The sequence below is a fragment of the Akebia trifoliata genome, chromosome 11, assembly GCF_017979445.1.
Source record: "Akebia trifoliata isolate Shusen 1 chromosome 11, ASM1797944v1, whole genome shotgun sequence".
Classification (NCBI taxonomy): domain Eukaryota; kingdom Viridiplantae; phylum Streptophyta; class Magnoliopsida; order Ranunculales; family Lardizabalaceae; genus Akebia; species Akebia trifoliata.
Genome location: NC_141385.1, coordinates 13,710,940 through 13,768,326, shown reverse-complemented (window position 1 = coordinate 13,768,326; position 57,387 = coordinate 13,710,940). Strand labels below are relative to the sequence as shown.

At 35.2% G+C, this 57,387-nt stretch overlaps 2 protein-coding genes and 1 long non-coding RNA gene across 12 annotated transcripts; 1 reads left to right on the top strand and 2 right to left on the bottom strand.

Moving 5' to 3' along the window:
* The first annotated feature begins 2,343 nt into the window (after nucleotides 1-2,343).
* Nucleotides 2,344-11,615, top strand: LOC147391000 (RNA polymerase sigma factor sigE, chloroplastic/mitochondrial-like). Its single transcript, XM_086458335.1, has 6 exons — nucleotides 2,344-2,498; nucleotides 4,531-5,271; nucleotides 5,405-5,551; nucleotides 6,412-6,648; nucleotides 8,452-8,715; nucleotides 11,172-11,615. The coding sequence occupies exons 2-6, from the start codon at nucleotides 4,570-4,572 to the stop codon at nucleotides 11,367-11,369; spliced, it is 1,548 nt and encodes a 515-aa protein (XP_086314461.1). The 5' UTR covers nucleotides 2,344-2,498; nucleotides 4,531-4,569; the 3' UTR covers nucleotides 11,370-11,615.
* LOC147390999 (uncharacterized) lies at nucleotides 11,344-12,617 on the bottom strand. The gene is made up of 2 exons (XR_015182768.1): nucleotides 12,410-12,617; nucleotides 11,344-12,043 (listed from the first exon to the last, which is right to left on the bottom strand). It is a non-coding gene; the product is annotated as an uncharacterized LOC147390999 (long non-coding RNA).
* Nucleotides 12,618-19,564: 6,947 nt separating this feature from the next.
* On the bottom strand, nucleotides 19,565-55,601 carry LOC147390998 (uncharacterized). 10 transcript variants are annotated; one of them, XR_015170243.1, is made up of 8 exons: nucleotides 55,313-55,601; nucleotides 28,244-28,336; nucleotides 25,527-25,846; nucleotides 23,498-25,409; nucleotides 23,193-23,388; nucleotides 22,119-23,115; nucleotides 21,275-21,436; nucleotides 19,565-20,007 (listed from the first exon to the last, which is right to left on the bottom strand). XR_015170243.1 is itself a non-coding variant. In XM_086417161.1 (7 exons), the coding sequence occupies exons 5-7, from the start codon at nucleotides 23,366-23,368 to the stop codon at nucleotides 21,427-21,429; spliced, it is 345 nt and encodes a 114-aa protein (XP_086273287.1). In that variant the 5' UTR covers nucleotides 23,369-23,388; nucleotides 23,498-25,409; nucleotides 25,527-25,846; nucleotides 28,244-28,336; nucleotides 55,313-55,601; the 3' UTR covers nucleotides 20,767-21,426. The 10 variants fall into 10 exon arrangements, 1 of the variants encoding a protein (XP_086273287.1); XR_015170244.1 differs by having other exon boundaries at nucleotides 22,916-23,115; XR_015170237.1 differs by having other exon boundaries at nucleotides 21,267-21,436; nucleotides 22,957-23,115.
* Nucleotides 55,602-57,387: the final 1,786 nt, after the last annotated feature.

Below are 57,387 nucleotides of genomic sequence, written 5' to 3'. Positions count from 1 at the left end.
CAATAAGTACAATAAAAAGAAAAAAAATCAATCCCACTACCTTCCTTCGTGCTCAAATCCATAATAAATTAATATATATATATTTATTTTATAAGGATTTAATTATTGAGTTCTATACAAGTTTTAAATTGAAAATCAAACCACAACTTGTTCCAAACATAACCAACCCAAAGTTATCGGTTTGATTCGATTCTTGGTTTGAACTGGACCAAATTGTACCCTTAGATCATACACCAATTCAGTCTAAATTTTAGAAGACTGATAAGCAATCATTTCCTTTTTCTCTATTACTTTTTTCTTTTCACCATTCTCTTCCTTTCCATTTCTTTTGCTATATTTCCTTCCATCTCTCTCATCTTTTTCTTTTAATTAGCTTATGTCTTAGATAATGGGGGTGGAATCAGGAAATTTCCACTAATTTTAATACTTATAAAAAAAAAATATGATAATAAAAATTGTCTTAAATTATCCTTTGCGAATTATAGTATAGTCACAGACGAAAATCTTCATTATCAAAATTGATCATTTCTAATAAAAATTCAATCAATTCCAATAACCAAACCCTAAAATGTGTGTTGTAAAGTAAATGTAAGAAACAATAAATAAAAATAGAGAAGAAAGAACACACAACCACAACATAAAATACACGAAATTCACCAATAATGAGTTTACATCTATGGGCGGAGTTACATACAGGCGAGTGGGAGTTATAACCCCACTAAGATTTTTTTTTCAAAAAATAATTATATTTGCTCCCATATATTTTGATAAATGTGAGAGATACCCCTGAAATTTTAAATTTCATGCATTTTGTGTAGTTTGAAGAGAGATTTATCGGGCATACTTGTATTCTATTACAAAAACTCGCTTACTTTATCAAGTTTGTTACTCGACAAAACTTTCTTTCTAAAAAAAATAAACTAGTGTGACATACATAGTAAGATTTGAAATCTTACTAAGAGTCGTTGGACCAAAATTAATTATCAAATTGGTAATCCAACCTTCTAGATTTCATGGAAAAACTCAAATTCAAAAGTAAACAATTAAAAAAAAATCATTTTTGAGCTTGATCCAAGGTGTTGAAAATGGACAGCTACCTCCAACGGTGAAATTTTTTTTTCAAAGTTCTTAGAATTTTGTCCTCTACAACTCTGTGGCATTGGATCATGCTCTTGGTGACACAAGGTGATGTGGTTAGAGAACTTTCCTCAACAAGGAAAGCATTTTTTTTTTGTATATGAAAGAATTGTGATTTTGACACGTTCCCCACATTTGGTGAATATTAGAGGAGTAGGATTTTAGGTATTGGAATTTTGAAGACCACAAGAGACTTCACATTCCTATTAGTCCACTTGTATTGAGGGCATCTTAATATATTTAATTTACAAAAATACCCACCATAGGACATCTTCAACACACATGGACCAGTATAAATGTGAGGTCTCTTGTAGTCTTCAAATCATACTTAGAGATATCCATTGTATTTTGAAACTGATGACATGGCTCCCTTGACATCAATCTTCTTAATAGATTAATGAAAAAAGATCCATGCATATCTTGAGGGTCTTTTATTCCCTTTTTTTTTTAATGGAGTTCAATGGGAAATAATTTTTATCTTCTTTTGTTGTTTTAAATGAAAAAATGAAATACAACAATAAAATCATGGAGATTATTAATCAATTATTGTTTATAGTGACAAGCCCAACATCGAGATTATCTATCGAACACATTAGAACTTAGGCCCCCCTCCCCATTGATAGAAAATCCTGATTCCATCCCTATTTACATTCACAAATAAATCAACAAGTAGAAATTCACTTATCAAAAATAAAATTACAAGAATGAAGATCTGTACTTACATCTAATAATTTGATGAAACCCACTAAGATCTTTATATCTAACCTCATTAAGATCCCAAATAAGTAATCCCCATTCCAAGCTCAATGTCATAAATCCAAAACAACAATGTGATAATCACATTTCACAACTTTGAATTATTAAATTATTCTGAATTTTTTAGAAAAATCTTATTTTATCAATACTAACATTCATTTAATAACCTCATTTTATTTTCAAAAAACGTGATAAAATGACATTACCAAAATACCCTTGAAAAAAAACCTATGGCGGTACTTTTTCAGAAAACCAACATATATTGTGAGGCAAAAATTCATCGTTGGAACGATGCAACGTAAGGGGCGTTATCCATCACAAGTTATTTGCCCCACACATAGTTTTGGTGATATCTGAGTCTTCAATAACAACTGCCCACGTGGTGTTACATAATTCACACACTCATCCGAAATATCACCAAACCACTCTAATCTCGCCACGTTGGCTTCACAAGAAAGGGCTCGTGGACACCGAACTTCTTCTCATTAAATTAAATGAGCTTCTTTTAGTAATAATCTCATCTTCATTCTCTCTCTCGTTTTGATTCTCTGATTCACCATCGAAGGAACGATTTCTCGACTTCCGAACTCGGATCCGAGTTTGAGGTACGAATCGTTGCCGATTTCTTTAATTTTTCGATTAAAGTTTTTCTTCAACTTGAATGAATTAAAGAATCATTCTGCTTTCATGGAAATTAGGATTATTATTATTATTATTATATTTTGGTGCTAAATTTATAGAAATAATGCTAGCATGCGCCAGTGGATGAGCATCTCCACGGGCGCATGTTAGCACGCATTGTGGAACATTTGATCCCTGTAGGAGAGGTAGAAGTTGAAACGTTAAAACGTGTTCAAGTATTCCTATACTTCTTAGACTAATAGAGACTTAAATTTATCAGAAAATTCAATTCAATTCAATTCTAACCGTCGGATTTTCGGACTTTTGTTGTGATCTGTTAGATCAGATGGTTATGATCAGCTAGTAGTGCGAAATTCGATCGAATAGGACGATACTAACCGTTTGATCACAAGTCACTGAATGGGTGTAGAGTGGTTATATTTAGGGAAATTATTGGAGGGACAATAGTTGAAAATTCCATTGATGGGATGATCTTAACTGTGTGATCATATGATCCATTTTCGTGATTGTTGATTTACATCGGTCATTGGTTTTTAAGCCATCTGATTTGGATATGCGGATCGATGAGTATGAGACAATTGTGGAACCACTGGTACATGCACCATCAGATTGAACCTCCAAAGCTCTGAAGAGCTCATATCAGACCAAGATTTTGTGTTGCAAAAGTCTTATTTGATCAAATTATATTTTTGATCTTTGTGCCACCTGTTGATGATTATAAATGAAAGATTTTCAATTTCGATAGAAATAATAAAGAGTTCTTAATGAATTAAATAACTTGAATTCATTGATCTCCGATTAGATTCTTATTAAATAGAGAAGGGAACTACAAGTAGTAACTTAACTGACTAACTACTCAAACTACTTGATTTATTCCTAAGTAAGAGGATTCGGTACATCTCAATGTACATTAATATATTACAACATAACTAATACTTTTAACACTAATTGATCACTTGTTCTTGGCATTGAATAGAGCTATGAGAATAGTTGGCGAGAAGTTATAGAGATCTGATGATGACAATCATTGTTTTTTTTTTTTTTTTTTGTGTGATCTAAAGAAATACCTATTTAATACGAGTAAAGTTTGTGTGTGGAAATGCCACAGACTTATGATCAAAAGCCTGTGTTTGTTAACTAACCATCTGTCTCAAAAGGTAGACTTGTTAGGAAAAGGGCGTACAATGAATATAGCTAAGCAAAGGTGCAATAATGTGTGACACTCGAGAGTAGGTGAATCTTACGCTCAACATCCTCTCCTACCCAAAGGGTGGAAACAATCGAACTTGTGACTTATACGAACTTCTTGGTCTGATACTATATTAACCAACCATCTGTCCTTGAAAAGTCAATTCGTTAGGAAGGGGATGGACAATGAATATTAAGGCAATCACAAGCTAAACAGGAGTATGATAGTACATAACTTCTGAGAGCTGATGAATTCTTCACTTGACAAACCTTCACCCTAATGGAATACTTTGCTTTGGACAAAGTGGAATGGAGGAATAATATTAGTTTGGGCGGCCCGAATCTTTGGGATAAGGCTTTGTTGGTGTTGTTGTTGTTGTCGTAATATACAATATAGATAAAGTATGCATTTTGATAGGTTGATATCTGTCAAATTCATACAAAAATATTTAAATAATTGTTGAGAAACAAACTATTTTTTTAATGACATGGCGAATTCATTGCAAATGAAGTGCAAATCACTGAATCTCCGAATTTTTCTGAAATTAGGAAAAATCCAATGAATAATACTAAGTTAGGCAACCCCGAATATTTGGGATAAGGCTTTTTTGATGATGATTCAACTGATCATTCTCTGGAAAATTTATGAAGAAACTCTTTAATGTACTAATTAGGATAAAAAGGGTAGTAGAGAAGATTGTGGGCTTGATAAGCCCATCTTCTTAAAACATAACCCTGTTCAGCTGTTCTTAACTGTTGTTGTGTATGAGTCTGATAATTTTTTATCTTTAACTCTTTACTTTGCAGGTTTTGTAACAGAAAGAAAGCTTTGATTCTCCACTTGGCATGGGAGTTGTGACTGTTCCTAGTTCAGCTTCTCAGACTCCACTAGGTTTGAGTGCAAGATTCTCAACTCATCGGTCTCCATTAAAAAGACCCGTGATCTTAGCTTTCAACACTGATAAAACCAAGAATACAGCTTTGATTACAAATCATGAACCCATCTCATTACCCTCAGACACTCCTAAAGAGCATAAGATACTGAGGAAATCTACTAAGTCTTCAAAAAGAGTAAAAGCTGTCTCTACTGATGGAACTACTTCATCTTTCTCAACTGACTTGGATTACAGTGAAGCTGCGGCCAAACTTGAAAATATTTACAAGCTTAGCTCACCAACGGATATTTCTGATGCGGAAGATACTGACCGTTTGATGAGGAGACGTCGTCGAACAAAGAAGAAGGTTGAAGAAAGCGATGAGCAAGTTGAGAAGGAAATATTTCATAATGTGGTGAGGAGTCATAAGAAGGCGAAGCGGTTGAATCTTGATAAGAGAATTGAACTAAGAAGGAAAGAGGAGGAAGAGATGGTTGTTTCGAGTGATGGGAAGGAAAATAATAACGTGGAGGGTGGAGATGTCGAGAGGCTTCTTAGGGAGTATTCAGGATCTACTGATCTTGTTAGCCTGGATTGGAAGAAAATGAAGATACCACATGTTCTTCCTTCTTCGGAACACGCTTGGCTGTTCAAGTTGATGCAACCCATGAAGGTGAGTTCCCCGTTTTGTAAGTTGTTCTCAATGTGATTTGGTGGCTAAAACAGTAGACCAGTTAGGAAATTTAAATGCATGCTTTCTCTAATATGTCCTCTCAATTGCTCATATATGTTATCTTGAATGTTAGGCACTCCTTCAAGTGAAGGAGAACTTGAAGAAAGAGATGGGGAGAGAACCCACTGATACTGAATTAGCAGAGACTACAAAAATGAGCTTACCGAAAGTTAGACGACAGATCGAGATCGGTCGAGCTGCAAGAAATAAGCTAATCAAGGTATTTTTGTACCTCTATGTCTCACACTCATATATATATATATATTCCCAAAGGTCGAGATTTATTAAATACTTAAGTCTGTTAATAAATCCAACAGAGCCAAGAAATTTGACATGCCTGGTTGAGTACAGTAAACATGTTGAAGTGTGCATCTCCAGGCGAGTCTAAATGTTTGGTTTAAAAGAATGGAATTTGAAGTAAAGGCTTAGTAAGCCCGATGTGATCTTTCTTCGATTGCTTTCTTGTCTTAAGACGAACAAAAAGTTGCTATAGATAATTTAGGATGTATTAGGTGGTATCTTCAAGTTGAACATGTAATTTAATGAATGGGTCTGTGCTTTCTCACATCTGTTGATTGTACATTTTTAGTTGGTGAACTTGGTTAGAAAACACAACTAATGAGGCGATCTGGTCTTCCAATGGGATGAAATTGGCTGAAATATCACCATCATCTTTTCTGATTTTTCACAATAGATCAAGTAGGAGAAAAAATTTCCTAATATCATGAGGCTGAGAATCAGAATTGAAAGAAGACAGCTTTAAACAGAATTGGAAGGAGGATCATGATTCGTTTAACAGACTCCAAAGTTTTTTATAAGACTGAAGATGATGATGATGGTGAGGCTGTGGAACAACAACAACAACATCAATAACTTATCCCAAAGATTTGGGGTTTGGCTAAATGAATCATGATCCTCTGTTCCACTCTGTCCAAAGCTAGGGCTTCTAGGTCCTAGAGTCGAAAAGAAAGCCTTAGAATGTGAACCATTTACCTCTTAGGATGGAAAGCTTCATATAGTTTTGGGCTTGTGGCATAAACCATACGAGAGATAATATAATCCTGCCAAAATTTGGTGCAGCACAATCTTCGGCTAGTTTTGTTTGTGATCAACAAATATTTTCAAGAGTTTGCCAGTGGCTCAAGATTCCAAGACCTCTGCCAAGCAGGAGTAAAGGGTCTCATCACAGCCATTGATCGCTTTGAACCAAAACGGAGGTCCAGGCTATCCACTTATGGTTTGTTTTGGATACGACATTCTATAATGCGCTCTATGACACTCTCAAGCTTCACTCGCGTCTCCTTCGGCCTTGAATCGGTATGCTCACTGTCTCTACATGCTTAGCTTTTCTTCACTATGGTTGTTTATGATACAAAGATTAATTACTTCTTTAATTATTAAGAAGTCCCAACATTCACATTGAACCACCTCTAGTTTCATATTTTTTAGAAGAACCAATCTTTTTTCCTAGTTCTCTTTAGAGATTTACATTATAAGGATGTGCCATTATTTGAAATGGACAGTGTCATATACTCATTGTGTGTGATCAATCCTAAGGTGCTGACACAGGAGTTGTGCTCAAAATCAAATTCCTGGGATTATCCGGACGTCATAAATAGGCCTAACCCTCAAAATCAAGAGAGTTTTTGAGCTCATGGTCCTACCCACTTTCAGCCTATTATAGAGGGCACTGCAATAGTCTATCAAGTCCCAAACTTCAATCCATCGTGAAGATCAATTCATAATTTTGTGTAAGTTAAGTTTTACTACTTGTGGTTAAGTTGTGTAGTAAATTATCATTTTACCATTTTCGTAGAGTTGGGGTTTAGTAGTTACATGCCCACATGCTTTAAGGTTTTCGGATCAGTGGATCTAAATTCCAATTGGAACCTTGGGTTTTACTCTTGGGCCCCCGTGTGCTCGCGTGAGCCCGCCCACTACCTCTATCAACTTTAAAACTAATAGAAGTACAACCATATAAAAGTTGCAATTCAACTCTACTCCTAATTGATGTGGGACTATAATAACACAAGGCAAAAGCTATGCTTAAATATAGCTTAAACTAACACAAAAAGCAAAAGGAATAAAGCAAAACACAAAAGCAAAAGCAAAAGCAAAAGCAAAAGTAAAATGTGTAAAGTTGGGATTGGGTTTTTACCCTAAGGTCAATACCAATGAATAGTAAAGGATTTTCAAATTCAACCCTCTAAAATTCCAACACTAGGGACTTAGGGTCTTGTAGAAAAATGTTTCTAATTATGAAATTGAGTAGTCAATTTGTTAAAATTTTAGTCGTTTGTGAGTTTTTCATCATGATCTTCATTTAAAAGTCGATGAGAGGAAAATATAGAATCCAAGACCATATGATAAAAATAATGTTCGGATACAAAGAGTAGAAATTACAGATTGAGCTAGCTTTTGGGCTGCAGGATAACCAAAAGGTGGGCCAAGGAACTGTACCACGTGGTAATATTTATGGAGTCCTGATCCACAATGGTTTTCTGTTTCTATAGCAACATACATGTCTACATGGCAAATTTTGGTTGGAGATTAAAACACATCGGGCCATGTGCAATGTAGAAAAATGTCTCGTTAGGAGCCCAATGTGTTTTAAACTCCAACCAAAATGTGCCATGTGGACACCATTCCAATTCTAAAGGAACGGGACACCTTACCTGATCTCGATTCTCTGTGAAATACACTTATTTGTGACTAACACGTCGGGCTTCACGAATTAGAGTAAAGCCGGACACAATTATTGTTTACACTAAATACATGGAAGATGTTGGGAGTTATCATCCCAATTCTTAGTGAATGTTTTCTACTTGGTACAGTTACAGATGCATTTGAATTAGTGAGAGTGGATATGAACATAATTCTATTAACAGAAGACATATCTTCAGATAGAATTGGGTGGAGAAACAAGATTCATTTAGCGAACCCAAATTTCTGGGATAAAGCTAAATTTGATGGTGATGGTTATGATGATAATACTCTGCTATCGATTTAACATTCAAATTGTTAGTTTTATGGGTTAATTTTTCATTTGGTATTTGTTTATCTTTATGAGATGGAGGGTTCTGTTCAACAGTGAAATTCAATTTTTTTACTACTGTGCAGGTTAGAGTAGAAATCCAAAGGGCCAAGTTGGAGTTGACATTTGAACTTGAGAGGGAACCAACAGAGGACGAGATTGTAGAAAAAGTAGGAATCTCCCCTGAGAGATACCATGAAGTGATGAGGGCCTCAAAACCTGTGTTATCGCTCCATGCAAGACATGCTATCACACAAGAGGAGTTCATCAATGGGATTACTGATACTGAAGGTGTCGGAGGCGATAAGAGGAGGCAACCCGCTCTCCTCAGGCTTGCCCTTGATGATGTGGTAACCATTCATCCTCATTAACTTCTTTTACTGGTTGAATATAAATTGAACTTTTTTCCATTTATTTTTTTCCAATCCAAAAAATAAAATGATTTTTGTTAATCTGTTTCTTTCTCGACAAGATAAAAAAAAAGAAAAAAAGAAGCTACCAAGAATATTATATGGTAAATATTTTACTGGCAATACATCACCAAAAAGGATAAACCCATTGCAAAATCGAAGCCAAGAACTGCTTACTCTAGGTAACAAGGACAGTCCACTTTCTAAGAATGTTCCATTGGGATACAGTGTCGCACTGGTATGTCAAATATATGACCACGAACTTTTTCAAACAAACCTCAATGTATCCAAATATTTTTTGTTTGCATATACTCTTGACAAGTTTCAATGACTGAAATTCCCGGATGATAATGATCTCCGGTTAAACTCTTATTAAATAGATTATTAGAGTATTAGATTATGGAGTATCATATGAGGGTGAACAAAGAAGTATCGGATCATTGTCTCGATGTAGCTTGTTATGTATCTTCTTGTAACCATTTATCTATTTAATACGAGTTTAACTAGAGATCATATTCAGTGTTTTAAAGTACTTGAGGCATACTTGGGGCATTTTGGGTTCTTGAGGCGAGGCATAAGTCTCAAGGCGCATAGAGGCGTTAGTCTCAATTAATTAAAAAAGAAAGTTCTAAAAAATATATAAAAATTATAATAAATTCAGAAAAATATAAAAACAAGTAAACAACCTTCAAGGATCAAATAAAAATTAAACATTAAAAATGTAGGGAAGTAAGAATATAATATAGTAGCAAAATAGCAATGTATCATCACTCAGAGAGTATCAACCATCATCAACTGCCATCATAAATATAGAACAAAAAACAAAAAACAAAAGAATAAAAAAAAATATTGAGTTTTTGAAAAAAAATAGCTAAACAGTTCAAGAATGTACATAGAAAAATCATATACCTCAAAACCTTAGAACATCCTTAATTTCTTGGTTCGATTTGATCACAATCTTAGAAAGAAAGTTGTAGGAACCAACGAATTCGAATAAGGATTAGTATTGGAGCCTCTATGAAGAAATCTTGGTGTAAGAAGATTTTAGGGTTTCAAAGAGTGATTTTGAGAGATCTCTTGATAATCTAAGTTTAGAAGGCAAAAAGCACTTCTATTTAGTAGTGTTATGTAAATAAGAGACATGAGGAGGAGGGGAGGGGAGGGGAGGGGAGGGGGGGTGATATTTGTAAAATAAAGCAAGAAAACAAAAAACAATTTGATTTTTTGGACCCACGGAATTGGGATCTGCCAAACAATTGTGGTGTAAGCCTTAGTGCTTATTGAGAGGCGTGAGGCATGAGGGGTACGCTTCACACCTTTGAGGCATAAGCCTCACTAAAGTTTGCTGAGGCTTAACCCTCACTAAAGTTTGCTGAGGCTTAACCCTCAAGTCATGAAGCATACCCCTTGCCTTGAGGATTACGCCTCATGCCTCAAGGTATACGATTTTTAATACACTGATCATACTCCTTACATGTTGTTAGAATGTTTTTAATGTATATCAACTTATCTAAAATTTTCATTTCTACATTGTCTAACAATAATAACTAACATGTTCTAGAAACTATTCCTCGCATATAGTAAACTATAAAGATATCAGATTTGTGGGGCTCAATGTGTCTGACACTTGAAATCAGTATGAGGTTTTATGTATGAGAACACAACTATTTTTCAAGTTTATACATTATTGGAGGCCCATGACTATTTCCTTTTTATTTTCTAGAAAATTATTGGCAAGCTTACGGGTTCTTATTGTTCCACATGTGCATTAAGAGTTCTCTTTTTGCCAGATAGGTTATTTTTCAATTTATCCATTTATACCCACATACAATTTTTTTTATTTTTTTATTTTCCAAGCTATTCAAGAAAAATATAATCTAGAACTATCAAGGAACATAAAATTTATGTCATTCCACTATGTCTATATGTTCATGGATGAGAGAATTCTCAACATGTTTGAAAATGAGTACAGCCCTTATTTATAATACCATAGGTTTCCAATAATCTGAAACCAGCCCTTAAGGACAATGCCATATGTAGTAAAAATAACTAAAAATATAACTCTTAATCGCTCAGAAGTTCTCTCTCCACTAATCAATCATGCTTGCTTCTTCCAATACATGTGCCATTGGTTCATCAGCTTAGCAGATAAATTTCCTAATTGCAAATTCCTACTCCTCTTTTGGTTATCCAAATTGTATCCAACTTCTTTTCATCCCTAAATAGCATATTTGCCCCCGGGGTAGATAATTAGAAACCAAAGGTGGACCCATGGAATCTGCTCCCAACCAATAGAATACAAGGCATAACCGTTACAGTTTCAACAATATAGTTTACGATAGATATTGGACTCCTCTTAACGCTTGAAAATTTCTGTTTTGTTGATTTTTTTCCAGCTCGATTCCTTGAAGCCTAAGGAAAGCATGGTGATCAGACAAAGATATGGGCTTGATGGAAAAGGTGATAGAACACTTGGAGAGATTGGAGGAAATCTAAATATCTCGAGAGAGATGGTTAGGAAGCACGAAGTGAAAGCTCTAATGAAGCTCAAGCACCAAGCTCGAGTAGATTATCTTCGCAGATACATTGTCTAAACTCAACATTTCGGTTTGCTGTATATGAATTAATTTCCAGCTCCTCCTTGCTGTAATATAAGAATGATTTGTATGTATCCTAGTTCCATTACTACAAGAACAAAAAATATACTTCTTATGCAATGTACTTCATATTTGAAGACTAAGATTGTACATAATTATAGATGACTTGTAATATTAGCTTTGTATGTAAGAAGATGACGATGCTTTTACGTGTACCTATATAAGAATACTTGAGTTATAATTGATGATGATCCCAATGATGTAAGTTCCCAAGTCTTAAAAAAATTGGAACTGCTCCTTTTCCAAAGTAAAACCTCTCATTAAGCATCTCATATGGAGAATGTTAGAAGAGGGTGTGATAAAGATAAATACAGATGGTTCTTGTTCCTTGATCGGGGTAGGTAAGGGATTTATTGGCAGGGATGCTTCGCAAAGACTTAAATTTGCAGGTTGGAGTAATGCTTTGGAAGACGACATTATTATGATAGAGCTGAACTACGTCGGAGGCAATGAAGTATGCTAGATTCCGTGACGTTCTCCAAATTATCATTGTAGATACGTGAGAGTTTAAGACTTTAAACCTCATCTACTTAAGTTTAGGAGTCATAATTGTCAAGGTACTTCTGAAAGCTCCTTGCTCCTCTAGTCGTTTGGTGACATTGGTGTGGTACCTGTCAAGAATCATTTGACGCCCAAGTTAGATCAAAATCAAGATTAATCTCCTAAAAAATCCCCTTCTCTGTCCCTTTTTTCCCCATCTTAGTAGGTTTCCCACCAATCCCCCCAAATTAGGGATTCTCCTCTTTATCCCTTCGATCCGGGGATTTGATCATAGAAAATCCCTCTACTGATAAGGAAACTAAATCGATCTTAAAGGGACGTAATTGACTCCATCAATTGCTCCTGGATTCTTAGGATTTATCCCCCAACTTAGTGAAAGACTTTGATCTACACGCACTCAACCCTGGTCTACTTTACAAGTAGGGGTCAATATTGACTTTGACCTGTATCTGAGCAAGGCTAATATTTGGACTTACCCAGGTGGTACTGAGCTGCAGATCCTGCTTAGGCACTCCTTTCTCTGAACAGATTCTCCTCTAACCTTCTTTGACTAGTGTTCAGATCCGGACGTACATCTCTCTTATTGCTTTTACCTTCTACAATTACCCTCTCTAGAGAAGACACAAAGTTCTACCATCATCTCGACAAACATTCCGTCTTCTGAACGAGTGTCATTATTAGCACACCCCCCTTAAAGTATAATCATTGCGTTTCTTCAACTTTTGTTCTCTTTCAATTTAACGGGCCACCATTTCAAATTATGGGTGGTTGAGATGCATCATGTTGCTACACACGTCCCAATTTATGCCTCATCAAGTTCTAGGGTCTCAACAGTTGGGATTTTTGAATGCGTGTCAAAATATTCCCACCACTCTTCCTTCTTCACTGTTGGATATAAATAAGGGGACTTAAAAAATTTCCTTATTCTTCCACCTTCTTCTCATTGCGTTGGAACTTTGAAATCTTTATTTTTAGCTTTTGAGTCTATCAAGCCTTGGTCCATCTTCCTTCTTTCCGAGGCAACTTCCCTCTAGCATTTTTCTTTTAAATCTGCACTCATGGCCTTTAATGTATAGCTAAAATTCGCAACACCTACTCAATCCCCAAATTTGTGTCCATTATAGTTTGCAATGACCCTAATGAGTGTCATCCAGGGGAGATTTTGGTTTATGCAGGCTAGATTCATGATAGTCTTCATTTTCCAATATCCCCCTCCCTAAGGGAGGTTCTCAACAAGATTAATAAGGCTCCAGGCCAAATCACAAAAAACTCTTATCGGTTGATTGAGAGAGTGGAAGAACTAGGGGTGAGCACTTGTGATTTCTCTTTAAGTATAACCTAAAAGTTAACTCATACTGCCCAAGGCCTACCTCTTATGTCCTCCAAATCTGTTGGACAAGCTCTAGTGCAAAGTCTCCACAACTCTTACAAGGACTGGTACAAGAATCCTCGAATTGTGTCTGGGGATTGGGAATTTGGTCCCAATGTCCCCCGAGAGGGATTTTGGGTCCCCCACACTTTTCAAGGTAAATTTTTTTTTAGAAACTCATTATTTGCCTTCACCTTACGGATTTTTCTGCCAATACCTGATGTTGTTCAATCTTTTAGATTCCTCTGCTTAATTTGCTATTGAGACAAGGAAAGAGTAGAGAGAATATTAGAGGACAAAAGAGAAAATACATAAGAAGAACACTGAAAGAGCAACCCAAGCAAAGGGAACTACTCAACCTGTTTTGCCTCCTTGAATCACTTCAACCTACTCATCTTGTTGAGCAGGTTGTTGAAACCCCAACCTTTCTCTCGAACTAGGCTCTAAGAGTCCATCTCATTTTTCTCACCTCCAAGCCTATTCTACTCATTCACATATCCCCGCCTCCAATTCATAGTCCTTCACAGAACCTGCCCTCCCTAACACTGCCGCAAAACCTGACATCCCAAACACAATGAACATTGACCTAACCGAATTTTCCATACTCGTTGAAGTTTTCACCTCTACTAATCCACCCCACCACAAATATGCCCTTTCGGGGTGTGGCAAGCCAGATTAGGAAGAGGCATTCTCATCCTTCTGGCAGCTCAATTCCCATGGACAAGGCGTTAAAAAAGAAAACTGAGGGATGAACTATTGTGGAGGTTGGCACTTCTGCTAACCTTCTTAGGCAAAAAAAAAAAAGCTCCACCTAAGGAAGGTCTTGTTTGGGTTGCTGAGTAGGATGGTGGACAAGCTGTCGAATTGTAAGACTACATGATCCCCTTGGAAGATCTTGGCTTTCCACTGGCTTGGTTGGGGAGGGCTCCTAGAAGGGGGTAATGAAATGGGGATCTTACGCTCCACTTTCGACCTTGGGAGTAGTTTGGTCTGCAATGGCCATAGTGCTCTCAAGGATCCCAAATGGTGACATCTCTACTTTCCCATACCTTACTTCCCGAGGGTATATATACAGTTGATCAATCACGCATTGAGCTACTTATTGGCAAGTTCTATCAGGGCCTATTCCAGGTAATATATGCCTTTTGTTTTTTCTTGGGAACTACTTTAATTGAGTACTATGCTTTTTTCTTCCTTAGTTTTCTTACCTACTCTTCTTTCTGTAGGCCTAGGCTCATGGTATGGAAGTTGTATAGGATAATAACGATATGTTATCCAAACTGTACACGTGTCCAAGTTGATTAAGTGGTACTTTGTGTAAGCCAACGCACTCGACCCTGTCCAGCAACAAGATAGACTAAGGTAGAGACATCTAACCTGACTGGTAGGGCAGGATAGGCCTGATTTGAGTATCTGCGTAATCTTGGTTTATGTGTATCAAATCCTGAGATCATGGAGGAGCTTCCCCAAAATCAGGAACTCAATCCTAGAGATCCCATTTCTATTTAGGATCCTTATAGTTTAGGGATTCATCATGATCACATCCCAATTAAAGGGGAAACCTTGATTCGAGGGAATATCTATAAATAGAGAGATCAATAGAGACAAAAAGATCTTTTTGGTCAATTGAAAAAGAAAGAGTTCTTAGTATTATTCTTCTGCAACTCTAACTTGAGTGTTGAAGAATTATTAGCAGGTGCCACACCGATGTTTATAGGAAGGACGAGGGAGCAACTTCAGATCAGTAGGGCAGAATCTATCAATGCATCACCAGATTTCTCCTCTACAAATTTGGTTTCTTCGTGGGAATGCCACAACAAATTGATTTCATACAAAACAATGGTGAGATTCACAAGATCAACTGAAGTTAATGCTCTTCCACTCATTGCACTAGCAACAGACGCTAATATTTTGAATATGCTAGAAGGTATGAGAAAACTACAGGAAGATATGCAAAAGAAAATGGATGATTTGGTGGAACATAATCGAATGTTGAATCAACTAATAGAAAACCAGTAGAAAGAAGACAGGATCTTCCGTCGCTACATCTTCCACCTCCGGCCGGAGACGATTGTGTTTCAAATGTAGAAGGTAGTTCTTAATCATGGGACCCAGCTGAGACGAAAGATACTAAAACTACTATTGCTATGACCACTCGAGGTGAGCCCATTACTGGTCTGATTTGATAAGAGAAAATATATGATCCAAAAAGAGAATGGGACCTTTAGGAGCACGAACTTAGGCCTAGTGGCCGCATAGGCCGTTAGGGGAATTCAAAAGGCCCTTTTTACGATTGAGATCTTATCTAAAAAGATCCCAAAGAAATTTGTGCTATCACGTTTAACCCCCTACTTAGAGACAAAGGATCCAATCGAAAGCTTGTTCCATTTTCGACAGATGCTCACATTGTGAGAGGGAAACGAAGGCTTGATGTGCAGACTTTTCCCTTTTAGTCTATAGGGAAACACATTGATTTGGTTCCACAAGCTGCCGAGTAGATCAATAACTTTTTTTGAGGAGTTTTATACTGCCTTTGTAGCGCTACATTGGAAACATGAAGGTTGGCGGAGATGTGGATGCTCTGCTCAACATGAGGATGCAATAAGGAGAGAGCCTTAGAGAGCTAACAAAAATATTTAGGAAATAGGCTATGGCCTTAGAGAACTACAATAAGAAAATTGCAATGGTGGCATTTAGAAACTCCTTACCATCTTGCTCTGGGTTATATAGATCTCTTGTGAAGAGAAGGCCAGAAACACTAAGTTGGGCCCCTTTGGGTTTTCATGGTTCTGCTCTGTCTTAAGTGACAGAGTATGGAGCTAGTTGTGACCCTATTCTGTCTTGAGTGGTAGAACACCTAGTTGGGTTCCTTTGGGGGTCAAGGTTTTCGTGATTTTTCTTTGTCATAAGTGATAGAGTATGAAATTGGTTGCGACCCTACTCTGTCTTGAGTGGCAAAACACCAAGTTGGGTTTCTTTGGGGGTTAGGGTCTTCATGGTTCTACTTTGTCTTTAGTGACATGATATGGAGCTGGTCGCAATCCTACTCTGTCTTGAGTAGCAGAGTATTGAGTTGGGCCCCTTTGGGGGTTAGGGTCTTCGTGGTTTTGTTCTGTCATTAGTGACAGAGTATGGAGCTGCTCACGATCTTGTGTAGACACCTCATTTTCACACTTGCTTGATTAATCAACTTCGTCAACCCGATTGCGACGATTCCCAATGATGAATGAATATTTTAATATTTTTTATTTATTACTAGATAAGTTTCAAAAATTCAGATGAGGTATTTCAAGCAAACAAAACTTTAGAAACTACGCTACGCTAGGAAAATATGACCAAAAACGTAAAAATCATCATTGTGAAATAAAAAGAAGCTTTATAAGAAAAATCACTAAAAAATGATCAAAATACCTATACCATCAAAATATCCCTAGAGCCTACATTACGATTAGGAAAACGCTTTCGAATACAAAAAAAAAAAAAAAAAAAAAAAAAAAAATTAAAACCAAATAAACTGTTTCGCCAATTTTTACAAAATTCATCAAAATCACGAAAATGCCTCTCATAGGGTCTACGACCATTTCACACAAAAAACCATAAGAAACACAAACCGATACTCCCATTGAATTTCTTATGAAAAAAATGATTTCAAAACATCCCAAAACATCAAAAAATGACCTCTTAACACAAAAGTCATCTTCGGGTCTAAAATGGTAATTTTCCAATCCTAAAAGTTCAAAATTAATAATTAAAACATTAATTAACGTAAAGTTAAATCTTAATAAATTAAATTAAATTTTTAAATAATTAAAACCAATTAATTAAGCCCACGCCAAATTTTAATTGGTGACCCACTTATCAAGTGGGACCCACCTAATATTTATAAACGACCCTTTTATCTGGGGGCCCAAAGAATTAAAGATATAATAAGGAGGGTTCTCCAAAAATCTTAAAAATATTCTTTGTATGTAAGAATCAAAACTTAATTTAAAATCCTAATTCAAAATCCTAATTAACCTTATCTTAAAGAAACCTATTCAAATTGAAAAACTCCCAAAAAACTCTATAAAAAAGAGCCTCAACAACCTAATACCCAAATCCCATTTTTTACTCAAAAAACACCTAGAAACCTTCACAATACCCAGAACATCTAGAAAGTATTCAAATTTAGGAGGAAAACACCTCATCTTAAAGATTGAAAGTGGATCTAGTGACAGAGACAAAAATAGGAAGACTCATACGAGAAACGTACTCCACCAGTTATGAGGGAATCAACCATTGCAACCATCCAGGTAAACTATTTTTTATTTATTTTATTATTTTTATATTATTTTTCGTAATGTAATATTTTTGGGTATAGTAGAGACCGATGTTCACTGGGAGGGATTGGTGCTTAACACCTTCCTATCCCATAATGTGATCCTCGGACCCTTTATTTTCATAAATTAGTACTTTTGAAAGGTTTTGAGTCATATTTTGGTTCCTTGACTTTAAAATTAGGTGGCGACTCCTAACACCAAAAAAGCGGATCCGCAACCCGTGGATCAAGGGCACTTTTACCTTATTCTGTCCTGAGTGGCAAAGCATCGAGTTGGGTCCCATTGGAGGCAAAGGTCTTCGTGGTTTTGCTCTGTCTTAAGACAGGGTATGGAGCTGGTCGTGAACCTACTTTGTCTTGAGTCGTAAAACATCAAGTTGAGTCCCTTTAGGGATTAAAATCTTTGTGGTTCTCCTCTATCTTAAGTAATAGAGTATGGAGTTGGTCGGTGATCCTACTTTGTCTTTAGTTGTAGAACACCGAGTTGGGCCCCTTTGGGGGTCAAGGTCTTTGTGGTTCTACTCTGTCTTAAGTGATAGAGTATGGAGCTAGTTGCAACCCTGCTCTGTTTTAAGTGGCAGAGTTCCGAGTTGGACCTTTTTGTGGGTCAGGGTCTTCGTGGTTCTACTCTATCTTAAGTGATAGAGTATGGAGCTGGTCGTAGCCCTATTCTATTCCGAGTGGCGAAACATTGAGTTGGGCCCCTTTGGGGGTCAAGTTCTTCGTGGTTCTGTTTTGTCTTAAGTGACAGGAGCTGGTCGCGACCTTACTTTGTCCTGAGCGGCATAACATTGAATTGGACCCCTTTTAGGGGGAAGGTCTTAGAAACATCTCCCCATCCTAAATGGTAGAGCGATATATAGTCTAGACTTATGTTGCTTAAGATTTTAAGTGACCTACACTATACTAAGTAAATAGTTTAACGCACCTACTCTCAAAAAATGTTCTACCTAAGGTTGAAGAAGAAACTTAAGATAGAATCTAGGGGAGGGGGGGGGGGGAAGAAGTAGGGGTGCAGAGATTAGAACAAACTTGTATTAGAAAGTGCAAGGTGGTTAAGTGCAAATCTTTTTAGAACAAATTTTTGTTAGAAAGTGCAAAGTGGCTAAGTGTAAAGCTCTTTAGAATAAACTTGCGTTAGAAAGTTTGTTAGAACAAAGTGCAAGTTAATTTTGTTCAGCGCAAAAGATTTTTCTTGAAGTGCAAGTTTGTTACAAAGAAGATTAAGATTTTTCATATGAATTTTTTTTTGATTAGTTGCACTATAGTGATTTAGCTAAGTCACAGCAAAGAGCAGAATCGTTCATGTGGAAATATTTTCACATAAAAAATTATGTACATAGATAAAGATCACAGTTGTAAATAAATTTTTTTTGTTAATTATGGAAAATAAATACAAGTGAAGTCCCAAAAATGGGAGAGTACATGAAAAAGCAGCAAAGTAGAGTACAACAAGGCCAGATGAAAAGTGTTCATTTGGCAGGAGAAGGTTAGTCAGTAAGAGGTGAGTTCTCAGTTACTACGTGAAAATGCCCAAATATCAACGGCCCAGAACTGTTGAATTATGGATCCATTCGACAGTTTCGACCGTCGAATTGGGCTTTGTCGAAAAAATATGTGGCGGCTGAAAACCATAGAATTTTTATAAATTCAACGGTTTTAGGCCATCGAATCTAGGATTCTTACCATATTTTTGATGGAATAAGACCATCGACTTAATTTAAAGACCAATCAGAACTCTTTTTTATGTGCCTAAATGCTTTTGTCTTCAACCTATACTTGTGAAAAAAAATCACACATTCATATCCATATCCCATCCTCTCTCATCCCTATCCATTCACATCCCATCCATACCAATTTGTATTCAATTCATAGTATCAAAGAATAATAAGATTAAAAAAAAAAATTACTTATGTAAGTCAAAGTTATAAGTCAAAATTTTAATCTCACATGTTGGAAGAATTCTGGAGATCACATTCACATACATCAATGTAATGAAGTCTAAAACAAAATCCCACTTTCAATCGGAAATGGATCAAGTTCCTTGAACGGTTCTCATGACATTTTCTTTGTGTCCATCTGGAATGCATTCATGCTGAACTTGACTTCATCAATGATTGAATTAATAGTTGTACTTTTATCGACACATGTCTTTCCAATAACCATGATGCTACAAGAGAAATCGAGGGTTTCCTGTCTAGCTGTCTCAAGCTGCTCTGCCATGGCACTTGCTCTATCAAAGCTAAAGGTGCTAGCACGATCGGTGTTTCTCCCTCGTAACTGCTTAGCTAGTCTAAGTTTGTAAATGGCCGGAGCTACAACAACGTTATGGGGAGTCATCATCTCTGCTGCATGTCGAGCCACTGTGGACAGACAACATTTGGACCCTTCATTTACAAGAGAGTTCACAGTGGTTAGGGACATCAATTACAACATAGTTCACAATTCCTCTACATATAGTACATTTAGTAAAAGGGTGGGGGGGAAAGCTACAAATAGTTAATCAATATTTGTAATTAACGCAGATCATGCCTTACAAGAAATTCCACAAATCAAGGGACAACATTTATCTTGATGACATCGTTAATTAGAGGATTGTGCTATGCACTAATATATGAACCACATCCAAGGACAGAAGCAAAGAAAAATGCTCGCATAGAGAAAAACAAATGCACCAATGAGAGAATATGCATAAGTACCAATTGACAGGAGTTTCCTGAATTGAGTAGTTGATTCTAATTGCAAAGAAGGATTATCCGATCATACTCCTTATACCATCACAGGAAGACTTTAGTTGATTGAAAGTATTTCAATCCTTGGATTTTAGTGCCTTTAGTCAATTCAATCAGAAATATGTTGTGCTTTAGTTAAATTCATTAGTTTTTACACCTAAAAAAGCCCAAACACAAATTATTAGAAGGATCAAATAGCTACCACAACTTGAAAAGAGTACGAAGCAATACTGAATCCAAAAACAAGATTTTGATATCGGCCAAGACCAAAATGAAACATTAAATGCTTTTGAAATGTTTTAGATTGTCTCAGAATAAAACATCTCAAAATTGAAGTCTCATTTTTTTTTTTCGGATTGAGATATTTTTAAATATTGATCATCCATATTGTTATAAACTTGTAAAAAATAGGACAAAAGGATATTGGTATAACTTTAACCTCAATATTTTTCGAGCTTAGCGACAATAGGCTTTAACCTCTGATCATTCCATTGAAGCATCACCAACATGCATTCTCTCATACATATTATATAACAAGAATGATTTAGACATTTGGGGCTTCCTTTCACATCCTTAACAAAGATAGTGCGTACCACCTTTGGATGAGGCAGAACAATTGGGTTCCTCTCAAATTTTTTATGGCCCCTAATACAAGTAAACAAAGAAATCAACTTTGCAATAAGGTACCCATCACTCATTTAGAATAACTATTTTTCAAAGAAAATTTGGCCAAGCTTCCATAAAAGGCTTCAATAGTGCCTAGTGTCACAACTACTAGATTAAGTTTCAAATTTCTATTCCAACTTACAAATTCAAGAAGGCCTTAAAATTAAAATTCTGAACCACAAACAATTCAAATCAAAGTTACTCGGAACACCAGCAGTAGAAAAAGTTGGTGAAGGTCTATGACTCACATCATTACCTAACTGAGTAGTAGATGCTGCATTTATTCCCCCTTCACATTTCTGTCGGGCTTGCTCAACCATGAGTTGCCACTTTGATAGCATATCATCCCCCTATCATCAACTCAAGTAACAACATTTGCTGCAGTTCACCACATCTTATCATCTTCCTCTATGTTTGCCTGCAAATGTAGGACAAAGTTGAAAAATAAAAGAAAACTTTTCAATTTCTTTGGTTGGCTATGGGGAAACATGCATTTCAATTGATTGATACCTTAAGTGTCTTTAAATTGATTATGTTGGTATTTAAATGGCAATCATAATAAATGAATGTGGTGAATGAAACAGATAACAAATGGGTGAAACAGATTCAATAACATGTGAGATCTATTATGCTTTAATGGCTCACAGAGAAAGTGAGATGGTGGAAGAAGAGGTGAGTTACCATAGATGACACTAATAATTAGTTCATACCATCTTATGCAGTCACCTAAAATAGAAATCCCAATTTTAGTGAAATGGTGGAAGAAGATGTGAGTCACCTTTTGAGGGAAGCACCCTTACTGGGTACTATCCAAGCATGGTCCCAGCCAAACTTAAGGTGGCCTTTGCACCTTCTGAATTGGCACAAACTCGGGAAAGCGAGATTTCATTAGTATTACTCCTTTTTTCTATTAGTTCATTGCACTAACAAAAGTTGATCAACACGCCAAAAAAAAAAAAGATAGAGAACTATTGAGATTGACAAGCTTACCCTCATCGGTAAACTCAACAAAAGAAAAAGTTAATTTGTTCAGAAACGTAACACATCATTCACAAAGAAAACTCATTGTTAAGGATCAAATTTATGAAATGATAACTGACCATCATACTGGCAGATTGGGATAGACACATCAGAAATCTACATAGTAATCAGAATGGTAATTAGTACTGACATAATATTAAATTGAAGGTAACAAAATGACTATTGTCTTTATGCAAGTGTTAGGAAACCTCTTTTTTTTTATTCAAATTCAGATTTTCAAGTACCTTTGAAAGACCATGGATCTCAGTCATGTATTTAGGGCAAACTTGATTAAAGGCTTGCAACTTTCCTGTAACACCAACCACACTACTTGCTATCTGAATCTTCTCGTGCCATTTAACTATGGGCTTGTTTATAAATGGAACTATTTTGCAAGATATGACATGTAGGAGTCTATTTGACTGATTCATGCAGTCAAAACATTAGAAAACTAAGAACAGAAAAAAAAAGTGTGTGAAGAGAAAATATGCATTAAAGTATCTCCAATGTACTCAAGACCTTAATGTTGTATATAAGACCATTGAAAATATATATACTCTTTCAGTGAAATATAACACAAGTAGTATTTACTATTAAGGCAGTAATGGCAATACAGTCTCTTGTTCATGAAGGTATTTTTTAAGGTAGCCCCTGTCCAAGTGTGTGGCATATGCCTTTAGACATTTTCCTACTACCTTCATCCACACCATTTGCACCAGGCATATGTTCTCAATAGTATTGCTATTGAATATTAATCTTTTTAATGCCCAGATGGAAATTCAATGAAGATATTAACATTACATGATAAGCATGCCTAATAACAGTTAAAATTTATGAGTAGAAATGCAAATTACACAATCGTAGGCAGTAAGGTTACCTTTCTCCACGGCCCTGATTTTGATAAATTTTGGACATTACCTATTCGAATTTCTCAAAGTTTTGAGTATCCAAATCTTTATTGACCTCTGGAATAAATGCAGCTTCCATCTGATATAGCCTGTCGCATTCAACATCTTTAAACCATGGATGAACCTGAAATTGGCAGAAGGATCAACCAACCAATTCCCTAATTTGCAGCTTCATATATAAAGCAAATTTAACAATTCGAAGAAGAATAAGCCTTGAAAACATAATTGAAAGAAAATTTATCATACCATCTTTGAGAAGGCTGACCACAATTGGAAACACATTTGTTACCATCGTATAAACCACAGTAATCACAAGCTGCCTCAAGCTGCTTTGCCATGGCACTTGCTCTATCAAAGCTAAAGGCACCCACAACATTATGGGGAGTCATCATCTCTGCTGCATGTCGAGCCACTGTGGACATACAACATTTGGACCCTTCATCTACAAGAGAGTTCACAGTGGTTAGGAACATCAACTACGAAAAAAATCTAAAAATAGAAAGAGCTTCAATATAACCTAATAACAAGAGCTTCAATATAGGGAGTTCAACCTTTAGAAATAATGCCACGCCAATAGTGATCAATGTTCGTAAGGCCCTAGCCAGAAGGTCCTCCCTCTTGAAGCATTCGCACCGTCAATCCTTGACCTATTGGATTCCTTTTGAAAAGAGTTTGCATCTGCTCCATCCCTTGAAAAAACCCAGGATTATCAAGATTGTAATTTAGTTTCAACCTAGGAAAAAATCTAAAACAGAATTGAGGTTTATGAAAATTACCTCATGCCCAATTATTGTAGCTATCTCACTATTAGTCTTGAAATGTTACAATAATCTAGTAAAAACGACTATCTTCTGACTAGGGAGGCAAACAACATTCATAACAGGTTCACCTACCACTAATATTTCCCAATTCAATCATTTCAAATGCTTAGTTTCGGGTTACCAATCTCCTTCCAACTTTCCTTCTACATTGCCACTCAACGTTGGTGCCACTTTCATTTTCTTGGTACATAAGATCACTCCAAGCGTTGTCTTGACTTAGCCCTCAAAATACATGCTTAGGCCATCTAATCACCTTACCACAAAGATCAAGTAAAGGCCCTTGGGGTTCAGCTCTATCCATTAGCTCAGCTGAAGAGTCAATGATTTCATCGGTACAAATTGTATAATACTTCATATCTAGCTTCTCAGGATCTACTATTGCTCCTTTGGCGTGGATCACATTTCTTCTAAAGTTCATTAATAAGCATAACCTACCATTATTCAATGATAGCAATGGTTCTGATACTGGTTCTTTACCTCCTCACCTATTAGGAATTATCGAATCTGATGTCGCCTATAAAATAAAATTATTGTTTATGATTAGATATGTAAGCTGAAATCCATCATTTATATGAATTAAATATTAATGAAGATTAGAAAAAGAATCTCTAAAGTTAAATTGTTTTTACATCTTACCTGAGTAGAAGGACCTCCAACTTCAAATATAGATGATTTTCTTCTTGTGTGTGTTTTTCTTCTTTTTATATTTTATTAGTGCATGAACTAGTTGAGTTAAGTTAACCATGACTCTTTCAAACTTATCTTTATAATTCTGACTTTGAGTTGTATAACATAATGAAGTTTTTAAAACTCCACTTCCCATATCTTTTACTCTACTTTTTCCATCTTTCCCAAACATTTATGTACAACTACGATTAATATAATATATGTAAATAAAAAATCAAAATTAAATAATATAAGTCTACGTACAATAGAAATAGGATCATAATCGATATCTTTATGGGCAAAGCTAGGATCTTCTTTAATAAGATTGTTTAATTAACCTTATAAAATAATGAAAACATTACGATGATAAGTACTTTTTCAAAAATAAAAATAAAAAATTTGACCAAAAAAATGACATCACATATGAGGGATTTGGCCAACTCAAGAGTAATAACATTACCATCACTCCTTATATGACTATCGATGAAGAGCTCTGTTCTTGTGGGCTGCTGACCACCCATTTTATATTTTTTCTACTTAGACCAAAAATGTGCCACATCAAAAATTTGCAAAATACAAATCCATACACTCTTAACTCGTTTCCATTGCTTGTAAGGAAAATAAAAATGTATCAATAAAAGCAACACAAATTAATGAACATTTGAAATAGAGTATATAAATTAATAATTATATTAATACTTATCATTTCTTCTACTTTTTTTGCTATACCCTTTCTACTGGTTATGTGTGGAGTTTTATTTTTCTTACGAAGCTTTTTCATTTTGTCACACTTTTCTTGGTCAGCGGATGTCGATTTTAAATTGACAAACTTCTCCCAATCAACATGCTTGATCCATATACTTTTGGGCTTATTCAACTTTTACTTTACATCAGTACTACCAAGTCTGCAATATTCATTCCCCAATCGATATTTTCAATCTCTCCATGCATGGCCGACTTTTTGTAGGCAGAACTTCTTGTAGTCATCAGAAATGTCATAACGGGATTGTCAAAATATGAACAAATAAATCAGTTATAATATAATAAAAATATTCTTCATTATTACAACTAATCAATATAATATTTAAACTACCTGGAGAAGATGCCAAATAAGTTCAAATAACTCCGTCGACACCTTTCTCTAAGAAGAATAGAATGGTGGCACGTGTGCCATCACATAGCGACATATATTGGACGATAAGTCTGTTGAATTATCCCCAATGCATTGCCCCATAAAATTGAATTCTAGATAGAGACGTGAATCAGATGATGAACGTGAATTCGATGTCGATGAGTTCTAATGACTATCTCGTATAGGAATCAAAGGTGTCGAGCTATTAGAATCCGATGTTGACGAACTGTCAGAATTCTCTATCGACGAGGCATCAGAATCCTTTATCAACGACATAATGCCTATATGGAATAACATTAAAAAAATAGTATAGATATTTGAAAGCAATAAGATTAAAAATGAAAGTAATAAATTAAATAGTGAGTTAAATAGCAATCAGAGCAGGAATATTACACAATATCAATAATGAATTTGTATTTAAAAGAAATAAAATTATATCATTACTATTATAACACACTATTTTTCATAAATATATACATAACATATCAATATAGTTAATTTTCGTCATCGTTTTCAATGATATTTTCTTTAAGAACAGATGGTAAAGTATCTAGGTTACTTGCCGCAAATGCTAGAGGATCTTCAAAAGCGTCTACATCTTTGTTCAATTTCTTCGGAGCTTCTAAAACCACATGCCAAGCTTCTGTAGGTCAACTTTGATCTTTACAATAAAAAATTTGAGTTGCTTGTGAGAAAAGAATAAATAATTTATTGTTCACTTTTGTATTTCTCATCAATCTCTTTAGGTTAACATATTGTAAATTTGTGTCTAGTCTTCATACTCAACAACTCAACTATAACTGACATTTTTGTATCTTCTTTTCGACATGCGTAATATAAAGGTTGTATCGCTTCCTCTATCATTTGGTGATTTTGAGTATCATTTGTTGAATCATTATGAACTAGATCATTGTTTCTATCAAGACAATCGTCCATGCAAGTAACTTCATCTTCTTTGTTAGAAAAACATCCAAGCCCATCATTCAACATGTTTGTCATTCTTAGGACCATATCTTCATCACTCTGATGATCAGACATACTAGACTCGATTATTACATGATCCCCGCCCCTCTAATGTTCTCTATGAAATGTCCATCTCATGTAAGAAGTATCTATACTGTCACAGACTAAATGTTCTGCAATTGTTTTTATATTTTTCCTCCCCGATAAGGTATTACGACATTTGACATAAGGATAAAAATAATGATCATAATTACCTCTATCTATTCATTTTCAAGTACTCAATAAATGATACTACACCATCAATATATTTCGTTGATAACCTAGGTTTCGACATCCACTCTTTGTTTGAAACTTTGAGCCTCTCCATCAAGCATACAACTAATAAGCAAGAGGAAATAATAAAGAATGTCACGATGCTTGCAAAACAATTCATTAACAAGGTAATCTTACTCATGGTTAAAAGATTCGTTCCATTTTAGAATATTTTGTTGGAACATTTTGAGAATTAGGCCAACACCAAAACAAAGCAACATATTGAAACATTGAATTCGGGAATAATTTGGTATATACCATCATTTTTCTCCTAATTGAAACCTTGTCTCAATACAAGATTTTAAATCTTTATCCTATCATTTTTTTACAAGTATGTAATCTTTTAAGACGATGATTTTTGATAATCTTTAAATTTTTGGATTCCATATAATATTGGATCTAATGTTTTCCCCAAAAAATAGATCTAAGTATGAGCTTGGGAACGACCAATTTATATCTAAGCATTTGAGTATAACTTCCCTAATTTCTGAATAGGATATTTTCAAAAGCACTAGATCTGTTAGTTCAAGTACAACCTAATTGGTACATATCGAGCTGAGTTTAGAGAAGATTTGAAATTTAAATCAACCATTCTCAAAACATTCCTTTCCGAGCTATCCAATAATTAGACTGGATGGGAGAGGTCGTAACGAGTAACTTATACAAAACATTATGAGAGTTGACTATAGAAGACATGTCAACTATTTTCCCCAATAGAAACCCTATTGCACATTCATCTCTAGCATAACCTATCAAAATCGCTGGCCAGTCTAACATTATAAAAACATATCTTTGGTTGAACAACAATAATGAAAAACTTTAAAAACAAACTATAAACTACAAACTATAAAAAATTAAAAATTACATCTAAGAAAGAAAAATAAAAACTAAAATCAAGGATTGTTTCTAATAGACATATCATTGCCTCAAGTGAATGTTGAGCACTCATTTGGATACAAAAGCATAAGAATTTAACTAGCATTCAATGGAAAAGTAGAAAAAAGACTGTCAAACTCCATAAGAACACATGAGCTTAAACCTTCAGTAAAAAATACTATTCCTTTCAACATACTCTCCAAATTATATTATTTTTATGAAAGTTCTCAATTGTTGTCATGCAAAACAGATACACTTTAATGCTTTGTTTGGAAAAGCTGTATGTAAAGTTGCTGATGATGAATTAAGTTGCTGAAGCTAAGAGAAAGTTGTTGTTGCTGTTGCTGAATTGAATATATTGTTTGGTAACATGTTGTTTAATTGTACTGTTAAGATGTTGAACTATTTGGTAACCCGCTATCTAGAAATTGCTGGATGAAATTAAAAATAATATTAAAAAAAAATTATTTATCTAATATAAATACTAATACGTTAACAATAAGTATAAATGTTGATAATTCTATTACTGTGTTTGGGCCCACTTGTTGAACATGGAGATTGTGTCTGCTTAATTTTCCACCGGTGCTTATCTCGACGAGCTCGTACGTACTGGATGATTCCTATAAAATATGGTTAATAAAGATATTAAAAGTTGAATTAGATTCATAAATATCAGTGACTTGGATAATAAGCTCTCATTTAAGAAGAGTTACAAGCAATATGGATGGACTAAGTGGTTCATACATGATGCAATAAGCTACTTTCCAACAATAACATCTTCCCAAAACCTAATCCTATAACCTTAACCGCCTAAATTCTCCATGAAGATAATCAAATTTATCACCTAAATTCCGATAACATTGTATATGATAAAATGCTAATTCCTGACTATTGATCTCGCTTGCAAAAAAATTAAAAAGCTTCTATCTCTCCTAGAAAAATGATAATAGTTTGCATATGCTTCTATTTCTCCTAAGTCCTATCCGTCTAAACCTATTTCTCTAATGTAACATGCTAAATATAGAAAGTCTATACTCAAGGTACTACTGCTCCAATTCTCACAAACACTAATGCAACTCTAAATAAGTTGAATAATTTAATATCTTTAAAATGTTGTCATTTCCTAGTTATTATTTATTTCTGTTTTGTTGTTTGTAAATAGATTTTCTTGGCCTCCTTTGTATAATTGGTATATTTTTTTTAAACAAATTTCTCAAATAATTTTTTATTTTTATTTTTGGTTAGTGGGTTCAAATATGTTTTTGGTATTGTATGTAAAATCGATTTGTTTTTAGTATGGTATGAGTGCCAAAAGATCAAGGCCTAGGATGCACGTTGTTAGTTTTAAAAGCATGACGATCTCTCTAATATCGATAGAAATTTGGGGAGTCAAGTCACTTTTTTTTTCTTTTTTGAGTTTCTATTGGCACCCCAACTTTTATTAATTATATCCCAAATATTATTACACTAGTTCAAACAATTTTAGTAGTTGTTTTACAATTATAATTAGGCTCGTATAAAATCTTAAATCCAAAAAGTAGAAATCTAGCAAAAAAGAGAAACAAGAGAGGGCTTCTACTGACACCCCAACTTTTATTTATCCTCAATTATTAACTTTTTTTTTTTAATTTGGGTTTAATAAGTAAAATTTGGAGTGCCAATAGCAATTCATTATTGTAAATAAAATTCAATGGACTCCAAGTGGGATGCAAATTGCCAGTTTGAAAATTGGGTGAGGTGTATCAAATATCAATTAAAACATAGGTGTTAAAATCAACTTTTATGAATTTTACAACAACTTCAATGTAGTGAGGTTATATATTATATTATTATTTTTATTATGTATGTTGTCAGTATGAGAAAAAAAAGGGTAAATCTAATATACCTCAAAGGTTAGGGGATTAAATCAGAGTTTTTTTTTTCCTTTAAAAAGTTCAATGACTTGCCCATGGGTAGCTCCACCCCTAATCCCATCTCAAGCAAGACCCATTGACTTTTAAAAAATCGAGTTTCTAAATTGGTGGTGTTGAAGTTGAGTCTTCCAGGGGTTTCAGCAAGTTGAAGGATGAATGGGTCAGAGAGACTTGCGTGTGGTATCGAAGAAGGTTGAACCATGAACCTGATCAGGGTTTTGGGTTTTGTGGGAGATGGGTTGATATGGTGGAGGCGAAAGGGGAGTGGGAAGGCTGAAGAGGCCATTAAAGAACTCTGAAACAGTGAAGTAATATAGAGGATGGAAGAAGACGAGTTGTATTTCCCAAACTGAGTTACGAATTCGGTGCTTCGATCAAGGGAGGAATCGGGTAGAGTTTTATCAACTGTGTGATTTTGCGGAGGCTCATTGAAGGGTCGATAGTTGAAAGAATTGGCTGATTTTGCCAAATGAATCGGCAACTAGAAAGTGTTCTTATCGATTCCAAACACTGAAGTTACAAAAACGGAATGAGTTCGACGTGATTTTAGCCGTACGAAGGCTTTTCCAAACGGAGAATAAATCTGATGAGACTTGTCCACCATTGAAAGAAATTTTAGATAATTTAAAATAAAAGACTTAAAAAAATAGTTGGTGGTGATCCCATATGGAAATTTTATCAAATGGAAACATAACACAATGGGACATGACCAAGAATTTAGTTAAAGGAAACCTAAAGGGTTCATCAATAAAAAATAAACAAATTTGTAGAAATTTTAGACACCAAGTTCTCTACAAAACACAATTTAACTCAATAAGATTATTCAATTGAAATACCTATCATTTTTCATTGAAAACTAGAAGACAATGTATTAACAGATTAATAACAAAGAAACGAAATCAGAAGAAATTAAGCAATACCTCAGACGAAGAAGAGAGATCTAGAGTGATTTTTTAGGATTTGTTTTGTGGCATTGATGAATAAGCTTCAGTTCTTATTATTTTCAACTTGAACTTTGATTTACTTTTTGATTTGAACTTTGAGAGATCAAAAATCCATTGACGAGCCGTACGAAGGCTTTTCCAAACAGAGTATAAATCTGATGAGACTTGTCCACCATTGAAAGAAATTTCTGATAATTTAAAATGAAAGACTTAAAAAAATAATGGGTGGTGATCCCATATGAAAATTTTATCAAATGGAAACATAACACAATGGGACATGACCAAGAATTTAGTTAAGGGAAACCTCAAGGGTTCATCAATCAAAAATAAACAAAATTGTAGAAATTTTAGACATCAAGTTCTCTACAAAACACAATTTAACTCAATAAGATTATTCAATTGAAATAGCTATTATTTTTCATTGAAAACTAGAAGACAATATATCAATAGATTAACAACAAAGAAACGAAATCAGAAGAAATTAAGTAATACCTCAGACGAAGAAGAGAGATCTAGAGTGATTTTTTAGGATTTTTTTGGTGGCATTGATGAATAAGCTTCAGTTCTTATTATTTTCAACTTGAACTTTGATTTACTCTTCAATTTGAACTTTGAGAGATCAAAAATCCATCGACGAAGTGAAAAGATCTAGGTGTTTTCGATTTGAGGGACGTGAACAATTGAAGAAAAAGGCATAGAGTAAGAGTGAGAGCTATGGATACGTGATTTATTCATTTTTGAATATATCAACCACTTTGGAGGGGGGGTTGGAGTCACCACCATTCATTTTGGAAAAGGGTGTGAATGGTTACTCGGATTGCATTTTTTAAAAAATACGTCATTTTCGATATTTTAGTGACTCTCATACGGATATAACTCATTTAGTCTAACTTTTGATTCAAGGTAAGGGGGTCTATTTTATGGAGTAGGAAAGGTGTTAGGCACCCTATTTTATCCATCGTTGGTGGTAATCTCAGATTCGATCCATTTTTGAAAATAAAAATAAAATAAAAAGGAATTGGAAAAATTCGACGTGTGTCCTCAAGTTTGAGGAACTTTGATGTTTGTTCAAGCCATTAAGGGCACTCTTATTGAAAAAGGGACCCTTCGATGACTCAAACCATTGTGGTGTGTGTGCAAAAGTATAGAGAAGGGGGTATGAGAAGAAGATGGAAAGTTGGAGGGGAGAGAGAAATGTGATCCTTGTTCAAAGCCCACCTTTTTATTCTTAACCTTCTTTGACTTTGTTCAAAAGATGAGTCTTCTTTGAATTTTCTTGATTTGCTTGGGAGAGTTGAGAGTTGAGAGAAAATTAAGAGTTAAATATTGAAGGTTAAAAGTTGAGGTGAGTTGAGAGTTGAGAGTTGAGATTAGAGGGATGAATATGATAGTGAGAGAGAGTGATTTTTCTTATGAGACTTGGGATCTTTTTTTAGGAGATGAGGAGGGTATTTATAGGGGCTTAGAGGATACTTTAGAGATATAATGACGTGAAATGTTGGGAAAGTAGATAATGGCATGAGTTTTGAAGGTGGGGGTATGAAATTTAAGAGTTAGGATGAGGGTAGTTGTGTAATGAAGGTAAATGGGTGATTTTTAACCCAAATGGTTGGATCCTACCTAACCCATTTGGGTGGAGTGTTTGGTGAGGTAAGATGATGGATATTTAAGATGGTAGTTGTGATTGAATAGTGTTTAGTTTAAGAGAATGGATAGTGTAAGAGGGTGGTTGGGTGGGTGAGGGAGATTGTGACATGTAGCAAGATGTGTGGAGATTAGAAGTTTAGATGAATTGATGGGAGAGAATTAGTGTTTGATTTGAGAGGAGGGGTGTAGGTTTAGTGTTGTAGAGATGTGTTTGTAGGTAATGATAGTGGTAGATTAGGAGAAGGTGATGGTTGGTTAATAGGGAATGATGAGGATATGTTAGGAGGAGGTGTGGGTTGATGTGATTTTTTAGAGAAAAAGTAATGGGATAGTTAATTTTTTAGAGAAAGGTGATGAGAGTTGGTGATTTGATGAGGGAAGTGAGATGAGGTGATACCATTTGTCATTTTTGATGAAAAAGTGATGATTGATTTGATGTTGGTGGTGGTTTGTGGGTTAAGGTTATGGGTTGGATATGCATTGAATATGGGTTTGGGCTTAGTAGTGTTAGGCTTGGTTTTTTTAGAAATGATTTTGGGTTTTAGGAATTATTTTGGGTCATTTTGGATTGGATTTTTGATGGTGGGTAGGTTTTAGGGTGTGGCGCCCCGCCAAACGCTAACACAAATCCCAAGGCCAAATCCCAAGGTACTAGGTGGCACCTTGAAATTTCGGCATGGTCTCCTCTGTTTATGTTAGCGTTTCACGGAACTCAAACCTGATAAACCAATTTATAACAAAACCTGTATATAAAATGTAGATACAGGAAAATAACAGCGGAAGACTAATTACATCTAACATGTAAGTAGATCAGAGTGCGGAAGATTTAATCATATACAGGCTTACAAAATACTCTCACTCTAACATAGGCCTAAACTCTCAATCCAAAAACTACATACATCCTGGATGAAACTGGCAATTCTAACGGATGTAGCCTTAGTGCTCACCAGGCAATAAACTCTGATCGTCGATCTGACCGACCAGATACTCCTCAAATACTGACTCTACGCCTGTCTCGGTAGCTGCAAGTGCTGAAACTAAAAAAAATAGGAAGAAAAGGGTGAGTAACGAAAGTTACCCAGTAAGTCCACAGCCAATTCCTACCAATAACCCTTCCTAAGCATGATCGAATAAAGCATATTGAATATTTTTAATACATGCAAGGTTTTACAAGATAAAATACGATCACTGGTACATATAGCCAGGATGAGGCAACTAAACAGTTCTAAAAATTTCACATAACATCAATCATCCATACTCATTATACATTTTCCATTTTATGCAAATACCGTTGGCAACATTAAAATAATAGACATGCTTCTCAGTTTGTAATTCGAAATATAACGACATATACATAATACAAATGGTGGAGTATTGGAATTAAAGAGTTGGGATTCACGACTGGATCGCTCCCAGTCAGGACATGATATTCCCCAATAACATCGTAGTTCCTGATTTTGTGGCTGGTCGTGTCTACCACGCTTGCGGAATCATTATCCGGCTCAGGCTGGCCGTTTGACGTGACCGTAAGCAATGGGTCTCTTTTCGATGTGTCAGAACGTTCGACTACTACTAGATTGTTAGTGATCACTGACTAATCATCTTCGTCTATGCCTATCAGGCGTGCATGTGATTCCCAAATGACACTCCACTCGTATACGACCACCTTTACAATGCACGTTCACTCACTGTAAAGATAAGAAAGGAATGGACCCGGATTCCAGTTGTGACTCCACTCTCATACGCGTCCCATACCACGTATGAGTTTGGTGGTCCCTACCGTACATCCCAGGATAGTGTACCCCTCCGGATGATGTGACACACTATCCCTTCAGGCATTCACAAACCCTTTAACAGCTCACAAAATAGCTACGTACATATATGATTTTTCATTTAAACAAAAAGAGAAATTAACAGAACAGGGTTGAGAACGGATATCCAGTTCCTACCATGCAACCGTGGCCACCCGGCCTAAAATAAATAACAGTACTCAGCGCAAGCGCTAACATAATCGGAAATAAACATGCAACCCTTTCATTAATAACCTGGATATCCTTTCACCAACCTACACACAACATACAATGTAAAATGCCGACATCACCCCTCGGGTGTGATTCTGACATTTTACCGTTCATTCCCTTTTCTCATTCTCTCAACATTCTCATTTTTCATCCTTTCAAATCAACCATTCATTTCCAATCTTTCAAAGTCATTCTTTTGGTCTTTCCATTGAAAACCACCGAAGTTTATTCAAAAACAAGGTCCCGATAATGCCCGGGGCAAAAGTTGTTAAAAATAATGAAAGCTGGTGAAAATTTGGCTAAGTGTCGGAAACTCAATTTTTCAAAGTTTTCGAAATTGAAAACGGGTTTTTCGAAATGAAAGTCTCGTTCATGAGATTCGACACCATATAGTTTTTGTAATCTAATTCAAAGGAACGCGAAAGTTATTTCATTTTGAAAACTTGCCGAAAACGTCGAAAAATACGTTTTGTTCTTAAAACCAAAATTCGGATTTTGATCCTTTGAGATTTGGATCTTAAAACCATTCCCATTGTTCCAAACAACACATTTTTAAAACAAACAACACATTTTTAACAAAATCCCTAAATGCAAGTTTCAGAAATCTAAAGTTACCAATAAGAATTGGAAGTCCCTTACTTGGTTGTGAACGCCAAGGGTACAAGCTAGCACTACAAATCAGGGTTGGATGGCTCGAGAGTCGAGGTTGGGCTGACTTGGATGCCTAATAAGCAAGGGTTTGCAAGGTATCCGACAATGACGTTCTCCTTCTTCGCTTCTACAATGAAGTATAGACCTAGCTCCTAACTCGATGAAGCCCTCGGATGGAATGTGTTGAGGTTTACTCGAGCTACCCGGCTGGTTTTGATGGAGGATGGAGAAAATGAACAAGAATGGGTAAGTAAAGATGGTGAAGTTGTAGCTCTCGACGTGGCCGACAACTTTGTCTTCTTCGTCGAGGTTCAACTCGGCTTCGTTCGGGCTAGAACTTGAAGGGAAGGGTTGAAACCCTTGGGTTGAGAAGTGGCTGCCGTTTGGTTTCCTTGGAGAAGAAGAGAAATGAAATGAAATAAAAGAAATAAGATTTCTTTTATAATAAAGCTGAGGGTATACTTGTAATTTCCCCATCATTTCTAGTTTCGATCGTAACTTAACTATTCGGACTCGGAAAACGACAAACGAATATACTATTTCGAATAATTTTTCACTACGGATCTAATGGTTTCATCAAATCTTTTCGATTCTCGTTCTAACGAAATTCCACTGTTTAGGGTCCCACTTAACACGAAATTCGAGGATTCTATAACTTCTCTATCCGAATTCGAATTCGGACTTGCTTACAGGCTAATGTATATATTTCGATCCTTTTGAATCTAATGGAGAAGTTGATTTTCCTCGAAATTAATCATAACAAGATCCGAGTAGTTTACTCTAAGTCTCTCTTTCGATATTTTCTTCCAAGTCTCACCATTTAATTTCCTCGAGATATGAGTTGAAAATCTGGGGTGTTACATTCTCCCCCCCTTAATAAAAATTTCATCCTCGAAATTTGAATCATATCTTATCGAACTTTTTCGCCACCCTACTAACACAATATGTATAACCAACAACACCTGTATGCGATTATCATTCATTCAAGTTTTCAAGCCCATTCCTTTTATAACTCCTAACCGCATGTCACATAGTTTTCATCAACCCAATACATGCATCCATTAATCACTCCAAATCATTCTCATGCCCCAACTAATTTATTATTTGTATAATCCTCAAATACAATCAACTCACGTCATATCAATTCCCCACCAATTTCTATCGATAATTCCTTCATACCTCCTCTCGTTTATCATTGTTTTCCTTACCAACTACATCGCCTATTATGCGTACTTGTACCTATAATGAAAATCACTCTTCAATACGCTGTTTTACTACAAACACCATTATACTAACACTACTTCGCAAATCACATCAAACCTTTATTCCCAATACACCAATATTTCTACATTCGACTCCATATTCCAACTTTTGCTTATCGTGATGTCTCCTTAAGGCCTTTGTCATAATCTTCGTGATTTAAAAACCTAAATCATGGGGGTAACTCTTACATCAAATAAATTATTTCACAATTAAATCACGCGTGAAGGGTCTGACAAATACTTCCTCGGCATAGCACGTAGAACACGCGGTGAACCTACTTAAGATCTATTCGACTACTTCAAACGGTACCATAAGCCGCAAGTCACATGCCTTATTTCCCTACTCCCAAAATCACAGTATTGCCCAGTTACTGTTTAAATATCAATTAATTCTTATTCGTGTAACTTTATATATTTTTCTAAATCATACATATTTCCACTTATCACCCAATACTGATAGTACCATGATTAGCCTTTACAAATCTCACAGCTATCACTCATGAATTTCAATTCATAAGCATTATCGTTGTCTTACCTCCTTCATCTATTTTCTCATAATTCTCTTAAGTCACCATTAATGCAACCTTATTACAACATTATTCTTCCTCGTATATTATATTGATCCACCTTGTTTTCAAAATTACATTTTCTACCTAAGTCTTCCCTACCGTCATTCCAATTCATTTTAGCAATACTATTTACTTATACTATCGTCAAATTCAACATGCTTCCCCATTCATAAATTCATTCCTTACATCTCCTAATGAAGCGCATCTTTTACACATCAAGTTTTACCTTCAAATACTCGTTCGTTTTTGTCACACACCAAATTTCGGTTGTTAGATTGCACACCTCTATTCGGTAGATTCCTACTTAATCTTTTCAAAAACCTAATTCCTCCTTTACAAGGCATCATTCTAACATCACTTTTTAACAATTACGTTTAGCCTTAATTCACACATACTCAACACCATATTATTATCACGTCTTGAATATACTTATACCACAATACACATCTCTACTCATAATACCCTTCCTACCTTACCTAACTGTGCCTATCTCCTCAACATTCTTTGTCCCATAGTTTTTCACAACTTTTCTGATAGTGTTGTAACTAGTTTTATTACTCGATCCGTCTCAATAAATTACTGGCTCCAATAAGTGTGCAAAATTTTAGCAACAATATATGATCTAAAGGAATCAATATTAAATAGAACTCCAATTTCTAACATCATAATTAAAAATCGTACCTTCTAAGATATTGTCGGAGACAGTTGGTTCCTCTTGGGTCACAATCCCTGCCTGCGACTGTGATAGATGGCACTCTCTCCTAATATGTCCCACTTGACCACACCCATAACATGTTAATGACTTCGTCTTCGTAGATTTCTGTAGAGTGAGCAGTTGACAAACTGGAGTCTGAATTCTCTGGGTCTGTCTCGTTGGTACTCTTGGCCCTATTGGCCTCGTTGGAATTCCAACAGCTCTATGACTTGGTGATGAGGGAACCCTACAACTCGGTGGTTGAGTAGCTCTATTCTGTGGGTAAACTGATCCCGGGGAGATTGGCCTCGAATACATCGGCCTCTTGGCTGGGTCTGATTTAGGAAGATGGGAAGTCGAGGGTTGACTGGTCTGTCCCTGGCACGTCTGTAATTCCATCCCTTCCCGTTTACAACCACTAGTTCGGTCCGCTTGTGATGGTATAAGCATGTCATCGATCTTGTTAAAATCCGATGACCTTATTGTTCCTTGAATTTGCCCATCTAACATCTTTCTGAGCCACGCATCTTTAATTGGTCGACGTGGACCTGAGCATTGCACCCCTGTGTGTCCCAACTTACCACATTCATAACACGCTACCACTTTTTCTTTCGATTGATTTAACATCATATGATGTTGTTTCTTACAAAACTCTTCCATCTCTTGCACGGGTATTTCTATAGTCTCGCTACTTATGTATGGTCGTTTTCCCCGTGACCCTACTAGTTTCGTAATTGTCTGTCTCTTGTTGGATCCTAACTCTCCTTCTTTAAGTTGGCTTGGAGGTGTTGATTGTACTATCCTTATTTCTTCTCGTAATCCTCCCTGTGCTGGGATATCTACTCTATGGTTCTTTTGGGATTCATCCTTAAAATAGTGGTTGAGCTTTTCTTCTATCTTCTCTAATCTCTTTGTCAGTTGTCCCACCATAATCATTTGAGCCTCAAACATCTCTGATTGTATCTTTTCCATGCGTGCTTGACTATAGGATAATTCCGAGACTGCTTCTATTAACTGTTCTATCTTGGTGAGTTTACTCAACCCAGGTAGGTCTTCCCCACCACTTTGATTCTGCGTCATGGGTCCAGTTGTAACTCTACTTCCTTGCATCTTTCCTAACCTGCGAGTTCAGTAATCTACTATTTATCAGAAGCAAGGTACTCCTTAGATCCATGTCAACATCATTCTTACGAAAGCATTAACCATGATTATAATACGTAATCTAGTAATGAACACCATTTTCATTACTGTAGAATGAACCTAGAATCTTATCTTAGACTTACTAAGCTCTACGGACTTCTAGATACGGAAGAGCTTGTAATCCCAATACGGAACCACTGATAAGCTTAGATATTGGATTCCTAGTAACGCTCTATAATTATCTCTAATGCCTGTGGTATCAATCTATTCTCCAAAGCATAACGGATCTGTATCCCATACGGATCTAATATTGTGCTCTGATACCATCTGTAGCGCCCCGTCAAACGCTAACACAAATCCCAAGGCTAAATCCCAAGGTACTAGGTGGCACCTTGAAATTTCGGCATGGTCTCCTCTGTTTATGTTAGCGTTTCACGGAACTCAAACCTGATAAACCAATTTATAACAAAACCTGTATATAAAAGTAGATACAGGAAAATAACAGCGGAAGACTAATTACATCTAACATGTAAGTAGATCAGAGTGCGGAAGATTTAATCATATACAGGCTTACAAAATACTCTCACTCTAACATAGGCCTAAACTCTCAATCCAAAAACTACATACATCCTGGATGAAACTGGCAATTCTAACGGATGTAGCCTTAGTGCTCACCAGGCAATAAACTCTGATCGTCGATCTGACCGACCAGATACTCCTCAAATACTGACTCTACGCCTGTCTCGGTAGCTGCAAGTGCTGAAACTAAAAAAAATAGGAAGGAAAGGGTGAGTAACGAAAGTTACCCAGCAAGTCCACAGCCAATTCCTACCAATAACCCTTCCTAAGCATGATCGAATAAAGCATACTGAATATTTTTATACATGTAAGGTTTTACAAGATAAAATACGATCAACTGGTACATATAGCCAGGGATGAGCAACTAAACAGTTCTAAAAATTACACATAACATCAATCATCCATACTCATTATACATTTTTCATTTTATGCAAATACGTTGCAACATTAAAATAATAGACATGCTTCTCAGTTTGTAATTCGAAATATAACGACATATACATAATACAAATGGTGGAGTATTGGAATTAAAATAGTTGGGATTCACGACTGGATCGCTCCCAGTCAGGACATGATATTCCCCAATAACATCGTAGTTCCTGATTTTGTGGTTGGTCGTGTCTACCACGCTTGCGGAACCATTATCCGGCTCAGGCTGGCCGTTTGACGTGACCGTAAGCAATGGGTCTCTTTTCGATGTGTCAGAACGTTCGACTACTACTAGATTGTTAGTGATCACTGACTAATCATCTTCGTCTATGCCTATCAGGCGTGCATGTGATTCCCAAATGACACTCCACTCGTATACGACCACCTTTACAATGCACGTTCACTGGTAAAGATAAGAAAGGAATGGACCCGGATTCCAGTTGTGACTCCACTCTCATACGCGTCCCATACCACGTATGAGTTTGGTGGTCCCTACCGTACATCCCAGGATAGTGTACCCCTCCGGATGATGTGACACACTATCCCTTCAGGCATTCACAAACCCTTTAACAGCTCACAAAATAGCTACGTACATATATGATTTTTCATTTAAAACAAAAGAGAAATTAACAGAACAGGGTTGAGAACGGATATCCAGTTCCTACCATGCAACCGTGGCCACCCGGCCTAAAATAAATAACAGTACTCAGCGCAAGCGCTAACATAATCGGAAATAAACATGCAACCCTTTCATTAATAACCTGGATATCCTTTCACCCCACCTACACACAACATACAATGTAAAATGCCAGACATCACCCCTCGGGTGTGATTCTGACATTTTACCGTTCATTCCCTTTTCTCATTCTCTCAACATTCTCATTTTTCATCCTTTCAAATCAACCATTCATTTCCAATCTTTCAAAGTCATTCTTTTGGTCTTTCATTGAAAACCACCGAAGTTTATTCAAAAACAAGGTCCCGATAATGTCCGGGGCAAAAGCTGTTAAAAATAATGAAAGCTGGTGAAAATTTGGCTAAGTGTCAAAAACTCAATTTTTCAAAGTTTTCGAAATTGAAAACGGATTTTTCGAAATGAAAGTCTCGATCATGAGATTCGACACCATATAGTTTTTGTAATCTAATTCAAAGGACGCGAAAGTTATTTCATTTTGAAAACTTGCCGAAAACGTCGAAAAATACGTTTTGTTTTTCTTGAAACCAAAATTCGGATTTTGATCCTTTGAGATTTGGATCTTGAAACCATTCCCATTGTTTCAAACAACACATTTTTAAAACAAACAACACATTTTTAAACAAAATCCCTAAATGCAAGTTTCAGAAATCTAAAGTTACCAATAAGAATGGAAGTCCCTTACTTGGTTGTGAACGCCAAGGGTACAAGCTAGCACTACAAATCAGGGTTGGATGGCTCAAGAGTCGAGGTTGGGCTGACTTGGATGCCTAATAAGCAAGGGTTTGCAAGGTATCCGACAATGACGTTCTCCTTCGCTTCTACAATGAAGTATAGACCTAGCTCCTAACTCAATGAAGCCCTCGGATGGAATGTGTTGAGGTTTACTCGAGCTACCCGGCTGGTTTTGATGGAGGATGGAGAAAATGAACAAGAATGGGTAAGTAAAGATGGTGAAGTTGTAGCTCTCGACGTGGCCGACAACTTTGTCTTCTTCGTCGAGGTTCAACTCGGCTTCGTTCGGGCTAGAACTTGAAGGGAATGGGTTGAAACCCTTGGGTGAGAAGTGGCTGCCGTTTGGTTTCCTTGGAGAAGAAGAGAAATGAAATGAAATAAAAGAAATAAGATTTCTTTTATAATAAAGCTGAGGGTATACTTGTAATTCCCCATCATTTCTAGTTTCGATCGTAACTTAACTATTCGGACTCGGAAAACGACAAACGAATATACTATTTTGAATAATTTTTCACTACGGATCTAATGGTTTCATCAAATCTTTTCGATTTTCTCGTTCTAACGAAATTCACTGTTTTGGGTCCCACTTAACACGAAATTCGAGGATTCTATAACTTCTCTATCCGAATTCGAATTCGGACTTGCTTACAGGCTAATGTATATATTTCGATCCTTTTGAATCTAATGGAGAAGTTGATTTTCCTCGAAATTAATCATAACAAGATCCGAGTATTTTACTCTAAGTCTCTCCTTCGATATTTTCTTCCAAGTCTCACCAATTAATTTCCTCGAGATATGATTTGAAAATCTGGGGTGTTGCATAGGGTTTAGGTAAAATGGGGTTAAACCTAATTTAGGAGAAAGGAGGTGAGAGATTGATTTAGGAGGGTTGAAGGTTTATGGGCCTTAGGTAAGCTTAGGGTATTTTTGATTCGGGAGTGGAGCGGTGAAGGTTATGGGAAGTGGTGGGTGTCCCAAGTCTCATTTTTTAATTTTATTCATTTTATTGATGTTTTTTGAAATCATTTGATTGATCAGAATGCCATGTGTTGACAAATCGGGCTTTTTAGGCCCGTTGGTGAATTTTATTGAAAATCGAGTGTTTTTAGTTTCGAAAGCGGAGCGGTGAAGGTGGGAATAGGTCAAGTCCTTTTTTATGGTCCACTGGTCCCTTAGGGGGTCCTTTGGTTCGATTAAAGCGTCGCATTTGGTTGAATTAGGCCTTTTAGACTCGTCGACTAATTTTATTGAAAATCTGGTATTTTTGGGCCCTTTCGAGTGGGTGCCCGTTCAAATTGGGGTGTCTACAAGAATGAGAGATTGTTTCGTGCAATCAAATGTCTGATTTGATCAATTGATGTTCTCGAATGTTTGATTTGATCGATCGAGCTTCAATATTAAGGGATTTATGAGTTTTCAATTGAAACGGGAGATTGAGAAGAAATTCTCATTTTCCTTGAAAAAGAAAATCGAATGAGAGATTGAGGGATTTGTGAGTTTTCAATCAAAATAGGGATCTGTAAGTTTTTGATGAAATAGGAGATCGATACAGGGATTTGGGAGTTTTTGATGAAACAGGAGATCGAATGTGATTTTTCGTTTAGTGTTCTCCAATGGCTCCAATGTGAGTTTCCAATGAAAATTCTCATTTTTTTACTTTGTTAAAAAGAATAAAATCTGGTGGTTCGTTGGGCTTAGCCTGTCGAATTATTTGTTGGGCTTAAATGTGGGTTTTGGGCCGACTAAAATAAACGTGAGACATGGGCCGTCGAATTTAACGTTATATTAATAATGAATTTTAGCTTTTTTGAGGTAGTGAGTAGGGTTGGGTCGATCGATCAAGTCTGCCTGATCAACATTGATGACTTCATTAGGAGGCAAGCCCCCAACATGGCTAGAACAGATCAGTTGTTCTACTCGACATGATCCTGATTAATGACCTGACTGGGAGCCATAACGTTACCAAGAACATGATCTAGTATGGTGATCGAATTACCTTCCTCGTCCAGCTGGAATGGGGGGACTCACCCAAAGTCGCCCGACCATATAAGTACCTTCATGTAAGAAGGAAGGATATGACTATCGACTCTTCCTCCTTTTCATCATCTTCGTACTGGAGTCGGGTAGCCTCGAAGCTTTCATGATAGGCCTTGGTAGATGCTTCCTCTGCTGTCCGAGAGTATTGAGCCTACAATTGACCCAACAACTTCTTGGTCTCTATTTCGTCTTCTTTGGCTTGTGCTACCCTGGCTTTTGTCATTGCTGATTCAAGCTGAGTCGCCAAAGTAGAGCTGAGATTAGCTTCCAAGCACTGTTCAAAATTGGCCTTGAGGGAGCCCAAGGTCCTACTATTTTTCTTTTTTCCTAGAGATCCTCCAGTTTTGCATTTCTCTTCTGTACTCTTTCCTTATAGCTTGCAAGTTTCAATTGAAGTTGGGCTTGGGAACTTGCTAGCTTCTTACTCTTGGCCTCCAAGGTTTTGTTTGCCTTGGTGAACTGGGCCAAGTTCGCCTCCATCTCCTCCTTGGTAGTAGATAGATGACACTAACTCGCCCTGGAACAAAGTTAGCTTCTCCTCATACTCCTTGGTCAGGGTAGCTGGGTGGTTCTCAACTTCATACTACTTTAAGAATGTAAAATATCAGTAGGCTTTGGCTTGCAAAAGAGAAAAACAATTAAAAGAAATGACAAGATATGGAGCGAATGGTGTAGTGCTAGAAGAGTAGTGTGTGACCTGATAGAGGCCATGAACGAACCTCCCAAAGACCAGATTAGGGTTGGCCTGATCAACAAGATCTCAGTCCTTGATAGGAATAGAGTAGGAAAGTTGAGAGGCAGCAATGATAGGATCTTTCACCCTGCTACTCTTGTTGAAAACCTGGCTAACGTCAGTAGTGTAGTCGGGCCAAAGGTTGTTGTTCTCATTCTCATATTGGAGAAGTACCTCAGGGCTCCTCCATTAGAAGGCTACATCCTCCAAGGGGGTTTTGAGGTCATTGGGGCCCTCTTATTCTGACCCATTTAGGGGTAAATGGCTATTTTTCTTGAGCTTACGCCTTTGGTTTTTGGTTGCATATGCTTCGTTATTAAACCACATGTTGACTGCTCTAAGTTATCTGCTCGTTCTACTATATGTGTCTTTATTGGCTATGGTGAGGGCCAAAAGGGTTATCGTTGTTTTTATCCCAGTGCACAAAAGTCGTATGTTTCCCGTCAAGTTGTTTTCTACAACACATTCCTTTCTTTTTTATTCCTACGAACTCTCACAGTTTTACTAAGTCAGATCTCATATGCATTGATCATTTTTCTGATGATGTTGATGTATTGCCTATTGATTGTTTCACCCATACATTACTACCCCCTCTTCTGTTTATTTTACAGGTTTTGACGATCATCCTCCTCCCTCTTTAGACTATCAAGTTGTTTCTGAGGCTAAGGCTCATATACCTGATCTTACTACTTTTGCTCGTTTTTCTAACGTTTATGTTCACAAGACCACGAATGTTTCCTTTGTCAGTACTAATCCTCTCTCGACAGACTCCCCAACAAACTTTGTAGATGTTGATCCTGTTCTTTTTCACTATCCTCAACGCATTCGTAATCCTCTTCCAAAACTTGATGACTATTCATGTTATTCTATAGGCTTTTCTTCCTTTTTAGCATCTACTTGTAGTCTATTTGAGCCCACTTCCTACAAGGAAGCTATTCTTGACCCCTTCTGGCGATAGGCTATGGATGAGGAATTTTCTGTATTACAGCAAATAGGGACTTGGGATTTAGTAGCAGTTTCGCTTAGCAAGCACGCTGTTGGTTCTCATTGGGTCTACAAAATCAAGACCAAGTCTGATGGTTCTGTTGAAAGGTATAAGGCTAGATTGGTTGCAAAGGGGTTCACCCAACAACATGATTTTGATTATGAAGAGACTTTTGCTTCCGTACCAAGAATGACTATTGTTCGTACTTTGATTGTTGTTGCATCAACTTCTCAATGGCTTCTTTCTCATATGGATGTCAAAATGCCTTTCTGAATGGGGATCTGACAGAAGAAGTTTACATGAACCCTCCTCCTGGTGTGTTCCATAATCCTGGTGAAGTATGCAGACTTAGGAAGGCATTATATGGTCTCAAACAGGCACTTAGGGCTTGGTTTACAAAGTTTTCTATAGTGGTAGGTTCACTTGGTTTCCACTAATGCTATTGACTCTCCCTTGTTCATTCGTTCCACTTTTGCTGGCCGCATCCTTTTTCTTGTTTATGTTGATGACATGATTTTGACTAGAGATGACTTTGATGGGATTTCTCAATTGAAACTTCAATTAGGCTACCAATTTGAGATGAAGGATTTGGGACCCTTACAATATTTTCTTGGCATTGAGGTAGCCTCATCTTCTAAAGGCTATCTCCTCTCTCAGTCGAAGTATACTTCTAACATCATTTAGTTAGCTCGCTTTGCTTTGTGATGGTTCTCTTCTACCTGACCTGACCTTATATCGCACTATAGTTGGCAGCTTAGTCTGTCTCACCATCACTAGGCTCGATATTGCTTATGTAGTTCATATCTTTAGCTAGTTTATCTCATCTCGTACTACTTTCATTGGGCTGTTGTTATATTTAGCTAATTTATCTCATCTCCTACTACTGTTCATTGGGCTGTTGTTATTTGTATTCTTAGATATCTTCGGGGGACCTTACATCAAAACTTATTATTTCTTTCCACTTTTGTTCTGGAGCATAGAGCCTTCTCTGATGTTGATTGGGTTGGTGATCCCTTAAATTGCAAGTCCGCTACTGGTTTTTGCATTTTTCTGGGCGACTCTCTCATTTCTTGGAGAAGTAAGAAGCAAACTGTTGTTTCTTGTTTTTCCACGGAGGCTGAGTATCTCACCATGGCCTCGACTATCGTTGAGATCGTTTGGTTGCGCTAGTTGCTTGCAGATATTGGTGTTTTTCTCTCTACTCTCACTCCTATGTATTGTGATAATAAGAGTGCCATTTAAATTGCTCACAACTCTATGTTTAATGAGCGCACCAAACATCTTGAGATTGACTGTCATCTCACTTGCCACCATATTCAACTCCATACCATGACTTTACCTCTTTCATTTCTTATTCTTTATAATTAGTTGATTTCTTCACAAAATCTCACACCATTCAACGTTTTCATTTTCTTATTAACAAACTCTTGATGCTTCTTGTAACCACATCGTGAGTTAGAGGGAGGGGATGTTAAAGTACAAGTGTTTTGTTACAGTATAACTATTTGGGTATTTTGGTCTTTTCCTATCTGGGCATATTTATTAGCCCTTCTCTAATGTATTCAGAAAATGCTAAGTTTCTAATGAAGAGACAACAACTCTGTTTAGGGTTTTACATTTGTTAATAATCAACACTATACAAGAGGAATAATCCTCTCAAAATCATCCTTTAATAATATTTAAACCACAATGACAGTTACTTCCTCTCTAGAATGGCCAGATTCTCTCTAATGCCTTTTCTCTTTTCTCGATCTTTTACATTTTAACTTTCTTGTTTGTGGATCTTTGATTTCTTCCGTATTCGCAAATTTATTTATTTATTTTGTTTTTTTTTTCTCATTGATATTCCATCCCAAGATTCATGATTAGACTTTTTATCCCTACTAATTATGATTTTTATTTTTATTTATTTTTTGTAATGGGATTATACAACTTGTATGATTTTGAACATTCATTATAGCCATATAATCACTACCAAGATACCAAACTTCATCACAAACAACTTCTTGTACATTAATTATAAACAAGAGAAAGAGTGAATTCTTCTTTGCTTTAATCTTTTTAATGCATAAAAGCTGAATCGTTCTTATTTTTCTTGCTACAATACTTTATGGTATGGTCATTGAACTTTTGACAATTGTTACATTGAACATTGAATTATTTAATGAAGGGTTGAGGCTTTGATCTTCCAGTTTATCGATAAGAAAAAAACCATTGAACATGCATGTTTTAGCGAAGATCCTCCCCAGCCTCTTCCTTTAAAATAAGAAGTAGATTCAATTTGTCATTTTTTTGATTTATTCCTCCATTATTTCTTTCTCTTTCACAACTAGAATTTATTCGTCATTTTCCTCTAAATCCTCTTAAGAAAGAGAAAATTGATCCTGAAATGCTTGTTTTAGAGGAGAAGAATCCAATTGATTCATACGAAGTTCATATAATTGAAGCTATCCCTACAAACTTTCAATCAACAACAAAGACAAATCCTTGGATTATTCTATCGCCACAATAACATGTTCATGCATTCGAGTCAATCTTATTAGAATCTTTTCAACAATCTTTTGGTATTTTAATTTTTTTCACCATTCACTCTTAATTGATTTCCAAGAGCTTACACGGTTAAAATAATCTTCAATTGTTACTAAACCTTTCATCCTCCATGTATCAAATTCACTTATAAAAGTTTGTAATCTTAATATTTCCCCTTTGTTCTCTCTTTTAAATGATGCATAGAGAGTGTCCCCTATATACTTCGTCAATGTCACAAATGAGATGTTTTCAAATATGGCTTTATTTGTTGTTGAAAAATAATGTTTTCTTGTCTTTCTTGTGATTTTCCTTCAACTTTTCGAGTTATTCATACATTGTTGAGAGAGATTTGAAAATTTGATTCTCCAAATGAATTTGTTTGAATGCCCCATTAGTTATCATTTTTCCATTGAATTGAACTAGGAAGTTGAGGTTGCCACATATTGTTGGAAGTCAAGACCTTAACCTTGTTTTGACACCACTAAATGTTGGAATTAAACCAACTTGATGGAGGGAGAGGCAAAACAAAATAAGTAAATTGTTATATTGTGTAAAAAAACATACAAAAAAAAAAAAAAAAAATGAAGGTCAAATGGTTATACTACTCAAAGACCATCAAATCTCATTCATAAACTACTTAAAGAAAAATATACATAGATGATCTAACTATATAAGCCTCACCACAAATTAATCTTATTTTCTTTGTAGACACCCCAATCTACCCAAACCAAGTCCAAGATCTCATTCATAATCTAGTGGAGAAGGGTGGAACCCGAAGAATTTCAATCAATCAACTGGGACCCACTTCAAGTGGCTAAAATATGAGATTTAAGCTTTGCCCTTGCTAACCAATGGCCAGGCTTACATGCCTTGGCCATTGGTCACCTAATGTCAAGGCAAAATGCATTTTGGCCTACACTTACCTAATGTCTAGGCTAAAATTGTTTTGGCCTTCATTCACCTAAGGCCAAATTCGATTAAAAAGTTGTGCTTAGAGTGAGTACACTTGCTCTGGATTGCTTAAGGGAATTACTTCTTAAACCTTTGTCATAATTGCTTATTCCTTAAGAAAATCTAGTAATTTCACACAATACCCTTGCATTAAGCTTCACATAATTTTCCCACCTAGGCTTTTTAGTATTTATCTATTTCTTTTAATATTCACTATTGGTCCCAATAAAGAGCCAATTACCCTTTTAACCCCAATTTGTTGAGATTCAATTAGGATAATTAACCTTTAAACCCATCATTTCTATTAGTAACTCAAGGTGGTGTCTACTAAATTCCTTGAAAAATGATTAGAATCAAGAGACATTGACCTTTTTGCCCACCCATAAGAAGTCTCTAGAAACTTTAGGACTTTTACCTTTCTACCCTCAAGTTGTTAGGAGCCTAGTTAGTGTAATTGTTCTAAGTCATATTTTTTCACTACAAATTACATCTCATTGCTCCTAGGTTCTTTAGAGTTTGACCATATTCAAGGGATTTAGACACTTTTATCTCTCAAATAGAATTTTATAGAACTTTGAGTGTTTTGACACCTCTACTGTTTGATGAAAATGATTGGTAAGACTCATGAAGGTGTAAAGACATCAAGGACAACTTGATTAAGGGTATTCAAGTCATTTGTTGAGATTTTCTTGGGAATATTTTGAAGTTAAGGTTTTCAAATACTTATATCCCCAAATGTCTCCTTTGAGCCTATAAATAGAGGACACATCCAAGGAAAAAAGGGAAAGGCGAGATAGAGTCACAAATTTTGTCAAAATTATTTCTTGAAGCCTTCTTCAGTAACAAAATTCTGCCCAATTAAATTCTTACTCATCTTAGAAGCCTAGAGGAAGAAAATAAAAAAAGAAAAAAGAAGAGAAGAAGTCCAAGGTGGGGATAACCATTTATATTTCTATTTTTTTTTATGTAATAACGCCGCTAAATCCCACTTCTATCTTATCCCATTCTTTAATTTCAAGCATATTTAAATCCTTACAATGTAGTGTAGTTTATTTGTTTATAAAGACATAAAGTGAAAGAGAGTAAATTTGCACCATGTGAAGTGAACTATGGCTTGAGTTGTGTACCCAACTTGATATATAACAAGTATATATATGTGAGATGAGTGTTTGAAAGCCAAAAAGGTGAAATCTATGAAGAGATTTGCACCAAAAGCTCAAGTCCACAAAAAATTTCAACAAACGTGTATTTTCATGATATGAATTGCTCATTGAACTCTTTTGTAAGTTTAGAGACCAAACTATACTTCGTATGATTCTTAACTACTTAGTAGCTTTTCTAACTTCAAGATGTTAGCTATTTTTGGGCGTTCATGTGGATCCAACTCTTATTATTCATGTATTAGGACTCCTTTTGGAGTTAGAGTCCTAATAAGGTTGACTTCTTATTTTTTCTATAAATAGATAAGATGTGGGACGTGAATAATAAGAATAATATATAACAGAAAATAAGACTCTTAGGCCCTGTTTGTTAAACTGAAAAAAATAAGTGCCGAAAAAAATAAACGCTGAATTTAAGTGCTGAAAAGATTGTTTGTTTAGATGTCAAAATAATGCTAAATTCATTAAAATTAAGCACTAAATTTGCAGAATCATGTTTGTCACATATTGCTGAAAACTGATAAATTGTCTATTTTACCCTTACAATCATATTATACATTGTTTACATATTTCAAATGCTCATTTCTTATCAAACACAATAAAATATATTATTTTTTATAAAATTAAAATACAATTCATTTTTAAATAAAAAAATAATATTAAAAATTTTAATTTTTAAATAATAATTTGTATTTTTAAAATCCCGTAAATTTCAAATTAAAAATAAGAAAGTCATACAAATCACCAAAATTTGAAATCAATATATCTATCAAAATTTTGAGATCAACATTGTCATACCCAACAAAATAACATCATTTCATATATTTACACTACTAAGATGATTTGCAATCTGATATCGTAAGATAATCATGAATGCTTATTCAGATTGTCCAAACAACTTTTCCACGTCGAGATGAGTATCTCCACCATTAGTTACTTCGAGAAGATTATCTTCATCATCATATTGATGAAAAAGCTCATCAACTATCAAAATTTTACAAAGAAAATTATGAATTGTTATATATGCAATCACTATATTTCTTTGAGTATGAAAAGAGTATAGTGCCATCCTTTTTTAAATTGGGAACCGTGCCATCAAAACTCCAAAAGCTCTTTCAATTACATTTCTCAATCTAGTATGTGCATAGTTGAATATTTCCTCCTTGCATCTAGGATGTTCACGACGAAAATCAGATAACCAATAACGCATATTGTGATATGGTGCCATAAAACTTCGTGTGTGCGTGTGGTAGCATCAACCGAATAATATTTATCTACATCAAAATGAATACATTATTAAATTAAAAATATATATAGATATTATATTTATTACTAATAAAATTATATGAAATACTAATAATACCAGATGAAGGTATTAGAAATCTATTTGCAGGATCACGAATAGTCTTTATTAAGACCCTTGAATCACGTGTCACTCCTTCCCATCCAGCTTGCACGTATGTAAATATTATATCAAAATTACAAATAATCATTACATTTTGATATTATTCAGACCTTTCCCTTTTCTTGTAAGGAATTTGTCTATCCGATGGAATGCAAACATGGATGAGTGTTCCATCAAAAACACCAAGAGCACCCTTGTTAATTAATTAAATAAATACATTACTATTGGTAAAAAATATAAACATAAATATAAATTATCATTGGTAGAAAGTTAGATACCTTAAATATTTATCTAAGATGTTGATGGGTTCGAATTTTTTCCATTGGTTGATCGAAAGATGGTGATATAATCATATTTTTGGAAAAATACAACATAGTTAGTAGAATCTTATGAAAATACTTGTTGATTGTTTGCAATGAATGTTGGAATCAATTTTTTATTAGTCGATACCGACAATTATGACCCACTATCATAAGAAATATTGCAATCATCTCCGAAATTTTCACATGTTTACTATCCACAAGCCATCCTCGCTCTTGAAATAAACAACAAAGGTTAACGAATGACTCATTTTCCATTCTTAACAACTCATAACAATTTAATGAAAGACCTCTTAAGAGTTCATTCACAAATTGTGCACCTGTAAGTGTTGATACATTGATTACATTTTGAGTGATAGATTATCGTCTAATACGTTTCAATATGAACTTCAATATTAATATTATTAGAAGTCTTCGTTGTTATGGTGTCATATTTACTGTTGCATAAATAATTTGTATACATATAAAAAGTAATATGATAATCAAATATACATTCAAAATAATAATATTCCAATATTCAAATTTAAATAAACTCATTTAAAATGAGAGCGTTCCAACATTAAAGTTTAAAGAAACTCATTCAAAATAAGTGTTCCAACATATCATAAACAACGAAACAAACAAAATGTTCTATCAAAGATAAAAACAAATTCACAAAACTACCATTAAGATATCATATATGAAAGCCTATGATAAGTGAATAGCAGTAAGCCAAGATAACTATAGTGTTGGATCTACCAATTCCATCCAAATTGTCCTATACTCCTTTCCCTTAACAAATGCATTAAGCGCAATATTATAGAGGTGTCCTCTTTTTTCCACCATCATTATTTCATTCAAAGATTTCATGTAGTTTTGTATCGAGGGTCCATTGTCTGTATCTTTCACAAGAACATTGATAAGTGTTTGAATATTATTTTGAAGATCTCTTGATCATTCTTTTTAGGACGTTTTTTTTACGATAAAGTATACACATTTTCTGAAGGAATTGATACATTGGGAACACTCTGTACTAAAGATTCATCATCCAAATTTTATGATTCAAACTCATCAAAATTTTATAGATCTTCTCCAACTTGAGATGATACATCCACGGGCAACCCTTCTCTATGTGGACCTCATACATTATCTCCCGTGGTCATTGTAGATTAAAATAATGTATATAATTCACGTGCAAATATCAATGACTTATGACGAATTTTTTTTGCTTTTGGGTATTTTTGAGACACGTTAGGATCATATTAAAAGTTAGTCCACTTATAATATTTTCAAGATTTATAAATATATAGTAAAAGTATAGGTTTAGACATGCCTTCAAGTAGTCATCCCTTCTTTCACCAGTCCAATGAATGGTATTTATTTTTACATTGTATTCATGACTTGTGCAAGTTGTAAGTCGCATCCAAATTTCATATTGTTTCTTTTGATAATCCCATTAATTTTTTAGTTATTTTTGCTTAAAAGTAGTTAAAAATTTCTTGTTCATTTTAACTATAATTCTATTCCATGACTGGGATTTTAGAGTCTCCTCCAATCTTCCTTCACGATTAATTTTTTCAATACATAGATCGATACAAATTTTTCTAACCCTTTCATCAAGCCAACATGCTCGGTTGCTTTCATTAGAATCCATATCTAAATGTAATAGAAAAATAAAAATAAACGACTATATAATTTAAACAACTATAAAAATAGTCCATATCAATGTCAGTTATGTTCAAACATGGAAAATAGTGCAGACTACCATTCATGGAACAATTGGTAAAATATAGGCACACCAAGAGTAATTAGTAATAACTAATAAGTAATTTGTAAGACTAGAATAAAAGAAGGGGATTTTAGACCTGTTTCGTCATAATTAAAAAGAAGAGTAATGTTTTTTTGACACCTCCGATAAAGAAAACCAAATGATCTACGATTATGTGATGGGAGTGTAAGGGCGTCATATTATCACGACTCTAAAAATGACCATTGTTTTTTTACTCTCCTCCATACTCTCCTAACGTGGCATGTGTTAGAACCATGGATTTTTCTTTTCAAGATACACAATTGTATATATTTATGGGGATGTGTAGTAAGATTTCGAATCTTACTAAGGGTTGTTGAGCTCAAATGGATTGCCACATTGGAAATCGAACACCATAGCCTTCTACATTACAGGGAAAAACTCAAACAAAAAAACATGTTTTTTTTTTCTTTTTTGGGGACTTAATTCAAGGTTTTTAAAATGGACAACTACCGAATTTAAAATTAAAATCTAACGATGAAAAATAATATTTTTAAGTATATTTTTTTTATTTCACAGAATTTTGTCCTCTACATTAGTGTGGCATCATCAGATCCATAGTGCCAAAAATCATGATAATGAAATATTATTAGAATATAATTTTTATTTTTTGATACTTATTTTAGGGTTACAATTTAAATTCGAAATATTTACAAAATCAAATTAAACTCGCACCAGTATTAGACAAACAATATGCATACTAAACCCATATTAGAATCAATGTCAAATAAACAACATGAAAACTATCTTAACTAAGGGTTTCTATCATATGATCAAGGAAAATTCTATTTAGGATATGTAAAATAATTTTTTTTACAGACAAACAGACCCTAAAGGCTCTCTGCCATCTTTTCTGCAAAGAGGAAACTTTCCAAGCTTGGACTAGGGAAATTCTCTTTTATTTTATTTCTGTTAATTTAATATTTGTTTAAAACTAATTTTGTGTCTGATTAGCATCATTATTAGAAATTGAAATTCTTACAAGAATATCTCTATGTTGTTTATCTTATTTGGGTATGAAGTATTTCCCTAGAAAATCATATTTGTGAGAGAACCCATGATTTATTGCTGTTTAGGTTCTTGAATTCTGCTTCCAATACATAATTATGTATATAAAAACTTTCTTTTAATATCACAATGTGCTTTTTGGAAAACCCATTTCTCCTTTGAATTCATGCCTTCCTTTGCTGTTGCTTCTAGGAGTTCTTTCAAAGTCAACCTATTAAGATTGTTTTAAATTCTAGTCTTCTCTATCTCTAAACATGAGGTGTGTTCAAAGGGGGTGTTGTGGTCATTACCCCACATTGTTTGATGCCAATACCCAGACCTTCATGAGATTGGTGGTCCAAATCACAGCAACAACATCCATCCCCAAAAGAATTTTCTACACCTACTTACACGGTATACGGTTGAATCCATCCCTGTCCCTTCCCACAATTACCACTTATTCGGCCCTCAAAACCAGAGAGAGAGAGAGAGATTGATACTTGGCAAGAGAACATTGTGAGAGAGAGATTGATACCTGGCGAGAGTGATGATAGAGATCTAACAAGATAGAGACGAGAGAACCTATAGAGACGTATGAGATCAAAGTGTTTGGGATGAAATAAAAGACGTGCAAATTAAATTTGTTTTGAAGGGCATATTTGTCCACAAAAAAAAATCGGTGCTAAGTGCAAATAGCGAAAAGCATTCAACATCTTTTTTACGTTAAAAATTTTAGCCAAATTTTCAGCACTTTGTGCTGAATTTTTCCGATAAACAAACGCGCTAAGTTTTAAAAAGTGCTGAAAATAAATTTTTTCAGCAAATAACTCTGAAAAATAGCGCAAACAAATAGGGCCTTACTAAAAAGAAACTTCTTCTCTCTAAGTTGCAAGTTTCTGGGTTTCTATCAAGAGGATCGTAGGGTTTAAGGTGTGGAAATAGAGACAACTCTAGTAGCGTCGACGTGACGATTTTTTGGACTTCCAATCTTCGGGGATCAACTCAATGTGACACGACTCAAGGTTCAGATCTATAATATTTCTAACATTGGTATCAGAGTCGAATATGTTTCGTACTTCGTTGTGTTATTCGAATAAAATCCTAAATCATTTTTTTAATCGAACAAAACCTATGATTTCTTCTAGTAGAAATTTGGGTATTTTTCTTTAATCGATTTTTGGGACATAAATTTATTTAATCCCTAAATCGATTTTGGAAAGAAATTTTTTTAATCGATTTTGAACTAGAAATTTGGGGATCTTTCATCTAATCCTCGTCGGACACTTAGACCCTATTTGTTTTTTGATTTCTATTACTTCTTGTTGAAGTTCAATAAAAAATCAAGAAGGGGAAAAAGGAGGTAGAATCTAAAAAATAAAATAAAATAAATAAATAAATTAGAAGAAGAGATCTGAAGTGACTCACTCGATCTATGTCTCCGATCAAAGCTTAGGCGCGGCCATAGCTGCTGGTTCGCCGTCAAAGCTCTCCTCCGTTAGGGATTTGGATGGTTATGACTTCATCTAGGGAGAGAGGAAGTAGCAGTGAGGTTAAAGATCTCTTAACCCATTTTTTCTCGTTGAACCTTGCTATGGACTCACGGCTTGGGTGCCATGGACAATCCCTTGATTGCTTCGATAGCATGGGGAGATTGAAGATGATCTTCATCTTTGTTTTAAGCTCTTTCAAACTATTCTTCTTTTGTTCTACATATACCTTCACAGACAAGATAATAACTTAAGAGAACCTTTATATTCTCAAGAATAGCTAATAAGATTAATTTTGATGTATGTTTAGTACATCATAGTTTGATATTTTTTTTATATATAAAGCTGATGTTTATTGTTAGAAAACTGATGTATGTTTAAAATTGATTTTTTTATTTTATATACATTCAGATACATCAAGTTTTTTATGTTTACCCCTTTAACTTATTAACACATATAATATGTCATTGTTGTGTGGCTGAAATATTAGAGAATATTTTGTTTTATACGGCTGGAATTTTTTGTCACTTTGTGCAATAATGACTAAAGTTCTTTAATGCAGTTTGGTTAGATATAAAACAATGAATAATATTTTTTTTTTATATACATCATAAGCTATATAATGAAATGACATTGATTTTAATTTGTTTTGTTAGTATACAACATTGGTCGTATAGCTAATCTACACTGAGTTCAACAAAACTCTATGATAGTTGAATTAATGAATTGAAATGGATTTTTAATATACAACAGTAGGTTGTATAGTTAAATAACATCAGTTATAAAAATTGCTCACCAACTAAAATTGGACTATTTATTTGGTGTAGCCTTGAAGCAAATTTTAAATTCTAAGATTATTTTATGAACATCACTCTTCAAAGATTGTATGGATGCACTTTAAAATAACAAAAATTACTTGTTAATAAAATAGCACATACCATGCAAATCTATATCTGTGATACATCTATGTTTAATTGCTTGATTATAGTTGCCTGAAGAACTTGATATCAACAATTACTTTTGTGATCAAATTTAAATATTTATTAAATTATTACAATTTAGAATGGTAACCTTTGGGGTTCCTTTCTAAAATTTGCGCGTCATGGATTAAACAATTAAGATCAAAATTATGATCAAAAGAGATGATTGCTAACTTTGACAATCGTCAATGTTTAGTTTTTTTATCTGATGTCATAACATTGATCTTGATTGGTTGATCTAAGGGATTAAGAAAATTTTTGTGTGTGGCATAATTGATAGATATAACAAAAATTATATATATTTTTTAATTTAATTTGTGCATATTTTTTTATTTTATTGTATTTTTTTATACAGTATTTTTCAATGGCATCTAAAAACGTAGTAGCAGATTTAAATAAGAGAAATTGGATGGTAATAATTATGACATTTGGCACTGTAAGATCCAGTATTTCTTAGATGAACAAGGGGACCTAAATATTTTAACCATAGTTACGGACAGACCAAAAAAAGGGACTTCTGCACAACACCGTTGTAGCATAGACACATACTTGAATTGGTATAAACAAGATCGATACGCTCGCTTTACTATGCTGAGTAGCATGCACATTATTCTTATTGGCGAATTCGAGGGCTATCAAACAGTCAAAGATATGTAGGATGCTTTGAAACTATCATTTGCGGGTACTTCAATAATCAGATTGTGTGCATTGACACTAAAATTTGACTCATATAATGTGGCGCCCCGCCGAACGCTAACACAAATCCCTATGTCAGATCTCGAGGTACTAGGTGGCACCTCGAAATTTCAGCATAGTCTACTCTGTTTATGTTAGCATTCCAAGGCGTTCAACCTGCACCTGATAAACGACATACAATCCTGCATATATATACAAAATATAATACTAGCGGAAGCCTATATAAGTCTAATAACGTACGAATTTTCAGAGTGCGGAAGAAGAAAATTTATATACAGGATTTTACAGAGATTCCTCACTCTAACAAAATTCCTAACACTCAAAACAAAAATTTATA

Excerpts from the sequence above, each read along its gene's own strand:
- LOC147391000 (XM_086458335.1), top strand. The coding sequence starts at position 4,570 with ATGGGAGTTGTGACTGTTCCTAGTTCAGCTTCTCAGACTCCACTAGGT. Across the intron at positions 6,649-8,451 it reads TCTCCTTCGGCCTTGAATCG|GTTAGAGTAGAAATCCAAAG; the intron begins GTATGCTCACTG and ends ACTACTGTGCAG. Across the intron at positions 8,716-11,171 it reads GGCTTGCCCTTGATGATGTG|CTCGATTCCTTGAAGCCTAA; the intron begins GTAACCATTCAT and ends ATTTTTTTCCAG.
- LOC147390998 (XM_086417161.1), bottom strand. The coding sequence starts at position 23,368 with ATGTCCACAGTGGCTCGACATGCAGCAGAGATGATGACTCCCCATAAT. Across the intron at positions 23,116-23,192 it reads GGTCAGCCTTCTCAAAGATG|CTGCAAATTAGGGAATTGGT; the intron begins GTATGATAAATT and ends TTATATATGAAG.